Below are 72,089 nucleotides of genomic sequence, written 5' to 3' on the forward strand. Positions count from 1 at the left end.
GGGTGTAGTGTTCACGGGTGGTGTTACTGGAACTATTTCCCGTGAATTATTTATTGGTGGATTTTGATAGTTATTATTTACCGGAACGATACCTCTATTAGCATTATAATTATTATAATTACCTTGACCTTGTGCTTGACCTTGTCGAGGTTGCACTTGGTTGTTATAATTATTAAAATTACCCCGACCAATCCTTGTCGTAGTGGAGCTTGGTTAAAGCTTCTGCGTTAGCCTAACATATATTGATGATTGTACCGCCGCTCGGGTGTGACGTTTTGGTTATTCCTCAACCCGAAGTTGGGATTTTGTCTCAAAGGGCGTTAGGTTCACTATTAATGGAACAAGCACGTTCATAGGCTATAGGGCCGATGGGAATCGGGATGCTTTCGGGGCTCAAACCGAAACTACATGGATTTGAATTTACATTCATAGCGGGGATTGGCTTTTGTTGTACAGAAATGGCATCTACCTTTTTAGTGAGGGATTCAATCGAGTTTTAAGCTCGGGATCTGATTTAACCTCAAACATATCTTGGTAGCCTTAAGCGTGGAAGAAGAACTAGCGAGCCGGGGATATCATCACTACCCCGGTTGTTATTTAAACTTAGTTTGATCCTCTAAAATTTATAAGCCTCCGAGGCTCCTTTACTTAAGAAACTACCCCATTCATTATGTCAAGGACTTCTTTATGGTGATGTTGAAGTCCTTTGAAAAAAACGAACTAACGTGTCTTTTGCTAAGTTATAGTGTGGACACTCTATAAGCGGTCGGTGAAAGCGATTCCAAGCCTCGAAAATGATTCATGAGGATTTTGTCGAAAGAAATGAATCTTGGAAAGCATCTCATCCGTCTTTAGGGGTGGGTAAAATGTTCCATAAACAAATTTGAACAAGTTTAGCCCACGAGTCCACCAGAATTAGAAACTTGGGCGGTTAACCAAGGCATATTATCGGCTAAGGTGAAAGGGAATACCCTTAATTTAATTTGTTCGAACCAACCGTAGGATGGTGGAATGTTGTTAAGACTTGTTCAATCCTAAGCGTATGTCTTGGTAAGGTTTTCATGGTCTAAACCATGAAAAGCGGGTAACAAATTAAAATATTTGGAGGGATTCTCAAATCCCGGTGGAGTCCGCTAGAAACGATGCAAGATTTGGGGCTATCGCTCAAGGCTTTGTAGAAGTCCCAGAGAGGAGTCTCTCTTTCTTCCCCATTATATCGGTGGTATGTGTGATATAGTAGCTAGAGGTGTAGTTTGTGGTATACTAGATAGACTTGTTTGTTGATGTTGTTGTGTATTTACGTTAGGTGTTTTGTTCGCCCGGACTTTAATCTCTTGCAAGACTAAGTCGAGCTTAACTAAACATGCAACAGTCCAAACAATTACGATGTACTAGTATAAACCTCTAACGAGGAGATCGCGAGGTGTGGAAGAAAGGAATACGATTAGGTCCTTGCTTTGCTTATGAATAGCGTCTTGTGTGCGTGTTTCGGTGTATATAAGAGAATAAAACACTGAAAAACTTGACAACTTCGAAGTTGAAAAAAAGCTGTGGAATCCGGAAATTTCAGCTAAAGAGGCGCTCTATCTTGAATCTTGGCGCCTATCTTGAAGCGGCTCTATATGTAGTCGAATTCCGATAAGTTAGCGGGAATTAGCTGGTCTCTTTGAAGCGCTGGCGCTTCGATGTATTGATCAAATTCGGTAACATAAGCGGTCGCTCTCTTTGAAGCGTGGCCTTCGATTATATTTTCTCAGCGAATTTTTCCAAAACTGAAAACGGCAACCACGGTATGAATCAAACAAGGGTGGGTGGGTGAAATGGGACTTAAAATTACTAATTCTATTATGAAAACAATGCTAAAGTGCAACTAAGATGGCAGCGTCATTTGATAAATGTTAAAATGACGTAGTTTACCTACGTAATGAACTAAGAATTCAAAACGTAAGTAAACTAAACTTATCTTTTCGTGCTTTGAATTATCAAAGATTTCTACTCTCAATCCTATGAGATATAGTGGAGTAGATAAGTTCGTTTCCACTCCTAGTGCTCTAGCATGGATGTTTTCTAATCTAACTAGTCGTTTTAAGTCTATGAGAGTTTTACGAAGGGAATTATACTACGATGCAACTACCCAAAGATGCAACTAGTCGATTATCTAAATAATTATGGGAATGCTACGTTGATTCTATGATAAGGAGTTAGAGGGGATTGATTCCACCTTAACTCAACTTAATCCACTAACGACGAATAAATCGTAAATCAAATTGAACTGCCTTCGAGAATTTTAGTTATTCCTAATCCCTAATTATACATGGCATTTCTACCAATCATAACTAGCATGTGAACAATTAAACCCATTCTCATGGTGAACTAATCATTTCTAGAGTGGAATAGAAAATCACGGCGACTCTACGATAATCGGACTCAAGCTTTCATCAAGGCTTCACAACCCCTCTAATGGAGGTTTAGCCTTGATTCATTCATAATCATTTCCATTTATATTAAAACTAATCATAATATAAAGCATTGAAATTTACTTAATTTAACAATAATGAAATCTAATTTAATGATTAAATTGAAATAAGGACAAGAATTGAAATTAGATCTAGAAATGGATTTGACAAAAATCGAAATTGATAAGAAATACTACTTTATTGATCTAATTAATTTGAAGAACAAGATCCAAAGGTTTAATCTAATAAGGGATTTGAAACTAATTAAAGAAAAACAATTAAATCTAGATCTAGAAGCTATTTTAATGGCTACTTTCTATTCTAAGCTATCTACCCTAATTCTCTACTATTTTATCTACCATTAACAAAGAATTAAGCTTTTGTTTTATACATCCAGGATCCAAAATCGTGCATGGGCTTGGAGCCATGTTTTGGGCGGAGAATCGGGCCCAAAACCCAATTCTTCGAAAAAAAAAGGCCTCTTCAGCTGCAGTTGGCTTCCACAGACTTTTCGTCCACTTCTGCTCCTCTGATTGGGTCAAGGCTTGGACCATTGCAAAGCTCTTTCCGAGCCGGTCGTTTTGACATAAGGTAGGCCTCATTCCGAGGTCTGAGTCCAAAGATATGGCATTCGGAAGTTCTGCTGACTTTTGTTCCTTTATCTCGCTAAAGTGGCACATTTCTGCACATAATGGACTTTGAAGCCTGAAATGCATAAAAAAACACTTAATCAGTATTAACTCTTACTTATTATTCACATAATTGGTCTAACAGTATGATTATTAAGGGGTTAAAACTACAGTTTTGGGCTCTTATCAGTATAGAAACACGATGTAAATGTTAAGCACATATTAGGTTGTATATTACGTATTATTTGTCTTAAAAATAATAAAAATAAAAATAAAAAGTTTATGTTATACACTTAGGAATATTTGTATTGTTTCTTTCTCTATGCTCTTAATAATCTAAAAGTCTCACATAGCTTTTGCATTAGAATAGTTTTTAGAAACTTAGGTTAATATGTAGGTAATAATCTTTACATCTATCTATAAATATATTACATGAGTATCTATGATTGTTTGGCAATAAGTTTAAAAATCTAGGCTAGAGTACTTATTCTACAAATCCTGTGAGAATATAGCCTAAAGCCTTATATGAGTGAAACATTTGAGAAATGACACAAGGGAGAAGTATATTCCGAATAGAGAAATCACACGTCCACTTGCTTGACCACTATACCATGTCTTAAGAGAGAATTTAGGCCCTTTCTGGATCGATATAGCTAGAAATTCCGACCTAAGTATATTTTCCGCTAATTAAGCCCCATCGAGCCTTTCATTAGCCCTTTCATAAACCACAAATCCTTTACCCTGTTACAAAACAAAACAAAATAAAAAAATTTAACCTACCCAATTTAGATAAGTCTGATAATAGAATAAGGAAGAAAGAAGAAGAGAAAAACCTGTGTAAACAAAAGTTAGTTAATTGCTTCAGAAAATAAAGAAAAGAAGTTTTCATCCAAAGAAAAGAAAAATAAAAATAGAAATAAAATAAAAACTCCAAAAAAATATAATAAAAGGAGTCAAAAGCCAAAGAAAAAGAAAAAAAAAAATATGGCTAAGGATGGAAACAAAGTGTAGAAGCAAAAGTAAATAACAAGATTTTCTCTAGTTACATAATATGAAGACTCTATTATCTCAGACTTGTCCCTTTTGAATATCCATTTCCTTCTTTCTTAAACCATCTCCTAATCCCCGCAACACCTAATAAAGACCTCTAGCTCAATTAGGAATAGGTTAGTGGGATAGTAAGTGGCAGATGTGTTTGATCAACTTCGGTTTCCTTGTGTGTCATTGAGATTGTAAGGTAAAGTATGCCCACTGCACACTGGAGTAGCAAAACTTGAGTGGAAAAATCAGAGTGATTTTTGTCTTGACTTTTATGTGAGAACCTACTTAAGGACGCTATTCCAAAGTTTCAGAAACGGACCTGTTATTGCATTTCATAGCATTACTCATTGTATATATGTTTATTAAGTAGATGATTGATTATTATGCATATATTAGCTTAGGTTTTGACATGATTATTCTGTATTCATTGCTAGTAAGATGTATAGATAATTGAGACATAAAAAAGGAAACAATAGTTTTATTTCTTAGTCGTTGTAGTATAGATGAAGTTTGTAAGTACCTTCACTGGAAAACTCTCACGAGGCTATAACTCGTCCACTAGGGAATTCCTAGTGCTTTAAGGCCTTGTTGCATATGGTCAATGCAATCGCACTCAGCGAAACGAGAGTAGATAGAACTCCATTTTTGGTTACTTATTCTAATTTCTCATCTATGCTTGAGGACAAGCAAAATGCTGTTTGGGGGTGGTTTGATAAGAGCCCAAAACTGTAGTTTTAACCCCTTAACCATCATACTTTTAGACCAATTATGTGAGTAATAGTTAAGAGTTAATACTGATTACGTGTTTTTATGCATTTCAGGCTTCAAACTCTATTATGTGTAGAAATGTGCCACTTTAGCGAGATAAATGAGCAAAGGTCAGTTGCTAAGGAGTTCTGTGAATAAAGGCCAAGATTCAAGGAGACAAAGCCTTTGCAAAGCCCAGTCAAAAGCTGAAAAGTCAACACGGGTAGAAACAACACACAAAGTCAGCAGAACTTCCAGAGGCCGTATCTTTGGACTCAGACCTCGGAATTGGGCCTACCTTATGTCAAAACGACCGTCTCGGAAAGAGCTTTCCAATGGTCTAAGGCTTGACCCAATCAGAGGAGCAGAAGTAGACAAAAAGTATGTTGAAGTCAACTGCAGCTGAAGAGGCCTTTTTGGACTGAAAGAATTGGGTTTTGGGCCTGATTCTCTGGCCCAAAACATGGCTCCAAGCCCATGCACGATTTTTGGATCTAAAAGTATAAAAACAAAAGCTTGACTCTTTATTAATGGCAGTTAAGTTAGGAAGCTAATGTTAATGGAGTTTAGGGTTAGAAAAAGATAGATCTAGATTAGTTAATTACTTAGTTTTCATTCCATTAATTAGTTTCATTCTTTGTTTTAGATTAGTTATTTAAATCATTGAATATCATTCATTAGATAAATAAAATAGTTGTTATTCATTCAATCATATCTTGTTCTTATTGTTCTATTAGATAAATAAAGTTAATTAGTTCTCCATAATCTAGTTTCATTTTCATTTATTTATTAGCTTAAATCCTTAGATTTACTTATTTGTCATTATTAGTTTAATTCAATTATTGCATGAGTAGTTTTGAATTGAGTTTAAACAAATAAAGTTTAAATCTTTATATTATGTCTTGTTTAGATTCAATTGTTGGAAATGGTAGAATAGAAATTTCACATCAAATCATTACTCTCACCATTGTTCCTTTTGGTTTGTTCAATTGAATTTGTTTAAGTCTTGAGAGTTAAGAGTGGAACGAATCCTTACTCATTATATTGCATGATTAATATTTTGAGAGTAAGAAAAAATTGATTTAAACATAAGAACGGTAGGATTACGTATTAGTGTTGTTAACATTAATATTTTGGATTCTACTATTTTTACGGGTTATCAGTGACAACAGTGGTAGTGGTGGAGGTGGAGGTAGAGTTAATTTAAACGTTGAATTGTATGACTCGACTAATTCTGAAACTCCACTTGAGCCACATGTATATGAGGTTGCATCCAGAAACAACTGTGATAGAGAAGTTCTTAATGACAATTCCCAAAGAAGGTACGAGCCAGGGCGTGGAAGTGTTGGTCAAAGAAGACAAGGAGGACACATTAGACGAGTTGATGTTGATATTGATTCAGTTTTATCTAATTTTGAAGCAATGAGTATGAGCTCAGGGACACATGACCATGACAATGAGAGGGTGTATGGTAATGGTTGGGGATACAACCAATCAAGAGAGAATGATGCTTCTAGTGGCATGTTTAGCCACCCTGCGAGTAGAGGGTCATATAGTTCCGATTTCGGACAAGCGCCACAATCTCAAACTATTAGTGGTTCTCCTTTATATGGATACTGGATGGGGGTTCATGAACAACCTTATGGCCCACCACAACTTGAAGCAACATTTGGACAAGTCTATCCAAGTTATGTACCTGTTGGAACTGCACCTCGATATGTTGTGTGGTGCCCAATGTATATTTGCACCAATACTCCTCGAATTGGAATCATGTTACAATTTCCACTAGAAAAATATGAGGGGCACGTTCAACAATTTCTCGACTGTGGGTTTAACTCTGTATATACTTGGGTACAATATTGTGAAGTAATTAGGATTCAATAATAGGGTATGCAAGCTAAGCAGCCATGTCACTCATTTCTGTATTGATGCAATATATTTCTAATATGTTTTGTAATTTAGGGCTTTGAGTATATTGTATTATGGTTAATTCTTTGCCAATAATTTGATGGTTTTCATGAAAAATTAATGTAGCTATTATGTTATCTATAAATTAAGGTAGCTATTATGTTAAAATAAAAGAAATCTCATAAATAATTCATAAGAACTAAATTGATCTACATTGAGAAAATGAATAAACCTACGTCGAGAAAATGAATGATAAATTGAGAATGTTGGACTTTTATATTGTTATATGCATATCTCGATCACTATTGTTTACCTTTCGGTGTATGTCTATCATTTTTTATGGAGTTCAAATTGGATTGGGTTGTACCGTTGTAGTATTTGGAGAGTAGGCACTTTTATCGGAAAAAAAACGCATTGTTATATATATCAGTTTATGTGGGCATCATCATCTTCATTTCATTGACTCCACAATAGGTGACTTGGATTTAGTGATTTACCATTTATTATTATATATCGTCATCTCTGTGTTTTGTTTCTCAACAATTCATTACAAAAAAAATCAAGAATACACGCAAGTATAGTGGCTCTATTGAGTATTGAATTATTGATCACTCTCAAAGAATTACATCACTGCTAAGTACAGTTGCTCTATTGATCACTGTCAAAGAAAAGCTATAGTGAGTTGTCAAATCTCAAAAATCAAAACTCAAAAGATTCCACAATTTCAGAACCGACATTACCGATATTTCCTACTGCATCCGATAAATTTTGATATGAACGATATTTCACGATATAACGATATATTGTACTGGTCACCAAAAAGATATATATCTGTGATATCTCGATATATTCGAAATATTTTGGTTTTTTGACCCTCTGAAATTTCAGCCAACATGGAAATATTGGGCCTTGAATTCAACACACAGGTTTCAATCACCACAGCAAAAGGGGCATCTTGCGTTAACTCAACTCTACATTTTAAAACAACCCCTTTTCGTCTTTCTCTACAACAAAAACAAATTTAATATAAAGATCAAAATTTTACACCATTTGAATTGAAATAAAGAAGATGGGCTTGATAGAAATGAAATTTTGGTGGTTAATTAAGTTACTTGTACGTTATAACAAAAGGGCAATACCCTAGCCAAAATTTGTAACAAAGGTGGCAAGGAAGTTGTTACAGTTCAGTTTCTTTCAATTCTCTCTCACACACCTACACGCACAGTGACTGGCTTTCTGTTTTGCTCTTTCCTATCAAGTGGTGAATAGTTTATGCTATTTATGATCTCTTTCTATAGGTTGAACTGGATTCTTGTGAGTATCCATTCGAACAGTTGATTCTCGACACCACTTTCCATCAACCATACCATTGTGTTGGAAATGGATGCTTATATGATTGATTATTCCGTTTTAAATCTGTTTTGCGATATTGGTATTCTTTGTCTTTGCACCAGAAGACTTCGGGATTATTAGTCATGTCTAGACATCTACAAAGACAGTAACAACACCATAAATTCCACCAGCCACACATCAAAATCAATCAAAAATCACAAATTTACCCAATCCCTACATAAAAAACCCATTCAAAATAAAAATATTAACAACCCCCAACCTCAAAAGCAAAATACCAAACTCTCCTCAAAGTCAAAATTTGCAAAATGCCCGACATTTAGTGTAAGTATTTGGGGGCATGGGGTTACGAAACTTACCAAACTAAACAATTGCTCATTCCTACAAACTTAACAAATACAACAATTGCTCATTCCTAACTAATATAGTCACAAGAGAGTTTCAGATCGTCAAAGAGAATCGTGAGCATAATCAATTGTTTTTCTTTTAGAAATATATTATCATGTATTGATGATGTTATAACGCCCCGGACCCAAATTTGTTGATATCTAGGGGAGCAAAGGTACAAACAAGCAAGGGGTTCAGGCTTTAAATGAGTTAAATCAAATGTCACGTCCACAAGGACATTGTTGATAGAGACTCAATGACACATATTTTTTTTTTCGATAATCAAGTCGATGATACATCACTTCCACACTACTAAATTTTTATATATCTAATTGAATTTCTTGTAGCTTGGGGAGATATATATATATGTGGAGCAAGTTCTGTTTACCATACTTTTTATACCATAGTTTATACCACACCCCCTTACAAAATGAGTTAAGGGCTAATAATTTGTGGATATGACCTACTAATCATAGATAGCGTCTACACAAAAAATTATCTCATTTGGAAATCTCTAACCTACATAAAAATTATTGTCAACTTTGAATTTTTTTTAACGGCTCAAATTATTCGATTTTGCAATCATCTTTTGACATAGTTAAACATTATCAAATTAGTATAAATTTTATAGAGGTGATCTTTATGGTTAGTTGAACACATCCACAAAAAATTAGATTATAATTCGCGTTGTACGTGAAGTTGTGTGGCATGGTATAAACTATGGTATAAAAAGTATGATAAACGAAATCTGCTCGATATATATATCGATAATTCTCTAAAAAGTAGCTACTTAAGTTAACTTAAAATAAGTACGTAGGCAAAACTTTACCTAGAAAATGAATTCAACCCCAGTGTTTTGTAAATATGATATACTCATTATAAAGATCATATCCATGAAATTTCAACTCATTTGGAAACCTCCAACATTGGCAAAAAATTATTACAAAAACTCGATATTTCTGGACCGTTAGATTTCTTTTTAAATATCACAACAATTTTTATCTATGTTAGAGGTTACCAAATGAGATGAAATTTTGTAGAGATGATCTTTATGGCGAGTGCTTCATATCAGTCCTTCTCTAAAAGGTAGCTACTTAATATATATATATATATATATATATATATATATATATATATATATATATATATATATATGTGTGTGTGTGTGTGTGTGTGTGTGTGTGTGTGTGTGTGTGTGTGTGTGAGGATGTACATGAAATCATCATTTGATTCAATGTGTGAGTAAATATGGAGTTTGAATCTTTTGACAGAGTTCTAATCCATTTATAACAATTTTGCTTCTAACAGTTTCTCCTTCTCTCTGACTATTAACTCTTCTTCGATCCTTTCATTGAAACCTTCTTTTTTCTGGTTCAAGTAATTTTGTCACTTGATGCATATTGTTTACCATAAATTCATAAACCAATTGAGATATCATTTTCTTGTACGTAGCATTTACTGGCTATTTTCTTTTCAAAAACTTTCAAATGTTTTTTATTTTATTTTTTTTTTTTTTTTTTTTTTTTTTTTTGAGGGCTTCAATAGGATCCAAGTTATTAATCCATTTTATCCTTGATCTCTCGAATAATTGCAGTCCTATTGGATCATATCCACTAAGAAAACTCTTTTGAAATCTTTTTATACCCTGTCTTGAAAAACTTTTCTGATAAACCTGCATTTGCAGTTTTTCAAATGACGCCGAATACTAATCTTTCACCTTCTAGATACCAAAAATTAAGGTTAAAGTTGATAAAGGGAAATACCAAACAAACTTTTAATAGTATTAGTTATGTCATTTTTCCGTAGTATATTTGTGAAAACATACGGAAGTGTATAGTTTAATACTTCTAAGAAATTATCGGTTTCATTATCTAAAAGGTGCTCGCATAATACCAAATTAATCAAAACCTAATTTTCACTACTATACATATAGAACTTTCACCTACTGCAATTTTCACTACTATACATATAGAACTTCCAACCATAACAATTTTCTTAAGGTTATATTATGACATTTTTTTTATTTTTTTTATGTTTCTTTAGATATGATTTCTTCCTAAGTTATTTCATTTAAACTATTAGTTTTCCGGATGCAAACGGAGGTGGCCATTTGATTACAACAAAAAAGAACATTATAGCAATAATATACATAAAAATTGAATTAAACTTTACTTCATATATCATCGACACTCGTTGGGTGTTGTGAATTAGTGAATATATTGTGAGAGCCTTCATTTGCTACTTTTACTTCTAAATCTTTAAACTGTTTTTCAATTTTGAGGGGCAAAATTCTAGGTCGTCCAATTGAAAGTTTAATATTTATTTCATTTAAATTTTATCATTGAATCCCTCGAGCTTTATTTCCGTGGAAAAAACTCATTTTCTAAAGTTGATATTGAAATATTTTTTAGGGGTATCAGCCAATACCAGACCAACATCCATAATGTTTTGAATAATTGCTAATTTTAACATATGTTTGTAAGAATGCTCGATTTGATGTTATTGACATTATACATGTTGATTTTATGCTTCTCTTATAAGTTATGCAGGACAATCTTGTCCTTCAATGTTTATTTCACGCACTCAAAATTAAAATCGAACTAGTCACCATTCTGAAACGGATAGGTAAAATTGTCGACAAGCTCCAACTACCACATTTGAATGGATGATCAAGATTAATAACTAAGTATTTGGTTTGATTAAATCACCTTCCTTAGATTAAATTTTGTTCACTTTTAAGATGACAACATATGTCCACCACACTTTCATGGGGGGTGGACCATTTACTTAATAGCAATTTTTGTAAATCCAATGCTTGTCAAATATTTGTGGTCGTTCGATTAAATGTGTAGAATGGTGACACATGTTTTGATCCTCTTTGGTCCTCATAGAGTCAAGTGGTGGTACTTTGGTAGGGTAAATATGATATTGTACGTGCACCAAGCAGATGGATGATAATCATTGTTCATACCTATATTAGGGTATGAACAATCAATTAATGCTCATACATCAACATTGTTCATACCTCAAACATGAACTATAAACGATTATTGTTCGCATGAACATTAACCTATTTGGGGTGTGTTCATATCTCAATATTAGCTATAAACAACCACTGTTAGTTCATATGAGCTATGCACAATCACTGTTCATCCTCAACATAATATATGCTTAGTAAGAACACCTATTAGACTATGAACAATCATTGTGTTCATACATCACCATAGTGTATGAGGTATGTTCACCTATTTGGGTACGAACAATCACCAAATTTATCTATTTTATAAACATAACATAGAGGGGTAAAACTGATATTTAAAAAATAAATAAAAATTTATACGTTTTATATCTATAATAATTTATAAACAAAATTGGTATTTTTTAAAAAAGTAAAAAGATCGGGCCAACTTATTTTGTTCTTGAAGGTTACTAAAATTGGAATCATGGGTTACTTAATGCTGGAATTTATCCTTCTTAGTTACTAAAAGAAAAGAGTGTCCTATAGAGTTGTTTTTTCCCGAAATTGGTCATCTAGACTCTTTTCTTGTTTTGTAATTTTAGTTTCATTATGATTTTTAGGACCATATAAATTCTTGTAATGGTAAAATAGAAATAGAAGAGGGCCCATGGTGTACAAGTGCTTTTAGCATGTAATTGAGCTTTTTGAGTTTAACATCCAATTTATCCATTAAATTTTACGGATTAAATTTTACGTGTTTCCTTAAACATATGGGGATATATGGATAAAAAGCCCTAATTTAAAGTTTCCCCTTAATAAGTAGTACAAATTAGTTTGTATTAGTTCCACTCCCTTCTTGTTTATGATAGAATTCTTCATGTAAGGTAGTAAAATATAAAATATAAAGCCATTGAACACTCAAAACACTCGAAATCGAAACCCCAACATCTTGCATCCACAAGTCACTAAGTTAGCAACATATCCACAATAAATCAAAAATTTGACCTCTAACATAACCACCATGAATTTCAAACCAAACATTACCAAAACTAGATATAAACATCACGAAATTGGCACTCCAAGAACACCCAACAACACAAAATCAATATACGAGATTAAAGCCAAAATAATAATAATAATAATAGGATTAAGGACAAAAGTCACTCCTGAATTTGACCTCGATTGTCACTTACACCCCTAAATTTTTTTCCAAGCGAAAAAAACTCTGAAGTTGTAAATATCAAACACAACAATTAGTTTCATAGATGGCGTTAGATATATATGATGTCATTTTCTTTTTTACATGATGTCATCGATTATTTTATTTATCTTGTAATTTACTGATATGATGCAAGTGACATTTATGCTAAAAAAATAAATGGATTCCAAAAAGAAATTGATTAAAATTTGCAAACAATGAAGGAAAATTAATAACAATACCTATTACATATCTGAATTATTTGAAGAATTGAATAGAAATCAAACAATTTGGTAGCTAGTGTTTTTCTCTTATGGCTATGACAGTTGGAATTGCTGAAGAAGATAATCAATTTACACAATTACAGATGACCGTTGAAGTTGACTCACTGGTTGATTTCCACATCATCCATTTATTTCGTGCCACATTGGAAAATAAATTACAAGGTAAATAAAATTATCGATGACATCATGTACGTAAAAAATTAATTAAAATGACATCATATATATCTAACGCCATCTATGAAACAAACGGTTGCGTTTGGTATTTGCAACTTCACAGTTTTTTTTTTTTTTTGAAAAAAAGTTTGGGGTGTAAATGACAATCAATGACAAGTTCAGGGTGACTTTTATCCTTAATCAATAATAATAAATAAAGAAATCTTCTGTTATAGGTTTTGTTTTTATTGAGGAAACTAACATCTAACTACTTTAAATCTTAGTCATCTGTCTAGTCGCATCTTAATTTGACATGTGTCCAAGGGTATTTAGGTCTTCACAAGAAAACCCAATATTAAATTGAATTGATAGTCAACTTGCATTGACTGAAAATTGACCCGGTCAACCAATGAGATTGGGGATGCAAAACAAATGTATGAAACATTGGGGGTATAAATGAGAATTCAGATCCCAGGAATTGCAGTTGTGGCGGAATATACAGTTTGTCCAAATATCACTACTGTAACGTTGTACTTCACCAAAAAAGACTACTTTAACTTTGTAAAGTTGAACATTGATATTTATTGTTGTGAATTTTGTTTATGTTACAATTTCTATGCACATTTGAATTATTTAAAGGGACCAATTTAAATTTTGAAATGGAAGCAACAATTCAAAATATGTTGAATTGATCTCAATCACAAACTTTAAAACAAACAAAAGTGACAAAAATAAAAAGTTGTGTTTTTTTTTTTTTTTTACCATGAGGGGAATTGAAGGGTGACCATTGGGGAGCAAACCCAAGGCCGGACCGGCTTACCGTGCCACATGGCTGTTAGTATTCCAATTAATATTCTTAATAAATGGAGTCTTCCACAAATGACCACAAAACTTATTTTACTTGTGAAAATTTTGTCATGGCTTCAGCATAGTTCGTGATTCCGAACGAAACTTTGAAATTCCGTCCGAAATTTCAATTTTTTAAAAAATTAGAATTCTGAATATAGTTGAAATATCTGAAATTTCGAAATTATCTGAAATTCTGAATATAATAAGGATCGAAATTTAATAAATTTCGGTTTTGGATTTGTCGGAATTCCGAGAATTCCGAACTATGGGCTTAAGGCAATAGGAGCAATTATTTATCCTCTTTAAAAGAAAAGCTTCTCTTAAAACTGGTAAAGAAGTGGACCAGGTAACTTATTCATTCAATTTTTACTTTGTGCAAAGAAGCTTGTTGACTTTTTTAATGTAACAATCTCGTCGTGCCAATGGACTCGCAGCCCCTTCCTTTCCCAGAGTAGGTGGCGACTCCTCATGCTCTACCCTTAACTTTCGATCAGATTTGATGTTTGTTAGACCGCTGGATTGACAAGGTGTTTTCGGTCGGTTTCAAAATCCATTTAAGTTCTGTTCGTGCCACTTTGTTCAGAGGAAGATGATGATGACATCATCAATCATCAAGTTTTCGTTGGGCCTTAAGCCAAAGCCCAAACTAGAGTATAAAAACCCAGCCCATGAAATCAATGTATTGAACCTGACATGTTGGATGGGTTATGTCTTTGACCCTGCCGACCGGGTCAGATCTTACCCATATGGGCTATTTTATTTACAAGTCCATTAACAGTGCCCAGTTTAACTTTAAGCCCACATTTAAGTAGGCCTTTTTTTTCACCCAGCCCCCAGACGATAGAAACGGGTGTGTTTAACCCAGCACATGCAAAGTATTAGTGTTTTTTTATATGCCATTATTAGAAATTTGAGTCCAGTGGCTCTATCATTTTTAAAAGTAGTGTTAAAGTCGATAAAGTAAAATTTAAAGTCGATAAAGTAGGCTACAAAATAGAAATTTAAAGTAAAATTTTAAGTCGATAAAAGTTTAATTTAAAAAGTCGTATTTTTTATCTGCATTTTTACATAAAATAAATTAAAATAGAATTTATGTTGATTTTGAACTTTATAACTTTTAAATTAACTTTAACAACTTTAACTTTTTTTTTAATGCTAAAAGGATAAAGATTGGACTCAATAGTAAGAAAAAAATAGTAGCGAGCCATTTTCACTTCAAAATCTTAGCAAGAAAACCATATTAGCCTCTTCTTCTTCTTCTTTCACTTCTTTCTTCCAAGAAACCTCACAACCTATTAATGGCTTCCAAGAAACCAATCGAATCTTCTTCTTTAAGTAACCAAGACCTCCCAAATGAACCTCCTTCACTACTATCTGAAGGCGATTGGTCAATCATGCCGGAAGCTTCTACCACTCACGAATGTTTAGAATCCATAATACTCCCCCCCCCAGCACATGATTTCGAATCCGGTACAGAATGCTTCATCTTCTGGAATGCAAGAACAAAGACTGGAGGTGAGTCCGAATACCGTTTTATCTTTAACTAGCAAGAAGTTTAAGGTTGAAAGTTACTGGAATAGTTTGACTGCTAATGGGAGGAAAAACTTTTTGAAAGTGGAGATTCAAGATTTAAAGACTCATTTCAGTCCATCAGAATGGCTGATGTTGTTCCCCTCTAATGATAATGTGGAAGAGGTTATCACAAAGACGGAATGGTTATTGTGGGAGTGCTGTCAATGTGATGAGAAATTTTCTAATCCTGATTCGCATTTTAATCATGTTTGGGTAACTCACTTCCTTGGGCAAATTCCACCTGATTATGTGTCTGCAACATCCGTTTCTCCAGTAGCTATCAACTGTTCTTGGGTGTCATTCGTGGAAGAAACACGGATACCACGGGGTACTTCTGGTGTAGTATTTATTGAGAACTTACTCGATCCTATTGTGATTGATGCAAGGACGTTCTGTCTTGCACTGCCAAGTGCCAACAACAAATGATTCTGATTGTTCGTTTTGCCTCAAGAACATACAGAACTTGCTTCAAGGTTTCTTGATTAAAAATAAGTTTCTCTCAGTCCAACTCATGGATAAGGTGACAGTGTACACCGGGGAATGTACGAGCTTTGTCCTAAATTAATGAATCGTCGCTTGGAAAACGCTTGGTCTGTGTGCTTAGTAATTCTAAACTTGAAGAGATTTATTGAGCTTTGCTTCATACATTTCAGTACGCCTCCGAATTCTCTAGCCCAGATAAAATAAATATCCCATTTCCAAACCAGATGGGGTTTCAAGTTGAAGGTAGAATTTCGTGGAACGGTAAATCTTCTTATCTCATTTTGGATGAGGGTTCGCTTTGCATGAACTCAGGGAAGGGTAGTAACAGAGATGCATTGTTAGCTTGGATATTCTCTGGTCCTGCAAGTGAGGAACATATTAAAACATGGAAAGGACTGATGCAAAATTTGAATGATTACGGCAACTACCTGATTGGCGTTTTAAACAAGTGGCTGAATGAGAACCTATTGAAACATCAGAAATGGGAGATAGAAAGAGGAAATCGGGAAAGTGGTGATGCTTTAAATGTGGGTTTGACACTTTATCCTGTTAGAATACTATTATCTGCATTAGATTTTTAGGTTTATCCTAAATTTTGTACTGTGTTTTACTTGTTCTGCAGCTCAGTTCATTAAGTTTGATACGTATATACTGAAGCTTGTTCAGCTTATGGCGGATCTGAAACATAGCATCAATGCGTCTGCAGCCCGTGATTACAGAGAAATACTTTTGTCTCTTGTGAAGTCACACATGCAGGTATATTGTTGTATAACAGAGTAGATCGTTACTTCATCTTTGTTGCTCTAAATTATAAAGCATTATTAATTTATTCTGAAATTCAGGCGAAGTTTCGTCGGAAGAAGAGTTGCACAGGAAGGAAACATTAAAACAGAAGAAAGGGGAATCAAGGTGCGTACTTTAGGTTAGAAACATATAGCGCTTCCCGTTTTTGAAAATTTATGTGAACATGCTCTTCTGCAGGACCCAATGGAATTGAATTATTTCCTCTTCGAAAACCATGTGCACCCTGCGTCGTCAGTGACTGGGACAGGCTTATTTTCCCAGTGAGAGATGCTGAGACGTACTTACGTCCTTTGTACTCACCAAACTCGAATGTTCACCAAAAGTTCGTTTTGTACAATATCATGAAAAGTCTGTGGGCTGTAAATCACGAAGTATGTGAATCTAGAAGATGTTGTTACTTGACTAGACAATCAAAGGATGTTGAGTGTTTGCAGAGATCAGATCATGATACTGGAAGAATTGAAAATGAAGACAGTGCGAAACATACCACGGCTGGAGGTAGAATGATATAAGGAGAAATTAAGAGACTAGAAAATGATGAGGGAGCTCTGGCCAGAATAAAGCTACTCGAGGTTTCTGTGGTAGAGGGTAAACACACTAGCGAGGTAATTTTTTTTTAGCTGCGCTTTTTTAAGGAGTATTTTGTCTTCACTGAAATTTAATATCTATTGCAGGAAAGGGACAAAGACATAGATATAACCAATTGCCTACAAAAATCTTCAAACTATAAGGACTCCCATCCTCCAAAAAATTTTTTAGCAAACTTCCAGTGCCGCATCCCAAAATTTTCACAACTATAGTGAGAATATAATAAACAAAAAAAAATAATATGAAAAAAAAAAAAAACTAATAAAAAACATTCCAATAAACCAACGTTTTTTTTTTTTATTTTCTTTTTGCCTTTACGAAATTATCATTTATCATTTATTTTGAGTCTAAAACCATTAAAGAGGGACAAATATGTCTTTGAAGGTTTGATTGGTTAATGATACTAAAACAAATAGCCAAAGGCCCCCGGTCAGTTTGTATAATTCTAATCACCCATAACAAATTTGTAAACTCTCTCTCATTTCTTTCACTCTCAATTCTTAAACAAGCGTCAGACCTCAACCCAAACAAAAAACAAAAAACAAATTCATAAAAGACTTGGGACGCAACTTGTTACACGTTTGTCCTAATTATTTGTAAAACTTGATAAGCACCCAAAAGTGTATTATGAAATCTCGTTGAGACATATAAATTTGGTTAACTATGTGTTTAATAATCATGAAATAAATATGTTTTCATACTTTTGCAGGTATTCGCAGTAGACATGGAAATATGGTTTAAACCTGCGATAAAGCACGAGGAATGACATATATGAAATCTTCCAAATCCGCACAGAAGCATCAAACTTCCGAAGCTCCTACCTCTTGAACCAGGACTCTGAATGTGACAAGTGAGCTACTCAGACAATCAGGGCGATGAACTCTACGCGTAAAGCGGAAATTGTAAAATTGCCCAAAGACCAAACCACCACTGATCGCATGGGACCCACTATCACGGGCCAAGATTGGATGAGTCATCAATCATGGAGCATGTCAAGACAAAAATGATAAATTATTGGTGCAAAGTTGACACCTTGCATGTAATTAATTAGATTAGGTGTTAATAGTGAAAAAAATGCAAGGTGTCACTTTGTTTTAATGTGGTGGATAAAAATGAAGTAAATGTGGTTTGATGTTTCACATGGGAGGAAATGAGATGTCTCTCCGAATGAAGAAAAAACAAAACAAGGGGGGACACTCCATTTACTCCCTTGACTTCTTTTCCTTATCTTGTATTATTTTAGTTCCTTAGTCATTTTTATTATTTAGTTTTAGTTTTTGTAAGAAAAGCTTGTAATAGTTTTAATAGAGGAAACTTTGGTTTTCTTCTAGAAAATAAATAAAAAACAAGTGAGTTTAGTTAGTTTTTCTTCTTCCTCTTCCTCTCTCTCTTTTTGTTCTTCTAGTTTGTAATCCTTTATCTCAAGGATCATGAGCTAACTTCCCTTTTGGGGAGTTAATCCAACTCATGTGAGGGAAAATAATTGTTGTTGGCTTGGTAGGTTGTTAGGAAGAACAACTCACTACAAAAAATCAGTCTATAAACGACAGCCTTTATCTGTCATTTTAAGACAAAAACGTGTGCTTTGATCTGTCATTAGGGCCGTAATAAAAAAGGCTGTGGTATTTGGAAAACGACGGCCCGGGACACTTGTTTATCCAATTAAATAACGACAGCTTTTAACACTTGTTGATTAACGAAGGCCATTAACACTTGCTTTTTATAAGTTTTGTCCCATCTTCTATTGTACCTAAACAACATCCTATGGCCGTTGTCTATGAATAAATATAAAAACAGGTTATATATGCAGGTTTTTGGTTGCTCATTTTAGTGCTCGATACCTGATAGTCATTTTACTAACACTAATATGAACTATGCATTGTAACTGTATAAAATTAAATAGAACACAAGTACTAAACAAAAACCAAATATTTCCATTTAATGCTGAAACTTCCACCAAAGTCAATCCCAAATAACAATTTCGTACAAACAAGTCTTTCATAAAACAAAAAAAATAATAATTACATAAGCAAAAGCTTTTAGCCATCGAACTATACCACCCACTTTAATGTCACCAAAGACCCAAAGTCTTGAATCTCGTCTACCATGTTCCAGTATGCATTTTGTGGTACCCCCTCACAATCACCAAACAGTCTTCCAAAATGCAATAACCCTACGGCCAACTCTTTGCAACTCACATGATATAGAGATAGACGCAAGGAAACCAATTGCCACCTAGATAATGAATGCGTAGTTGCCTACAACACATGAACAAAATAACCATAACACATTGCCCTTTCCCACAATCAAAATAACCACTTAGAATACACCATGCTAAAACAAACCTAAGAAGAGAAGACTGAACTAAAATCAAAGCTAGATTTGCTAGAGATGGAATTAATTAACTGTGTTATAAAGAATAATTCTATGTGCTAAGAATATATATAAAAGGTGGTGACCCCATTACTATGTCATGCAAGAAACAAGATAATACAAATATAATCCTAATTAAACACTCGCATCTATCACCTCATGTATGCATGACCAGCTCTTGTTTAATTCACCTTAGCACACATGCTTAAAATAGTACCAAAAAGCTTATTCACCAATTCAATGATAAGGAAAGAACCACACTTCAACAAACAAGCGATAAAAGAACTTGTTCTAAAATGATTGTAATCATGCCTTACCTTTGAAGTTTATTTAAAAGAAAATTCAATCCCAATAGCTACAGTGATAAGCTAACATCATATCTTATATATTTTAATTGAAAAATGGAAGGAAGAAGGTATTAAAAAGAACATATATTTACTCCTGCCCTTTCAAGGCGTCCCCTTCTCTCTCCTTTTGTTTCTCCCACCTGCAATTCCCTTTAATAATTAATAATACTATAATAACTAAATTGATCTACTTAACTTACCTTGGTTAACTAATACTATAATAATTAATAATACTATACTTCATTCTTTTCTTATTTCCAAAATTGAGAGGGTCGCTCTAAGCACAACACCTCTTGGTTAACTAAGCAGGTGGTGTCAAGTATACACAAACTCTATTGCTTCAAGCTTACCAAAATAAGCTCACCTCCTCTCACTCTACTCATGTAACACCTAGCACTTCATAATATATGCATAACCTTAACGATAAGGCATGCAATAAGCCAATAACCCACAACAACAAACTTCAGATTCGTAAAACAGCATCCATAGTTCATACATCCATAGTTAGACAAGATCACATGATACTACTTATTCTATCAACAATTTTTCAAATCTACGATTATCCTGCACATTTAAATATATCACTAAACAAGGAACCAGTTCTATGTATTGTAGGAATCAGCTCAATCATGTCCAACAAAGCTAATTAAACCATGTGACAACGAACCGAGAATATATATATACCAAATTTCAGCTCTTAGGCTCTTATGCAAAATGTTATTTGTGCGGACTCCTAGACGTTTTGTTCAAGAGAACATGCCATATAAAACCAATCATCCGCGACCTAGAGATGGATATTACAGTATTGACATAAATTTCAAGGAGGTATACCACTAGACCAAAAAGATCATAAATCATTCGATAGTTCATATGTGCACAGGTTGTAAAACAAAATAAAGTAGCTCATACCTGATCGGAAACAGAGTTGGTAGAGCATCACATTTGGGACTCCGCATTGCTTCCTCGCATAGCTAGAAATCCATTAACTTGTGATTGCATTTCTATGCACGCCTTTTTCTCTTCATACATTTCAAGTTTCAAATCCTCAACTTGGCTTTGAAGTTCCATTTGTGATGACTTATGCTCTTTTTCAGCCTTTCTCTTGTAAGGTTCTGCAGCCATGTGTATAGAACAAGTAAAAGAAAACGAACTACTTCTATTCTCGAAGCCAAAAATTTATCTCACCTTAGTGTCCACGTCCACATGTTCACGAACAAAACCATAAACCTGCAAACAAAAACATTATTCCTAAATATTATATATCTGCCAAAGCTTTATTCCTAAGTGAGCAAGTTTTGTTTTTCTTTGAACGGTAAAAATATAAAGATAGATCTCGGGTAGTAGCTATACTCTCGTGATGGCTGCAAACCACACCAGCAAAGGCCTTAGTTTTACCTTTTTAAAAAGGAAAATCTCTTGTGGTAGATCTATAAAAAATTGCACTCCACCTTTATAGGTTCTCTAATGCAAACAATGAACTCAAGTAACCAAGAGTTCACATAATAAATTACGGCAAAGTAACAGATCACGACAACTTAAAGCATTAAAAGCATTTTTTTTTCTTCCTTAATTTGACGTATCATAGATGTATAATTAGCCCACTTAAAAATAACAACCACATACGTTAGTTTGCTTCTGGAATAATTTAATGCACTTGACTTGAGGGAAAATACAATGTTTTGGAGCAAACTTCTGTAACATTTAATACAAAATTTTCTCTACTAGTAGTTTTAGCATTTTCTAAAGTCTAAACTAATAAACAAACAATTTTTCATATGCATAGCTCGATCAACTAATTGCGTCAGGGTTTCCCAGGATAATAGCCATTTACTAAGAAAGGACTATTTCTGTTCAAACAACAGATACAAAGGATTCTATTTCTGTTTAAAAGCAAAATACAAAGGCTCCTAATTTCCTTCAAAGTGAAAGACCCCACTCCTCAATTCTACAAAATAAGTACCAGTAGCATCAATATCAACCTTTGAAGAACAGCTATTGGTAAGTCTACAACAAACCAAAAGAAAACTTGGACAAAGCCAATATTTTTAAAGCCCAAATTGAAAAATCGATTACAGGCTGAATTGGGAGCTCATTGATACCGCCCTAAAAGCCCTAATGCACAAAATTTATAAACATCCCACACTACTATTGAAATATTCAAAGCCAATAAATAAAGTGATGAACGAATTACCTCAATAGCTGATACAAACAAAATAAATTTCGTCTTTAAATGAGCTGACACCACGACCCATTTTCGAGCGTCTCTTGTTAACCAAAAACGCCAAAAAGAGGAACACCAAGTTTAAACAAAATAAAAATGTGAGGCACACCATGATTAATCACCAGCCACACCATCTCAAAGGTGCTATTTAGAAAGGAATTGCTTAAGAACAACAAAAAAGTTTTTTTTTTTTTTTTTTTTTTTTTTTTTTTTTTTTTTTGTTTGGTGAAACATTGAATGAATAACACCATCCTGGCAAGCGCTAGGAAGAATTGAAAGGAGAATTGGAGCCTTGGAGGTAAGAAGGGAGAAATCAAATGGCGGAAGGTATGGTGCCCAGTAGGTGTAGCTTAAAGAAGTTGCCTTCTCTTAAAAAAAATTTTGAGAAATTAAACCCTAGCAAAATTTCGTTTGATTTCTCCAAATTTTTATTTTCCCACTCTAACAACATGAGCGGGATTTCAGTAAGTGAGAGAACAACGGCCCATGTGCTACAATACGATAGCTGTGAACACTCATTTTAAAATGACAGCTATTAACCGTCGCTTATGCCCGGTTGTAGCTGTTGTTTCTGGACCAATTTGGTGTAGTGACTAAACCTACATCCTATCCCAAAATGATAGTTGGTGTAGTGTCTAGTTAGGAATCAAATAATGAGCTTAGAGATAAGTCATTGCTTGATTTCAATTGCTAACATGTATGAGTTTAGAAATGAGCCATACATGTTAGGGATCAAGTTTTCTTCCATTAGGGCTTGTCTATGAGCCTAGGAAGAATCAAATGAACATTTTTAAATCAACAACTAAATGTTATTTTCACATGAGGAGGATTAGCTCTCTACCTTTTCTTTAGTAAATTGTATTTTGTCTTAGTTGCATATTTCGAATCTTTATGTGTTTTCTTTAATGTTTGTATAGAAAAGAAACCTAGTATTAATATAAACTTACTCATTAGTTCCCTAAGAGTAACAACCAAGTTGTAGTTGTCCTACCATTTAGGTTGGTTCGATCCTTACTTCAACTTTACGAACGCGAAGATCGTGAGTAAGGAACTTTGAATTCGCTCTTTCGCCAAATTAGAGAGTCAAATCTCTAACGTAATAAAAAGCTAATATCAAAACTCGTTATCATTATCAATAAAATTTTAACTTAAAAAACAAAAAACAAAAAACAAAAAACAAAACAAGACAAGGTAATTTTTTTACTTTCAATGTTAATCTTTTATAGTTTTCTCCACGTGATAGTAGTGTTATATAGACTTATAGTATTATAGGAAGTTAACAATTTGTTGAATTGATGTAGACTTGTGGACTAGATTATGTAGATATATATAGACATAATGATTGTCATAATTATTTATAAAACTCGTTATCATTATCAATAAAATTTCCACTTAAAAAAAACAAAAAACAAAAATATAACAAAACAAAACAAGGTAATTTTTTACTTTCATTCTCCACATAATAATAGGGTTATATAGACTTAGTATTATAGGAAGTTAACAATTTGTTAAATTGTTGTAGACGTGTGGACTAGATTATGTAGATATTTATAGACATAGTAGTATCAATTAATGGCTTAAGTGCTTAAGTAGTTAACTTTGTCAGTCAATATTAAATTCTTAGTAGTCAACGCACTTTAGTTTTATAAATTGAAATAAATGTATAATTTTGTTGATATTTATTGTTTAAACTTTCTGACAAAAAATAAAAAAATAAATAAAAATTGCATACTTTTTTTTTTTGGTGGGGTGGTCGGGTGTGCACATAATCTCGCACCCCTGGTTTAGAATCCTAGCTCCGTCCCTGGACAAGGAGTTTGAGGAGTATTTAAAGAGAGTGGAGTTGCGAGTGAAAAAGCTTAAGAGATAAGGGTAATATGGTTTGTAGGTATGGAGGACTTAGATAAGAAGACGGAGATAAGTCTCTACTCCATGCTTGTAAATCTGACGATGCTTCTTTCTATATACAATTCGGCTGAGGCCATAAAACCGAAGTCCTATATCCAGCGCCGCTCCCTTGGTATAATGGCCTTAGGAGGTGTATTTTTTCTGTTATGGATTGGAGTATTACGGGCATGGAGGATCGGAACTAGACGTTCATGTTGGGGAGGGGGAAAAAGTCAGATGGCAACTCGCACACTAAAGAAAGTGGTGTGTTAAGAAATTTTTACATCACATGGATGACTGATCCTTTTTGTGTTTGCGATCATGCTTACAATAAGGCTGTTTTAGACCTTTGAAAGAAGTTCAATTCATTGTCTTGGTTTGCCAAAGTGTGTGATTTGGAATATTTTGAAACATATTGTGCTGAATGTAGTAGTGGTCATAGACTAGAACAATTAGTTTTAAGAAGCCCTTTTCAATTGTTCGTAAAAATAAACCAAAAAACAAAAGGTCTAAAAGAAAAACCTTCGTGCTCCCTCTCTTTTCCTCTTGTCTCCATGTCAACAGAAACCGAATCTCTTCAAACTTCAATTAAATAAAATGATGGCCTCAAATCTCAAAATGGGCAAGAGCTATTAAAAAAAACGATGGTGAATGTTGGGTTTTTTTTTTGTTTTCTGATATTAGAAGAACCCAGACTTCAAATTTATCTTCTTCTTATTCGGTGGCATCATCATCTTCTTGGATTTATTTGAGATCGGTGTTATTTGTTGTTACTTCTGCTTCACTCGTGTCTGATAGGTGAGTTTTTATGATTGGGATTTAGATCTCTTTTATTTATTTATTTATATGTAGTGAATTGTTGTAATTGGTATTGATTTGAATTGTCACAAGTTTAGTATCGCAAGGTATAGGTGGTTTTCATAATATTTCATCACACCTGTAAGTGTTTAAATAATGCATTGAACATTATTTTCACTGTCGAACACATTTGAAAAAAGTGATGTATCTTCAGTCTGTTGTCATCCAACTGTTATTTTGGCCTGATTTTGTGGATAATTGAATATGAGGAACTAAAATTTGAAGTCCTTGACAGGTTTTACGGTCTAATGCCAATTTGATTCCAACTACTCATCTGAAAAATGGCTTTAGGGCCATTTTTTGTTTCGTCTCAATCTGCTACTAAAGTACACTAAGCTTCTAGTGTCAAATTAATTATCCGGTATTAAATTTTCTTCTCTTTATTTGTACCTTTGCCTTTTTTGGTGTTTTTATTTTGTATTTAAACAATCTGATGATTTATTTATTGTTTTGAAATGATTTTCACACAAGGAAGAAGATGAGTGCATGGCAACTTGGTAGATATCAGGAGCTTAGCTGAAAAAGATCAAACCAAATTTGTTGCCAACATCAAGCAGTGACAAATCAGTGACATATTTTGTAATACAACCAACTCTCACTTATTTTATTTATTTCACTTATTCTAACCATTGCCCATAACAATTATGAATAATAAGTTCAGGATCCCAATAAGTTCATTTTTTTATATATATAAAAAAATGCCAATCAATGTTGTGTGTCCATGTAACGAAGGAGAACGTTGAAATTAATGGGGACATTGGGAGGGAAAGTTGACTAGCATGTCTTTTTAGATTACTGCATTAGGTAATATGGATAAGAATATTCAGTGCATATATTTTTTGTATTAATTTTCCATTTGATAATTGTTCATGAAATTGATTGTGTTTCGAAATTTGATTTATTTTACCTGCTTATTTGATGAAACGCTTCAGCGAGATGGTCTACAAATACATATTACTAAATTGATCATGGGTTGTTTCTTTAAACGCGGTAATGCATTGGTTAAAATTTATAAAAAAAAATGGTTTGCCTTAAGCATTTACTATCAGTCTCTACGTTATATGGAGTGGTACAAAATGAGTAGTGGCTATGAATTCCAAAGTTGTTACACAAGTGATTGGGACACTTTGACATGATCTGAAAATTTCCACTTGATGGAATAACAGCCATGAATTCAAAAACTAATGTTCCCAATTGAGACGGTTAGGAATAATATGAAATTTCACTTGATATTATAATTTCTTTTGTTTTTGTCTTCATTTCCTTAACTTAGATCTTCTTGAACAACTAGCTGTTACTTGGATTTCAGTGATTATGCTATATACTACTCATGGTGGGTATGTTTGCGTATATAGCAAACTAGGTTTTGCAGCTTACTACTACAAGGCTTGGTTAATATTGATGAAGGAGCTGTTACTCTCATAGGTATCATTGCATAGTGGTTGGTAGCATTTTATTTTGATCCATGATTATTGTAAATAGTAAGCATAGAATACCATGTTGAAAAGTGTAACGGTTTTGTCAATTGTTTTAAAGTGTGTGGGTTTGTGTGCTATTTTTTTACTTTGTTTATATGGGTTTGAGAATAATGTTTTCACTTGATATAGGTTGTGAATGACCGAGGCGAAATGGGGTGTGAATGGCTAATTATGCTTGAACAAAGCAATATTTTAAGTTGCATGCTGTGATATTTGATTGGTGAGCCCCCTTATTTCTCTAATGTGGACATGTCAGATTTCGGCATAAAAAAAAACCCCGTGAATAAGAAGAAAGAAAAAAGACAGCTTATTCTAATCTCCTTCCTCCACATCTGAACAAAGAAAGTAACCCAATTTCCATTTTCCTTGATAATGAGTGTTTTTTTTTATCACAAATTTGAAAAATGATCTAATCTTCAAGAACATTATACTTCTTGATAAAAACCCAATTGATGAAATCCGTAGAAAATCATATTCCCAAAGACGATTTCAGCAATGAAGATAAAGAAAAAAATCTATGAATGATTGAAAAGAATTACCAACTTATACGGGTATTAGAACTATAATTTTGGTGAGTATACTTCTTGGGATTTTTCGTAAATATATTGTTGAAGAAAAGATCAACTGATTTTTATGATATATCGTTTAGCATAAAGGGCTTTGGTTGAGGATGCCTTCATACAGGGCCGGCCCTGAACTTTGAGGGGCCCAAGGCGAGTTTCTTAAAATGGGCCTATATTATTGAGAAAAAAAAACAATTCTTTTATACCTAAAAACGCAGTTTAACGCCTAGACCTTCTAGGCAGCATTGCCTTGGATTAAGCTAGGCAGTTTTTTCCCTAATATATATAGTAATACACACATATACTACAAGAAATGAAAAAAATCATTTATCATAACTCAAAAAATAAACACATACAAAGATACTTATTACAAAAATGCATAATAGTTGAGAAATATTGACTTCATATAAAAACATACTCTTTGTTATAGTGACATATAATTTACATTAGATTTAAATATTTTAAACTCATTCAAATCTTAAGCCTACAAGGGCCTTTATTTTTCGACATTTAATCATTCAAAAAAAAAAAAAAAAAAAAATTGACCGCCCTAGACTCACCTAGCCCGTCTAATCGGTCCGTCTAGACCCGCCTAGTCGGTCCACCGATTTTTTAAACGACTAGGGCCTAGGCGAGTCGGTTGGGCACCGCCTAGCGCCTAGAGACCGCCTAGACCGAATTTTAGAACAATGCTTTTATACGATGGGACGTGGGCCAATGTTTGAGTGGACTGGATTGAACAACCTTGAGTCCTTTACATGTGGTTTAGTGGGTATAAAATTATACTTGGGGCCCAAAATTTAACCAACAAGCTGGGGGCCCTAGGCGGCCGCCTAGTTGGCCTACCCTCAGAGCCGGCCCTGCCTTCATATTCTTTTCTTCCCATTTTCGAATAGGCTTTTAAGTGGAAATGATTGGAATCTCACGACCATAGAGTGAAATAACTACAAACATAATTTAGGTGTGGTGTTCGCATTATATATATTAACCATTTCGATTCTGTTTCGTTTGTTCAAGAAAACATGAAATAATTCGTCGCGGAATGGCGAACACTACTTAAAATTCTGATAATCTAAATGTTGAAATTATTGCAAAGAAAATAGCTAATTTTGGAAATTTGCACATTTCGAGAAACTGTGACTTTAGATTCTAGTATTCAATAGAATATAAATCGACTAACTACAGAAATCTGACGTAAAACACTTTAGTGATGATGGTCTATGACAATGTGTATGCTTATATAAAGAGTATATTGGTATGCTCTCTATGTGTAGGTGTGTGGGGATAAAACACATATTCTCTGTATAATTTCAGAATACCTACTAATGATCTCTCAGTTTTTAAATGTCATGTTAGTTTTTCTCTCTTATGAGATTCAAAACTCGGTTTTTCAAATTTGATCAGCTGTTGTGATAACATGGAATGGAATCTATTTGCATTTACAAATCATGTTGCATTTGTTTGACGTTTGTGGTCCTTAAAAGTAGGCCTTCATAGTATACCTAAAAATAGGCATCTCTTTCATAATTTCACATAAATTTTACTATGTGCAGTATTTTTAAGTTAACAAAAAGTGTTTGAGGAGGCCACATTTTAGGCTTCGCCTTAGGTCTCGAGTTGCCTCAAGCTTAGGGATGTCCATTCTGCCCGAAACCCGAAACCCGCCCAAAACCGAAAAAACCCAAAACCGAACCCTCGCCTCGAGCCCGACAAAACCGAACCCGAACCCGCATCGAAATACATAGGGTCGGGTTTGGTCACACTATCTAAACCCGACCGACCAACCCGACCCGATAATTTGGCCCTAAACCCGTTAAAAGGGTTAAAAAGCCCAAACCATATCCGAACAGAACCCCAAACCCAAAACCCATAGGGGTAAAAATGCCCGACCAAAACCCGAACCCGAACCACCATAATTCCCAACAACTATATTTTCATTTATTATCTATTTATCTTCAACAAACTTTTAGTCCATCATTACTATTTATTTTTTTTGTCTTCAAGATGTACCTTCGACCGCACCCTTACTACTCTTCTCTATTCCCTCCAACAACTCCCCCAAGAAAAGATAACCCAATCACACGTTCATGATGAAGAGATTGGTGGGTTTGATGGTCTCGCTAAGTTTGCATTCACTCGGAAAATTTGCGGCGCTTCTTCTCAAATATCTCTTTCTAAATGTGGTCACCAAGGTTGAAAGCAAATCAACGCGTCGGATTCACACCACCACAAGAACCGAAACTCCCCCAAAAGCCATCAATCTTATTGTCAAATCAATGGTCGATTCACACCAACACAAGAAGTCGAACTCCCAAAAAACCATCAATCTTATTGAAGTTATTGTCTTGGAATTGCTTTTAACTTTGGCCTACTTTTTTCTTTGCTTTTTTCAAAAAATGCAATCTGTTGATGTTGGCCGCTTTTACGATGTTAAAGTTAAAACGAGATCAAATCCAATAAAAGAAGATGGCTTTTGATTAATTAGATGAAAAAGAGGTTTTTTCGGAGATCTTGAGATCTAATAACTACGTTCCTGATGAAGAGATTTAATATTCTTTTTATTTCATATATTTCGGGTTTTACCATACCCAAACCGAACCCGAACCCGAACCCGTGTTATAGGGTTAGGGTAGGGTTTGGTCACATGTATCTAACAAATACCCGAACCCGAACCCGACCCGCAAAGAATAGGGCCGGGCCCGGGTAACCCGATACCCGTTCAAAACCCGAAAAATCGGGTTCGGGCCGGGTAGGGTACCCGTTTGGACATCCCTACTCAAGCTGGCCATGCATGTCATGCCACTTCATTTATACACACTTATATCTCTAAGTGTTATGAACATACGACTGTGGAGTCCAATTAAATCCCAAATCCCCTGTTAAGTATTGGACCGAAGTTGTTTATAGGCTTTGTAAGATGGACTTGCATGGGCCTGAAACAACTTAGGCCTGATCAACTGCCCATAAGATCAACTTGCATTTTTGTTCTTTAGCTTTTGGATAACCTACAATAAGATCAACATGTTTACTACATTTTTCAGGATGAATTAAGTAGTGCTACTTCATATCTATTTCCATCATTTGTGCTATGGAAATGTCATGGTAGTTAACTATTGACACCTTATACGTATTAATCCATTTAGTTTCCTAATATATTCCATAACAAATGAATAAGTGTAATTATTTTTTTCAATTGTTAAATCTCAATTTGAGTTGTCTTGCTTATGAATGTTTTTGTTCTTCACTGCTTGGTGGGAGTCAATGATATGTTTTAAAGAAAATTGAAATAGAGTTTGGTCGAATGGTTAAATGGTGCAGATTGAGCGTAAACTTGCAACATACAATGGGATGAAAATTACTTAATTGGTAAACACTTTTCTTTATGTTCTCTTTTCATGTCTTTATCTTTCTTCATTTTGGGACTCCTCTGAATATCTTATTTCATTTAACAAGGAAGGAAGCAGGACATACATTAGAATCTGCTTACTCCGAATAGCTTCTTTCAAATCGCCCTATGGTAATCTCTCTAATTTTTTTTTCCCGGCCAGTTTGACTTCTAAATGTCAGAGTTTTGTATTAGTAGTAAAGTAAAATTTAATGTGAGAATGGGTGGAACTAATATCAAATTTTAAGTATTTGTACTGATTTGGGGTGTCCTGATTTAGTCAAAAATAGAAACAATGATTAGATAGTTTGAGTAAGTTAAAAGTTCAAGTTGTGTACTAACTATTGGGAGGTAATAATAATTTATGATTCGGAGTTCTAAATCTATGTCTTGGTGTTGAAGTAGGTTTCTGTAACTTTGTTAGAATAGATACTGGTTGTTGGATGCTAGCCTTGATATATTTAGTCTAATAATTCATGGCTGCTTCTATGAATAAACATTGAGCTGCTGAACGATATTTATTGATTGGAGAAAATGCATCGTTTAAGCATGTTTTTGATGTTGTTGTTATATATACTGGAACAAGAAATCCTTTGTTTCATAAATGTCGGTTCTGTTTACTCGAGTAACAGTGACACTTCCCACCATTAGTTCTCCAGTAGACTGTTATTGCATCTAGCCTGATTACTCCTATATATAAGTTATCACTACACCAATTTAGCTAAAAAATACGACGCCCATAAACGACACTTGTTATATCATGAGGGCTCAAGACCGTCATATAAGAACTTTAGGCCGTCATTGTGTGTGCGCACATTCCCGCTTGGTCCATTGTGAAAATTTTAAGTAAGCCCGCCCCAATCCTCAAGTAATTTGTCTACATCTAGGGTTTGCTCTCTCTATCCTCCCCTCAAAGAATGGGAAGGACACTCAACTGGAGAGGTTTGTACTGTCTCATGAACAAACTTTGTCTACAAAAGTACTCTGCGAATGAAATTGTAAGTTGTCCTCTGCGAAACTGTAATATCTTTGTCCATATATATATATTTTCTAAGTTGGGTACAAGAGTGTATATCTTCTGATTTCATGGATTTGATGTTAAAAGCTAATTTTGAACTGTTTATTGTCTGTTTGTACATTTCTATTTTTCTAGTTTGTATAAATGAAATTAATTGTCTTACTTCCAGCCAAGAACTTCTAGGGGAGTTTTTGGTTTTCAGTATCTTAAGTACCTGTTATTTTGTTAAGTATAAAGTTTGGACTGGGGTATATCCTGTAAAGGTGAGACCTGATTATTAGTACTTGGAAATATATGTAGGAGTTGATTGCTAATTTGCTATGCTTTTATGCACTAATACATGGATCTGCTATTGAGTTTCCGGTTATGGTTAGTGTTATGTAGGTTTACTTTCGACTCATCATTATGATGTTCGATCAGTACAGAAAGCTTGATCTAAGCATCTTGAGTAGGTATGTAATCTTGGGATCAGATCTATACATTTAAATTTTAAAAAAAAAAAACCCATTAATTGTTGGTGAATGCAATTATTTTGGTCCTGGTTGAGGAGTTAGATGACGATAGACTCTCACTAGAACTCGTTCTTTTTAGTTTTCCTGCATAAAAGATACAAAGACTCTTACTTTTTTTTTTTTTTTTTTTTTTTTTTTTTTCACTTTCAATAGTTGTATATGCATTTGGCATGACCAATCACAATATATTATTACTTGGATTCTTTATTATTTTTCATTGTATTGTATTTTGCAACAAAATAGAACTGGTGAGATGGAATCATACTAGAACTGGTGCACTTTTTGCTATGCGCTATTTGTATTTGTTAGAGTATTTTAGTTTTGTTATTAAAACTTATTATAGGTCACCTTACACTAAAGAATCATAGCTGGACCTATCTTGATTTTGACCAGTTCACTTCCTACATGGACTTGCAATGGACTTATTATAGCTGGACTTATCTCGATTATGCATTTTTATAATGGACTTGTAGTTTACTTCTTTTGACCATAATTTATATTTGCACCTGTAGTATTTGTACCTGGTCTTTGGCATTGATGAAATGGGTCTGGTAGGAGGCTCAGCAGTGGTGTCTAAAAGACCACACTTATGACTGCAGCTCCGTATAAGACTAAAGATGAAGAATAACGTAAGTCATGAATGGAACTTCAAAGCCAATTTGAGGATATGAAACATCAAGTGATTGAACGAAGAGATGGGGGAACACATGGAGATACAACCACAAGTGAATGCCATTTCTTACTATGTGAGGAATCAATCGGGAGTCACTAATGGTATGCTTACTACTCCTAATAGGTATGAATTAATTTTTTTTTCAAATCAAATGCAATAATCTATGCAGATGTCAACCATGGGATGCTTTATGATATTTTTTCTTATAGTGTTGTGCATGCTTGTAGACCTTGGAATTGATGTTGCTGATCATTGATTTTATATGTTGTTTGCTGATCTTTGGTCTTATATGGCCTGTCATCTTGGACTAATTGTCTAAACAATATGACAGTATACATAAGAACATTAGCATGTAACTGAAATTTGCCACATCCCACATTATACTCACCCACCCATCAATGTGTGTTCACTTTTATTTTTTTCTATAAACAAACCATATGAAATTTCCTTTTTTGGTGGTATTTTGAGCGTGATCACAGTTTTGTTTTTTGTGATTCTATCATTTGTGTGTGTAAGATGTCTTAAGTTCATGCAAATGCAATAACGGAAGCAAGGGTGTGCTTTGTTAACTAGGTGATATCATGTGTGCTTTATTAGTTGCCATTTCTTTGTGTATGTGGCATAAGCTTATAGCAAGGTGGTAATGGCAGGGAATCAGTAGAGTGTTTATTTGACATGCCTTCATGCAACAATTCAAGATAGCTGGGTTTAGCTTTATATTGAAGTCAAACACCGTTCCAGCTGTTTTCTAAAGGAGTGAAGTTTGCTTCAGGTAAGTAGAACTCAAACACCTTCAACTCTGTTTTCATTAGAATTAAATGTAAGCTAGTTAGCTTTTTTTACGAACAAGTTTGAATGGATTACACTAGTAACACCTTAGTTGTTCACACAAGGTTATGAAAGAGTTTGAATGGATTATACTAGTAACTCCCAGTTCACACTTTCAATGATTCCAGACTAGTTTTAGAATTAAAAGTATGGCTATACTGAACTTGAATATGGGAATAATGTTGGTTTATCTCTAGCTATGACTAGAATAAGTATTCCAGATTGTGACACATAAGAATTTTATGTTCTTTCTGTGTGCGGATATAATTTCTTCATTATTATTCTAAATATAGTTTGAGTTAACTTACATGTTGGACACGTGTGAACTACTGTGTTGAACAGGCTTAACCATTTGACCAAGGAGTACGCTTTGGTTATATAAAGGTATTTGATATTGGCCTTTACGGTGAAAAGGTGTGAAGTACGTGACTAAAAGGATGCTATGTTTTTATTCATAGGTTGCTAATGAACTTAAGTTTTGGTATTGTTATTTTTAATTTTACTTGAATTTTAGGAAGTGGGTATACACGCCCATAGCATGTTAATTAGCTATTCTTCGACCAGGTACTCTTTCTCTCACTTCAAATCATTATACTTTTTATAGAAATTGTTAATATCGATTTATTTTACATTTTTTGCTACCAATTCTAGTGGATTTCAATTCCAGTTGTTTTAGAGATTCCTTCTTGTCTGTCTCTCTCTAGCTCCATCATCCAATTAACAGGTAAATTTTATTTAAGATCTGTTACTATGGATATTCTTATTTGTACAATTAATGTCATTTTTTTCTCGGAAGTTATTGGGGTTGCTGTGTTTCTTTGTGATAATCGATGGGTTTTTTCTGCAAGAACTAAAATTGTGAAACTTATTGGATGGAACATGTTACTCTCACAATTGATTGGATGGAGCCGAGGATCTATCAACTGCAGGAATGACACCCCTTGCTTCTGACTTGGTTGAGCTGAATATAAAACTAGAGACCCCAGAGCTCAAAGTAAGTGGATACATTTGATGCAAGTAATTATCATCTTCTGGGTTCTTTAAAAGGCCAGTTCATGATCTAGAACACCTCTAATCATATGTGCGAGTTTTAAAGAACTAATAAGTAGAGAACAAAAGTATGTGCATACAATGAACTGTTTTGCATCGGGCAGCTGTTCTAGAAATACTTTTATCGACTTCTAGCAATCATTATTTTTTAATTCTCTTAGCATGTGCTAGTCTATTTCTGATTTTTCCTTATGTACATGTGTCTAGGAAAATTTTGAGCTAAATAAGACAGTTACATAGGCAGGACAGAGTAGGGTTTGAATTCCCCCAATCCTTTATTGCAACTCAGTGTTTGATGATATGGCATTTGAAAGTACACGTGTCTTTGGTTTATGTACTCTGTTGATCCCAACAGTTTTATATTTGTGCTTTGTACTCAAAACATTATAACAATCATATGGGTATTTTGATATACAAATGGTATTAGGTATGATTATCCATTGCTGAATATTCTTCTACGTGTTAGTAGCATGGTATAACAAATTGTTAAGTTGTTGGTTAACTTGGTAGTTGCAACATACTGTGTTCAAAGGTAAAGTCGTCCACAAATTTGTTTTTCCTGGTCCATGTAAGCAGTCTAATTTGTGCTGCACTATTGCCTAGGGCCCTTTTTAACCATTCACACTTTGTTGAAGTTTCTATTAGCAAGTATGGCGAGTCTTAGCATACTTGAAGCCAACCTACTTACTTTTTGATAAAGCCATAACCTTTTGAGTCGGTCTGAGAATACTTGGTGATCAGTTGCTATCCTTATCTACCGCCTGACTTGGGCTTGAACATTGATGCATTTGCTTTGTGCATGATTGTAATTGTTTAGTCGTGCATGATCGACTGCCATTTTTATGTACCACATTTTATGGCTTAATTGTTGTTTTTTTAGAGTTTTCACATGAATTGGAAGTTTCCTCATTACTTCATCTCTTGTTTGTTACAGGCTTGGTGATCATGAGGGGTACCTGAAAATGCATATTGGTTTGGAGTGAAGACCTTAATTTGGTGACGTTCAAGTGGGATGTGAATATCTATAGCCTAAAGTACTTACTCATGTTGTCAGTTTCTATTGAAGACTTAGTTGTACAGAAAATTGTCTGTTTGTTACTTGGGATTGGTTTTGCTGAAATTTTCAATATGAAATGGAAATATTTTTAGGTACTTTTGTTTTGTTTATTCTTTTCATTTTAGTTAGAGCATCTTCAGGAGTGATACTAACTTAGCATCAAACACCAAATTTCCAACAATTTGGTGTTTTTTCAACTTCAGGAGAGTCACATGTTGATAAAAACACCAAATCAAATACCAAATCGGCCAATATTTGGTTCTAGTTTTGGTACTGTATCAAATCACTCACGCGGTTTTTCTAAAACCGCGCGGTTTTGCAAACACCGCGTGGGCTTGGGCTAGATTGTGGGCTTTAATCACTCGTTTTGCCAAAACTGCGCGAGAGATTGGGAAAGAAAAAAAATAAGAAAGTTGATCGCGCGGTTTTTGAAAAACCGCGTAGGTTTGGGCTTTTAAGATGGGCTTCACTGGCGTGGTGTTGGGAAAACCGCATGGGCTATATGGCGCGGTTTATCTAAAACCGCGTCATTTGATGTCAAAAATTTGATGTTGCTCTTAAAGATGGTTGGTGTTTTTTTGGTTTGGTTCAAAATTTTAGTGTTTTTTTGGTTGCTTTCCTAAAGATGCTCTTATTTGTGTTCCAAAAGAAAAATAAATAAGTAAACAAACAAGCAAAAGAAATGAACTGTCACAATATACAACCAGTATCGCAATATCACTGGATCATATGCATAAACAACAGCCATTGGGTGTTGTTTGGGTTATGGAAAGAGGTAGGACGAAATTACAAATACAAATGTTCATGGCCGTCGTTAAAATAACAAGTCGTCGTTAAAAGTAGTTGTTGTTTTAATAAGATAACAAGTGTCCTGGGCTGTCGTTTTTTAAATACCATACCCATTTTTATGACAGCCCTAACAACAGATAGAAAAACACGTTTTAGCCTTAAAACGATGGTTAATGGCTATCGTTTCTCGCTTGTTTTTTTTGTAATGTATACTACATATTTTACAAATAGTAGCTTAAAATTTTATTCCAATTTAGATGTTGGTATGTATATTAGTTGCAAGTGTGGGCTTACTACCATAAATTATACTACATCTTCAGTCCCTACTTATAAATTTTGGTTCCTAATCTCACTTGATTTAATTGTAGATTGCTGGAATAAAATAGTTCAAGTTAGTTAATATGCTTTTGTTTATATGAACGGTTTTTTATTTTTCAAAAAATAAGACGACTGATATGAAAAGAGACTAAATTAATCAAGCAGGTTATGTTTAGGGGTGATATGGCTTACTTTTCATCCTTTACCATATTGTAAATAAATGTAAAATGATTGTTGGTCCTTTGTCTTATATCAAGGTCATTGAAATTGAGGTTACTAATACCGACCTCTGCTACAAATTAGAGTGACTTTAGTCCATTTTTCACAATCAAAAGAATGGGTGATAATGTGTTATTTGGTTATATTAAGTAGCACACCTGCCTAATTTGATAACTTCATGTTATTTATCATTCCTTCCCTTTGTATCATTTGGATGATGTGACGTTGAACATTGCCTCTCCATTGGTTAGATTTAGTACTAACTTTTTCTTTTTCTTATTGGTTGGAATTCCCAATTTTTTGTAGGTGCACATCATTGGTTCCTCTTGATTATTCTAGCACTTATACATACTAAGAAGATCTCATTCTTTTTTGGCAAGGTTGTTATAGGTATTACGTCTATTAATTGCTTTCATTTCATTTGGTGAATATCTTTGTTTCTATCTTAATTACTGTTATATGTTGATTTTTTTTTTTTTTTTACATTGGCCGGGTATCTACATTCTTTTTTTCCACTAAACATAACATGGCTTTTGTGATGGGATTACAGTGGTTTTAGGGCTGCCACAGCATCTTTGGTGGGATTTTTTTTCAATACAAGTGCGCCTAGGTGGCTAGGTATATAGGAATGTTTAACTTTGGGTCCGCACAACTCAATGAAGGTTAAATGATTAACAGTTCAAATCCAATAGAGTGTAGTACAAAGCTGCAACATTGAGAGGGTACAATCAAGTGATTAACTACTTTCTTTATATCTTATTGGAAGCTACTGTGTATGCCCTTTTGAAATAGTAGTAATTTCACATTAAGCATTAAGTGTATTTACTTACTACTATTTTTTGTGTAAGGTTTCAACAGTCAATGATCTAAAAATGTTCTTAGATCCACTATATCTATATACATATGGTTAGATTTAATTTAGATTTCTGGTATGGAGTTTTTTTTTTTGAGATTGATATTGCTATTGGCAGTTGTCCTGATTGATACTAAGCTTTTTGTTTGGATTTGGCTCGACTGATTTACGCAATTAAATTTATAGTGAACTAAATAATATAACTTGAAAGTATATAGAATAATAAGTGTAACAATAGTGGTCTGACCTTATGCAAGCATTGATTGGATATGAAAAATCATTGGATACTTAAATGATATTGACTTTATGCAATTTATTAGTTGCTTTAGTTTTTTTTTTCAAATGAATTACTTCATATCTAGTTTGAGGAAATGGAGTAAAAGCTATACGAGAACTTGGTTATCAATTAACTATTATAACAAAGAACACTAATGTTCGAACTATTTGCACCATTCTAAACATGTTTATTGTAGGTATCTGCACTTGCTTGAGGGAGATCTATTTCAGAAATTATAAGTTGTATGCTCTTAACAGGTATGCGCTATCTTCTTAAGAAAATCCGTGCAAACTATTATTTCATGATGTCTATGATTCTTATATATATGACATTCTTTCATATGTAACTTATTACTTTAATCTCAAAGTAATAAGTGGATCCTGAACAAATTGGTGATTACGTAATTCAAATATAATGGAAATAGTAAAATGATGGAATATTAGGTTTGAAAAACAACATTTGACAATCAATATGGATGTATGTTGTTATTAGTAGCGATGCATTCATGGTTCAAATTTCAACATTTTTATTTTTATTTTATTTTTTTGCAATTTGTAACAGATTATGTAACATATAATTTTTTGATTCGGTGAGATGTAACAGAATCTCATATAAGACCTGAAGCTCTCCAGCAACTGAGATAAGTTAGAGAAAAATTCAGAGAGCACTACTAAAGGAAAGGCTTTTTGTGTCACTTTTTAAGTGACACAAGAAGTCACTTGTATCACTTTTGAAACTAATTATGAAGTGACCTAACAGCCCCGAACACATAAAGTTCTACCAAAAGTGACACACAAGCCTTACTAAATGTGTCATTTTTTGTTAATAAAATGACACTTAATAGTAGCCTCTTGTGTCACTTTTAAGAAAGAGCGTCACAGTGCTTGTCAAAAGTGGCACTAGTTGTATCCTTTTTAGACCAGAGTGGGACATAATTTCATGAAAAGTGACACATTAAGTATACTAGTTGTGTCACTTTTGAACCAGAGTGGGATATAAGTACATCAAAAGTGACACATTAAGTACACTAGTTGTGTCACTTTTGGACCAGAGCGAGACATAAGTACGTCAAAAGAGACACATTAAGTACACTAGTTGTGTCACTTTTGGACCAGAGCGAGATATAAGTACGTCAAAAGTGGCACATTAAATACATTAGTTGTGTCACTTTTGGACCAGACCGAGACATAAATACGTCAAAAGTGACACATTAAGTATACTAGTTGTGTCACTTTTGGACCAGGGCGAGACATAAGTACGTCAAAAGTGATACATTAAGTATACTAGTTGTGTCACTTTTAGACCAGAACGAGACATAAGTATGTTAAAAGTGACACATTAAGTACACTAGTTGTGTCACTTTTGGACCAGAGCAAGATATAAATACGTCAAAAGTGGCACATTAAATACACTAGTTGTGTCACTTTTAGACCAGAGCGAGACATAAATACGTCAAAAGGGACACATTAAGTATACTAGTTATGTCACTTTTGGACCAGAGCGAGACATTTTGGACCAGAGCGAGACATAAGTACGTCAAAAGTGACACATTAAGTATACTAGTTGTGTCACTTTTAGACCAGAACGAGACATAAGTACGTCAAAAGTGACACATTAACTATACTAGTTGTGTCACTTTTGGACCAGAGTGAGACATAAGTACGTCAAAAGTGACACATTAAGTATAATAGTTGTGTCACTTTTGGACCAGAGTGAGACATAAGTATATTAGTTGTGTCACTTTTGGACCAGAGCATGACACAAATACGTTAAAAGCGACACATAAGAGTGGTCAGTTGTGTCACTTTTAATAGATATTATGTCACTTTTTCCAAAAGTAAGACAAATGAAAATAATTTTTTTTTAAAATATTTTCTCATTTTTGTATTCTATCGTATTCATTTCTCAACCTGCATCCTATACGTCATAACCAAAATCTCATTAACCTGCTTTATGACAAAAACAACATCCACATACATTTATCAAAACATCACAACCAAAATCACTTTAACCTGCTTTATGATATGGAAACAACATCCACTTGAGAAAAAAGAAACAACATTCAAAACAATTAACTTCTATTGATTTCATGGATCAAACCTAGTATCTATTATCCAGTTTGACTCCCAACAAAATAAGTGACTCCCATACCAAAATAATCACAATAAATTAAAGCAAAAAAAAAAAAAAAAAACACTACATGACGCCAACGCTATCCTAGCAATATCTTAGCTTGTTGTGCGCAATTCAAACACCAAAAAACCTAGCTGCCATATATTCATCTGTTAATCGATCCATGCAACTGCATCATATCATGAAGTCGTCATTCCACTATGACTAGTATATAAAATTAAAAAAGCAAGTGAATCAAGAAGGGTATATTGCACAAGTAAGAAAAAAAAAATCGATAAGAAAAGTAAATATACACATATTATTAAAACAGATCACACCTCAACTTGAATAAAATATTGACCTATACAGTGTCATACTTTTGGGGGATGTAAGTAGCTCTGTCATGGATATATTAATTATGTAGATACATCCTTGGCAGAAAAACTCTTGGGAAGAGCCAAAAGCTTCCAATAATTTAGATAGTGGTCCCCTATTTTGCACTAAGTCATTAGTTTAAACATGACTGATTAAAGTAGCTTGTATCGAAAGGGAGATAGAAAGAAAGAGATAACATATCAAACTCATCTATATCACAGTACAGCTTCGCTCTCTCATCAAATCAATCCGAAAGAGAATCTTATTGACAAAAAGATATATTAAAACTTTGCACCCAAGGACAGGCCCAACAGAACATGACAGGACATTGACATTACCTATCGATCTTTTTTTTTTTTGTTTCTCGAAACCAACCGTCCTTACATGGTTTATATGCTCAAGACAAAGAGAAATACCACAATCGCACCAATCGCTGCCAATATAACAAGACTTACACAAAACCACCAACGTTACCATTCTTCAGTCCCTCGTATAAACACAATGCTGATGATAAATGCACATTTGGAGCAACAGTAGTATGTAGTAATATGCAAGACCTAGTTTCACTTACTTTACACAACCACTTGAGCAAGCTTAATTAAATAGGTGTGCTCAATTTGGAAGAAACTAAAATATAATCATGAACTTTGACTTTTATGACTAAACTCTTTACGAAGAAATAATAAATAACATAATGATTATAAGAAAGAAAGGATTTGAGATCAAAGAAATGGTAAGAATACCTTGAGCCATTATCACCGAGCCCGTGCAGCCAAACTATAGTAGCTTGATGCTTCCCTTTGGGCCTGACCACATGGGTTCTTCCAAACTCTGCTCATCCAGAATTTATACTACCTGACCGTTTTCACGAATAGAACTCATTAACAGAGGAATACATTTGCCATGCAATGACCAATAGAGATATAAAGTATAAATAAAACCATACTGACAACTATACATGAAAGAAGAAAGAAGAAACCAAACCAGAAACCAGAAGCCACAATGAGATTCCCAATACTAACAGAAACTTTATGTCTCAATACAAAACAAGCTAAATAAGAAAAATGAAACTAAGCATTCAAGCTAAGTAGGATCAGCCTAACTGTGAGTATTTATGCCTATGTGTGAGTCAATGAGTGTCTTTTGTCTAGTGACTTGTGACTATGTCTATGTTTGAGACTTATTGGACTACTTAAGTACTTACACATTTGTGCTTTAGTATTATTCTATATTGATATGGCATATTGTTAACTGCCTATCTATTTGGATATGTATGTAGACATATTTTCAGGTTTTCATACATAGAGTGCAACCGTCTGCAACAAGGGAAAACATTGTGCTATAGTAATTTCATGAATATGGCATAGTTTTCTCTTTTTACTTAATTTACAAAAAAAATTCTTGATTTTTCCAGTCAGTCTCCTTTTTTTTCATTTTTGATTGAGGCTCAAAGCCTCACAGAGCAGTGAGCCTCAAGGCTCTGGTGCGGTTTTTAACACATTAGGGGTAGTAAGGATTCCTTCTTACTAAATATTCCTACATTAGAAGAGTAATGACAATACTTCTAACTTAATAGATTCCCCTTATAAGGGGCTGAACCCAGTTTCAGTAACCCTGCTGTGACAAGTACCCCCATTACAATTCGTGTAATACTTCCCTCAATTTCTACTCAAACTGATCTTTTAGTAAACCTAGCCTCAATGAACATATTTTAATTTGACAAATTAAAGAACACCTAATTACGTAACCTGGGATGATTATGAAATTTGCTCTTTATAAGACAAATAAAAAACAATGAGCCAAAGACCATAAAGATGTTACCTCATAGAATTCCAAAAATGTTAACATGACCTTCAAGTCTACTTCATCAGACAAGACTTGCTGCAGAGCATGGGGTGTTAGCCATGTGATCTTTTGCCCTTGAACATCAGCCTATTCACATAAGAAAGTTCATGGACATGTTACAAACCTCAACACGCCTGTATATTACAATGAAACTACAGACATAAGAACTTCATTACCTGGTAATAAATGTCTTCCACACCTATGTAAGTTTTCCGAAGGCTATGAGTTCGAGATATGTACGCTTGCCATTCATGGCTAAGTCTGATAATAAGTCAACATGAACTTTGTCAAATAACATAAAAGGTGTAACAACTAAATCAGATGAGGACAAAACATATAAATTCCAGAACATTCTGTTTTTGAGCACCCTCGAATTAGCACAAAACGCAACATTCTTTGCAGAAAACAATCAGCATGACACATACTTATTTTATATTAATATTTTTCAAATATTTGTGTTAAGCAGTCCACTGACCCAAATTTGCTTATGTAGTTACATAAAGCATTTACAGGCTTCTATCACCATCTTCGCACAACAATAATTGTAAACAAGCAAAAATCCAAAACAATAATACTTAAAACACCAGATACCTTAGACACTTGTGAATACGATCCACTTCAATGCCCTCTCAAGGGAAAAACAATGTGACGATTATGAACCATGAGTTTTGAAGTAAAAATGGAAAACTAAATTTTGAAATTTTGAAATCGCAATAAAAAAAGGAAACCCATCATAAATTTCAAACTAAAACGAGAAATTCTTACCTGATTAATTAAGAATCAAACATCCATTTTCGAAAGCGTGAACTGAGAACAATGAGAACTGGCTGCATGTACAATACAAGAAAATGGGCACATAAATAATCAATGTTGCTTGATCATTTAAGAAGAAATTCTAAAGTTAATCTGAAAGCACCCACTATTTAATTGTGTAATTCCTAACAAAATCAGATGAAAATCCATACCTTGCTCGATTTAAGGGGAAATTGTCGTCTGAGAGAGGTAGAGTAGGTGTGAACGCATAAAAATTCGCCTGCCTGTTCTCTCTCCCTCACTTCGCAAAAATTCTCCCTAACCCTTCTTCAATTCAAAATCCACGTTCTCTCTCCCTCACTCGCAAAAATAGATATATTGCAATTACAAACACCCTAAAAACACAGAATATTGAAGATGGGCACTCGGGTGAGATGCGACTTAAATCAGAGTTAAGAAGAACACCGAAGATTTTGTGTTTGAGACATTTGGGAGAGTTGACCACGAGAAATCAGAGAAGAGTTTGTCAAATATTTCTCAAACTGATTACTAACGAGAGATCGACCATTTTTTTTCTTTTTTTTTTGGGTGTTTGTAATAAGGGCAATATACCTGTTTTTGCGAGTGTGGGATAGACTATAGAGAACGTGGGCTAGACATTCGAAGCAGTTTTGTGTTTTGTAGGTCTTGTGTCGTTTTTTAAAATTTGATAGTAGTTTTCTTTTGTTTTTGTTTTGTGTGGGTAAAAAGTGACACCAACCCAAATCACTAGTGTCACTTTCAAATATTGTAAGTTAGTTGTGTCACTTTTAATAAAAACAACACATCAACCCTCATTCTATAAAAAAGTGACCCATCAAATTTCTGTTTGTCACTTTTTTGTAGAAAGTGACACGAGGCCTAAAAAAAAGTGACACAAAAAGCCCTTCTTTTAGTAGTGGAGGAAGTTAGGAATATAGATAAATACTTGAAAGTAAACAAAACATCCCATGTTTGATCTGTCTTGATAAGCATCCAAAACTATAATATAAACCATGTAGAGACATTACATATTGGTTAATTATGTGTGTAATAAATGCAAATTAATTATATTTCCATGCTTTTGCAGGTTTCGACATGTAAACGATGAAATTTCAATAAAATCGGCATTTTAGCATGGAAATAAGGTGAATATGCTAATTGGAAACAAAGCCTTTTTATCAAGTCCAAAAAAAGCCCATTGGAAGCTTAAATCAAGCCCATGAAGCCTGGTCAAAATGGTCAATTCTGGGTCAACCTTGGTCAAATCTGGCAGAAAAGTCAACAAAACTTTGAAAAATCATATCTTTTGACTCCGAACTCCGTTTTGGGCGTGTGACCTGTTAAAACGATCAGCGTAACAAGCTCTATACAATGGTATACAGGTTCCATCAATTTACTGGACTGAGAATTAAAACAGGTCCGAACCAAGACAAAGTAAAATCCAGTTACTATTTATCATGATGTCATTAAGTGGAAGGTTATGTAATCACCCACTTTCTCCACTTGATAAGTGCACAAACCACTCCTAATTATTTATCTTGTAATGGGAATATTATTTACCCACTTTCTCCACTTAGATTAAATGAATTACATTATAAAAGTAGATTAATTTGTAACCTTTGGATTGAAAATGTAAGATGTAATCTTGGCCATCCATCTCACTCCTTTGAAACTATAAATAGAAGGGGTGATGCTTTAAATAAAATGACCAATTTACTTGTGATTTGTGGTCTTGTAGCCCTTCACTCTCTTCTTCTTCTTCTTCTTCTTCTTCTTCATTTCCATTAGTTGTAGTTATCTCACTATGAGCTAACTCATCTCTTGTGAAGGGTTAGATAAACCCATGTGAGGATAACTTTACTAATGAAGATGTAACTCAATTGTTTAAAATTTAACAAGTTTGATTTTTTACTTCAATTATAAAATAGTTAGAAGTGGAAAACAAACTAGAGGTTGAAGAAGTGCTCTAGAGATAGGGTGCTAATTTAATCTCTCATGCTAGTAGAATCTCTTTAGAGATTTAGAAATTCTACTAGGGATCAAAGTTTAATTATTCACTTTGATTTGTCTATGAATCAAAGTGAATATGAAAACTAACAATTGAAATATGTCTTTCATTAATAGTAGTTTGAATCACATGGTAAATCAATCCTCCACACTTCTCTCTCTTCTATCTTCTTTAGTTATTTTAGAATAAATTTGTTATTAGTAACTTTTGTAACTTATAATTAAAAGTAAAGTGTAGTGTAAAAACTTCCACCTAAAATCTTCTCTCATTTAAGGTTTCTCTTTAGTGGTCTAGCTAAGTTGTGAACAAGTGCTTCAATGTTAGGCATGGGACGATTCCTTTACTCGAACTATATTTCAACATGAATCGAGAGTAAGGTAATTGATATAAGTGTGAGTTGGAGTAACGTCCAATTTAATACTTATCATGTCTTACCATGTATTCCAAGACTATTCCCGTAAGAGACTTTAATTAAGTTTATAGAAACCCCGAGGATTTGCAATACTTGCGAGCAAGGAATATTGAGAGTTTCGATCATAGAAGACTGAAGTGTGAATCCCCAATTTTTGAAGTTGGATCAGGAAGGATTCTTGGCCAACGGAAATTTGTTTCTCTTACTGCCTAAGTATTTATTGATATATATATATACAGCCCGGCTCCTAAAAGGACCTTAAATAAGGAACAAATCTAAACAACCACAACTTCACCTACAAAATGATTTAAAACCTAATCTTTTGTACATATGATCTACTAACCATAAAAAACATCTCTACAAAAATTTAACTCGTTTGACAATTTTTAATATTAGCAAAAGATGATTGCAAAAACTAGACATTTCTGAACCATTATATATTTTTCAAAAATGGATAACAATTTTTATCTAAGTTAAAGGATATCAAACGAGTTGAATTTTTGTAGAGATGTTCTTTATGGTTAGTAGATCATATGCACAAAAGATTAGATTTTAAATCATTTTGTAGATAAAGTTGTGGTTGTTTTAGATTTGGTCCTTATTTAAGGTCCTTTTAGGAGCCGGGCTGTATATATATAGAAGTCTAGAGATCAATGAAGCTCACACCTGACATCTCTCCTCATCACATGTGTTTGTTTTATAAAGGGCATTTTCATAAACTCCTAAATAAAACGCTCATTCCATATATTAGTTAGACCTCCCTAGATTTGTTACTGTATTATTCGTGTATTTTGTATTTATTTGGGCCTCCTCAAATATCAAAACACACGTACAAACAAATTTAAAAAAAAAAAACCCTATCTCTGTTTTTGTCAAAAGCCAACCCCGAATTCTGAAACTCGAAAATGGATAACCCCAAATCCCCTTCTCCACGAGTAACAATCTGAAATAAAAGAAAAAGGTAAAAAAAAAAAACCTTAAAACGCCACCCGCCTTTACTAAAAAAAAAAAAAAAACTAGCTTGGTAAGTTGAAATTTTAACAAAACAATCGCAGTTTTGAGTCAGCATGGCAAGCCAGTAGCATTCTTTTGTGAGAAATTGAATGGGGCAAGGAAGAATTATAGTACCTATGATGCTGAATTTTATGCAGTGTTTCGGTCTTACAACATTGGCGGCATTTCCTAATCCATCAGGAGTTCGTGTTGTATTATGATCACGAGGCTTTGAAACATCTTAACAGTTAGCACAATATTAGTTCTCGGCATAGTAGATGGTCTCCTTATGCCCAGCAAAATACTTTTGTTCTTAAACATAAAGCTGGTGTTCAGAACAGGGTTGCTGATGCTCTTAGACGTCGTAGTTGCCTTCTCACTACTATGCACAGCAAGGTACTTGGTTTTGATTCCTTTCATGAATTATTGGCTACTAATCCCTTTTTTGCACTTGTGGTAGCTGATGTCTTAGCCGGCAAGCGTTCTGATTTTCTTATGCATGATGGCTTCCTATTTAAAGGGAATTAATTGTGTGTGCCTATGTTTAGTGTAACGCCCGTATTTAAAATACGTATTTATCTATTTATTATTTAATTTAATTTAATTATTTATTTAAAATTGGTTGGATTGGATTTGGGATACGCGAGCCTGATTTCTGGGCTCGAGTCTGTATTGGGTTTGGGTTTCAAACCCAAGTATATAATCACATTGTTCTAGAGAATATGGTTTTAGAGAATAAAAAAATAATAAAAATGGAGGCGGACTTGTTTGCTTGAGCGTTGGAGCGCGACGACTTGGACTAGAAGGAATTCGTCGAGCTACTAACTAAGGTGAGTAGTTAGTTTTCTACTTCACCGGTATACAGTAACAGTTTTACTGTTCATCATTCTTCGTCATGTCGCGTTATTTATTAAATGGGTTAATTATTAGTATACTGTTTTGGTTAGTATTGAATTGTTGAATCTTTGAAATCGGTTTTTGAACTGTTTCGGCTTATTGGGCTGTTGAAGCTCGAAAGAGCGTCAATGGCGGCGCGAACCCCAAACTAGCATTTGTAGTGTATATCGTCGAACTGTTGAACTGTTGGAACTGAGGTCGTTAATGGCGGCCAGAGAAAAATCGCCTGTGTATGTTTTGAACTGTTAGTTTGTGTTATTTTTGTTGGTTGATGTGGGGGATTAAGTATTTGATGTCGGGTTGGTTGTTTGAGTGTTGTGGAAGCTTTGAACCGGCGTTAATGGAGGCGCCAGCCCATAGAAATCGGTACTGTTAATGATTTTGAATTTTTATAATGTTATGATGTGGTGGTTGTGGTTTAGTTTATGTTTGGTGGTAGTGGAGAGGATTGGGTGCTTGACAGTAGTGTCGAGTGGAGCTTGTAGAAGCCATTAATGGAGGATGAAGATTTACAGATCCAGTTTAGAGGGAGTGCGATTTCGGTAGCGAATTGAGTGGGGGCTTTTGTTAAAGTTGTTTGGTTTTTGCCAAGGGTAAAACCGATATGATGAATTGGGAGGAGGAGGAGAACCCGATTTGGTGGCTGGTGGTGGAGGGATCTGTTGGAGGAAGAAGAAGGTGAGTGCGATCCGGTGCTCCCGGACGTATTCTAGTTCACTAGATCTGTTTGGTTGGGCTTGAGGCTTGGGCCTAAGCTCGATTAGTTGCTGGGCCGAAATTTCTATTTTTGGTTGGGCCCGGTTGTGTTTTAAGTTGTTGGGCCAGTTTCATTTGTTTTGTTTAGGCCCGGTTTTGTTTTAGTTTTGGGCCAGCTCAGTTTAAAGTTGTTGGGCCAATTTCTAATATTGTTTGGGGCAGTCCATAAGACTTAAAATAGAGATCCAAATGGGTCTTTCAACATTTAGACTTTTGGGTTCTAAGGTTTGGGTTTGGCCAGTTGGGTCCGAACCATTACCTTAGTCATGAGCCCATGAGCCATGTACATTGACCTTAGCCATGAATCATGGCTATGACCCTGAACCTGTCGAACATGGAAACGACAGTTTTACTTTGACAATGATGTGTTGACTTTGACCATTGACCATTGACCGTTGACTTTGACCATTGACAGTTGACTGTTGACTTTGACCTTTGACCATTGGCTGTGGAATGTTGACTTTTTCCAGTTTTTCACATATTTAAGAATATGGACAAATGTAGTAATAAAATATTGTCGAACATTGTATAACCTTGTTTGTCATTATCTAATTAAGTTTTGACATGAGTAGTGCAATATAATATTGGCACGTAACTAGAGGGGAATTCTTATAATAAGAATTTGATATATATGTTTTTATGAGTATTAAATTATATACGGACTTAGATTTATGGACTTTAATATTGGGATTTGATTGTGGACTGTGGACTGTTTAATTGTGCTACGTTTTATGTTGTAAATTGTATGGACAAATCAAATGCTAAAATCTTTATGGAAGCTTGTATAAATTTGGTTGTCGTTATCTAAAAATGATTTGACGTTGATATTGTGTATATTTTGACACGTGACGAGATAGAAACTTTAGGAGATATACTATTCCAAAAACGCTATAAAAATGTATGCGTTACGTTTGAAGCAATTGTGACATTATATAATATGTTGGGATATATATATTGAATGCAATAGTTTTGGAGAAATAAATGTATAAACACTCCATTATTATATATGTGAGATGCTACTATGAGGTAGTATAGTATTGGTGAATATTTTCCCACGGGATTGTGGCTGAGTGCAATAATATATTGGCACGTGAAAGAATGAAAATGGTTATGAGATATATTGAGATATTTCTAAATATTGTGGCTTAGTGCAATAAGGTATTTGACCTGCACGTGATATAGTGGAATTATTTATGAGATATTAATGTATGACACTTGAATAAATTACGTAACGAAAATCCTAAAACCTAGCTACTACAACTCATGTGATTTGCCCTGTGTGGGCGTGTGCAATTTGATTGGCCCTTCCGGGCGCTTTGATGAAACCGAATGGCCCTTCCGGCGTTCAAAGAAAAGTTGAATGGCCCTTTTGGCGAAACCGAATAGTGGCTTGATTATTCCGTTCATAAAAATAGAACGCGAGGCCGCGATATTTTATGCGAATAGTGGCGATACTTATATAATGGCTTTCGTGTGAGGGTTATCGGTGTCGCGGCATCCCGCCGAGGGTAGTTACGCACGGAGTGGTTCATTATGTAAGGGGAGGCATGTGGATGTACATGTTCGGCGTTGGGAAGCGATTGTGGTAGCCAGGGAAACTAGGTAAGACATAGATACGACGTGATTTTAGGGACATGCAAAGAAAGCCTTAATTAATATAATTATGGTAATATGTTGGTTAATGATATATCTTTAGATATATGATTGTATATGGCTTTACTGAAGGGTGGGTCAAACTAATTGCTTGGGCAGAGACGACCCACTCTGTGATTGAGCATGAAATGCGGTACGTATATAATATGCTTAGTTGGTTATTAGTTTAGTTAGAACATAAGGCGCCTCGTTGAGGAACTAAATGCCTTTTATTATGCGTATGGTTTGTTGTGTGGTTAGTGGGAAGTTAAAAGCCTTCGGTGGAGGAACTACCCCTTTACTTATTGTAGTTAAGAATGTCGTATTAGTTGTTGGGAGTTAAAGGCTCCGGTGGAGGAACTAACTGCCTTATGGATTGTGTATGTATATGTATAAATATATGTTATATTGTAGGGCTACTCACACCAGCATTTTTATAATGCTGACCCGATTTGCATGTTTGCTTATCGGGTGTGTTCATTAAATTAATATAGTCGATAAGTCTTGACAGGTTTAGTGTTGAAGAAGATTGGTTGCTGCTTGTGCGTTAGCGTTGCATTTCAAGATAGGCCTTGTTTTCCTTTGAGGTGATATAGATTTTCAGTTGAGATAAGGTTATTTGCATTTTCATTTTGTAAATTTTTGTAATGAAGAGGACTTTTGTTTAAGTTAAAATTTTTATTGGTTTTTAATTATCCGTATATTTAAACTGTTTATGGGTTTTTGGGAGTTAAGAGTGCGTCACACCTCGAAGATCGAAGAGTCGGGAACAAATATTGTTTTTCCGAATTCTGTCGAAATTCGGGGTGTGACATCTAGCCTTCGACTAAATATTATTCAAGAGCTTCATGGCGAGGGACATGTTGAGAGAGATAAGACGTTTGCTCTTATTTCTGATTCTTATTATTGGCCATCATTAATTACGACGTGAAGTGGCTAAGTTTGTGGAAAGATGTTGTATTTGTCAAGTTTCTAAAGGCAAATCCACCAATGCAGGTTTATACTTGCCTTTGCCAGTTCCATCTCAGCCTTGGGCAGATATTAGCATGGATTTCGTCTTAGGTCTTCCCCATACACAAAGAGGTGCTGATTCTATCTTTATAGTGGTTGATCGGTTTTCAAAAATGGCTCACTTCATTCTTTGCAAGAAGACGACTGACGTTGTTTGTGTGGCACAATTATACTTTCGTAAGGTTTATCGTCTTTATGGACTTCCTATGTCTATTGTCTCCGATCGGGACACTCGTTTCCTTAGCCATTTTTGGTGGTGTTTATGGAGACTTGCTAATACAAAGCTTGATTTCAGTAGTGCTTACCAGTGTAGTAAAGGCGTTAAAAGCGCCTAAAAACAAAGGCGCTGAAAAGGCGTGGCGCTTTGATTGAAGTGAGGCGCGTAGTAATAAAAAAATATATATATCAAATAAAAAATAAAATAAATATTAAATATGATATGAATTATCACTGATTTGCTTAGCCAAACTTTAAAATTAATTTTATGTGATTGTAAACATAAAATCATTGTAGTCATTTAAAAGAAAAATCTTAAGCAATATGTAAAGAGCAAAATAAAACTCGTATCTCTCAATACAATCTAGCTCAACTTCAATAAACTAAAATAATGAACCGATCGAATTGAGCCAAATGAGATCTTCATAAAATAGAACACATGATTTAATTTTAGAATCCCGTAAAACTTCATTTAAAATTTAATCCATCTTTGTGTCTTCTCTCAATCCATACAAATTAACAAAAACTAGTCAAAATTAAATTTAAAGTGTACTCCACAATGAAACTTACTAAATTTGTACAATTTTTATATCATACAACAATTGGATCGAATGTAAATGTGTCACGTATAGCAAAATTGTTGTAAAAACGAAAAAATTGTAAAAATTGATAAGGCGCATGCCTTGTGCGCCTCGCGCCTCAACAAAAGGCGCAAAAAGCACAAAAAACGCACGCCTTATGTTACCTCTCGCGCCTTGGTCAAGGCGAGGCACTAAAGTGCATATTGTGCTTTAAAGCGCCGCTTAGCGCTGCTTTGACTACACCGGTGCTCGGTGTAGTAAAGGCGCTAAAAGCGCACCTAAAGGCAAACACCCTCTTGTGCCTTAGCCTTAGGCAAAGCTGCGGCGTGCCGCGACCGATTGAAGTGAGACGCGTAGTAATAAAAAAATAGATATATCAAATAAAAAATAAAATAAATATTAAATATGACATGAATTATCACTGATTTGCTTAGCCAAACTTTAAAATTAATTTTATGTGGTTGTAAACATAAAACCATTGTAGTCATTTAAAAGAAAAATCTTAAGCAATAAGTAAAGAGCAAAATAAAACTCGTATCTCTCAATACAATCTAGCTCAACTTCAATAAACTAAAATAATGAACCGATAGAATTGAGTCAAATGAGTTCTTCATAAAATAGAACACGTGATTCAATTTTAGAATCCCGTAAAACTTCATTTAAAATTTAATCCATCTTTGTGTCTTCTCTCAATCCATACAACTTAACAAAACTAGTCAAAATTAAGTTTAAAGTGTACTCCATAATGAAACTTACTAAATTTGTACAATTTCTTATATCATACAACAATTGGATCGAGTGTAAATGTGTCACGTATAGAAAAATTGTAAAAAAAAACGAAAAAACTGTAAAAGTTGATAAGGCGCGCGTCTTGTGCGCCTCGCGCCTCGACAAAAAACGCAAAAAGTGCACGCCTTATGTTACCTCTCGCGCCTTGGTCAAGGCGAGGCACTAAAAGTGCGCCTTGACTACACTGCTGGTGCTTACCATCCCCAGACTGAAGTTGCTAATCGTTCTTTGGGAGATTTGTTGCATAGTTTAGTGGGTACCAATTTGAAGTCATCGGATAAAAATCTTTTCCAAGCTGAATTTGCTTTTAATCGTTCTGTGCATAGGAGCACTGGTTTCAGTCCGTTCAATGTGGTGTATGGAAATAATCCTCGTTCTCCTTTGGATTTGGCTCATGTACCTGATCTCAAACGTTTTCATGGTAAAGCAGAGGATTTCATTGCAGAATTGAAGCATGTTCATGGTGAAATTGAGAAGCACTTGTTAGATTTTGTTGCAAAGTATAAATTGGTTGCTGATAAGAAGCGTTGTTTTGTTGAGTTTGAGGTTGGTGATTTTGTCTGGGTTGTTTTGACTAGAGACCAATTTATAGTTTGTGAGTATTCCAAGCTAGCTGCAAGGAAGATTAGTCCATTGGAGATTTTGGCAAAAATTAATGCAAATGATTATCGGTTGAAGTTGCCAAGTCATATTCGTACTTCTGATGTGTTTAATGTTAAACACCTTGTTCCTTATCATGGTGATAGTTCTGATGATGATGCTTTGAATTCGAGGACGAATTCTCTTCAGCAAGGGGAGGATGATGTAGTACAGGTTGCCAATGCATATGTCAATGAACTGGAAAAGCGGGCAACAAAGTCGGAAAGACATGGACGAGCCCATATTTGATTGGAAACATCAAAATAAGCTTAACCCATAGCTATTTTGTGGGCACCACCCTCTTGGGCCCTAAATCCATCATTTAGGCCTTCAAAATCACGTTTTTGCCATTTTAGGAAAATTTTGTTGGTGCTATATCTTTTGATAGGAGAGTTCATTTTTTATTTGGTTTGTTGGGTTAGTTCTATTTTGATTAGTAGTTTCTTAATATGTGGTTATCCCAAAACTTTCCATTTTTGGAAAATTTCGAGTTTTGTGTTAATTAGGGTATTACGCCTATATAAAGGTTGGTAGTCTGTATTAGGTTTTCAGTTTTGATTGAGTTAATAATATTAAGAGTTTCTTCTCTTGTTTCCATTGTTTTGGTATTCCTTGTGTGTGAAACAACAAACCTTGAAACCATTAATCCCTGATATTTCATAAGAAATCAACAGGTTTTAGTGTAGGTTGTGAAAATCTGCAAGTTATAAGTTCTTCTCCACATCACAATTTTTGTCTGATTGGTTAAACACAAACTTTTTTTTTTTTTTTTTTTTTTTTTTGAAATAACTAGGGGTTCGGACACCCCAACCTTTTATTTATATCAAGTTCTCAGATACATCTTTCCTTCCTTATCCCTTTTGATCAATACATGCATTTTTTTTATCCATAGGGGGAATAAAGAACAAAATGCCATTAGAATCTTCTCTGTTCATTTTTTTTATAGATAATCAGCTACTTGATTAACCTCCCTTAAGACATGGATAAAGGATAAACACAAACCAACATTTAAAAGTTTCACATGACCTTTTTTGTCCAACAATAAATTGTTCGGCTTACTATCTCTGTAATAAAAAAAGACATCAGTCAGAGTACTACAATTCATTAAAAAAAAATTATAAACTTTGAGTAGGATATACATCCTAGGTTTCATTGATGTAACATCATAACTATAATACCATCTTAAAAAAAAATCGCTACAACAAAGCTGTAATAATGAAAATAAACACTTTAACTATGGAGAAAGATTTACGAAGGTGAGTACTTAACACAATTATAGCAGAGGAATACTTGTGAACATAGTTATGCTGGTGAATAGAATTGATGGCGAGAATTCTCTCTGCCATGTAAAACCTCAAACATTTTCGGAGAGAGTATCCTCCCTCATCAAAGAACAAATACCCGAGCAAAAAAAGTACTCAGTCCTCAGGGGAACAACAATAACTTTCTTACTGTACTCAAAGCAATGAAGCATAAACTATGATAGATGAATAGAAGTAGATACTTAAAATTTTGCCACATTATGGAACTCCAAGCTGCAGAGTTTGAGCATTTTTTTCATTGGTTATTATAAGCATCAAAACTTAGTCAACAAAGGGAGGAAAACATTAATGAGGTCTATCATGCCCACAATCTGCCTTAAGCACCTAAGGCCAACTGGTATGCATTTCCCACAACATAAACAACCACCTAATCAAAGGTTACACGGAGTGCTCACATGAAATCAAATAATTCGGAAAACTCCAAGTAGAAAGAAACTTAATAAATGCCTAATCTACTAAAAAAGACATGTTTCAGCATAGTGTAAATTGGAGTTTCCAACCATCAGCAATGCCTTCCTTCCTTACGCTAGGTAACAACAATATATAGAGGTTTACACCCAATCATAGTTAGAGAGTAGAGACATTCCGTTCACCTATTAGAGAAAGTGCATATTCATTAGACCTCAAGCCCACAGAATATTCATGTGTGTGATATTTCGTGTATATGTAGGAGATTAAGAATAGCATACTGCTCTAGGAGCATCCTCAAGAGTATAAAATGAAACAAAACAATAGGCACTGCTCTGCCCATGATATCAAGAATCACCTGAACAAAAACAAAGAATAAAGTGGTTACATATTTCATTTTTTACATCTAAGAAACAAAGGGACCATCTAATTTAAAAAGGTTTTAGCTATACGTATAAGGTTAAAAATATTGATCGTAGCGTGTAATTTACTATTATTTTTTGATAAATGTATTTAATCTAATTTCAAAAATTGGTCTAGAGCTAAATGTCTCCAACAATCATTTTTGCATTGAGCATCAAACCAAACCTTTTTCATTAGAATAATCGTTGATGTTGCGACTTAAATTTACACGACGAAGGAGGAGAACTTGCACACACCAAGAGAAGAATATTTGAGAGCGGTAGCTATGTCGATCCTTCGTTGACCCACATTCTTCATATTCATCCCTTGTGTAATCTATGAAGTGAAACACTGAAAATTTTAATATGATGACCAAAACCATAACACAATTTTTTTTTGCTGGTTTTGTGTTTACTACAAGTTTACAACACTACCATCCTAGTTCAGTTTCCACACGCATTCAAAAACTCTATCCATGGCACTTTGAAATTCAATTCTTCGATCGTTTTTTGTTTTTTCTGTTAATTTCCTCTTCTTACTTGTGCATAAATAAAATGACGACCAACTCAAGTTACAATGACTAACGACAAATAATAAAATGCCACTTTTGCATGATTATTTGTACAGAGGTCGAAACTTGAAAAACAATGAATTGAAATAATTATGTTTTTAACAGATTCGAAACGAATGGGAAAACCAAACCTCTCCAAGTTTGCAGGATGGAGTCCAATCGATTCCACTGCAACAAACCCAAAGCTAAACTTAATTCCTGACACCCATTTTGTTGGGGTTAATCACTGATACCAATCGATTCCCCACTACACAGATAACTTGTATTTGAACACAATTCAACTCCAGACAACAATCTTAATATTCCCTACAACCAAACTAACATGCCCAACTCGCTAAACAACTATTAACAACAGTAGTAACGTAAAGAAGTAAAAGCAAACCACAACACAAAGATATTCCGTGGTTCGACCAATGGTGCCTACTTCCACAAGAGCTAATCTTTTTATAAAGAAGGAAGGAAGATTACAATCACTACTTGCAGTCTCTCACCTTACTAGATCACTCCTCTCTCTTTACAGGGTTGTTTTCTCTATAAAGGTTATCTCTCAATCTTGATTGCTTTCAAGATTGGGTTTCTCTCTCTTGCGCTGTGTATTTTCGTGTCTTCTGACTTAGTTAGGTTTTGCCAAAACCCCCAACTTGTATTGCAAACTCGCAGTCCACAAAAATAGAATTGTCTGAAAAATAGGCATGGGCGCGGGGCATGCCTTGGCCAAGGTCAAGTCGAGTCGGTCGTAGCGCTAAAGTGGAGGTCGACCAAGGCAAGAGCACGAGTCGCGCTTCGAGCAAGAACAAACTGAGCGCGGGTCGCGCTCATGCTTATGCACGCAAGCATAAATCCTTTTCTCCTCATGTGAGGGATAACTCCAACAATCTCCCCCTCCCAAACAGTGAGGGGGGATACCTCTATGCAATTTCCAAATCAACAGGAAGAGTTTGCTACCATTCCGGCGGTAGCACATCAAACATCAAACTTACCTTTCGGTAAGACTTTGGTCATCATATCCGACCTGTTATTGTCGATATGGATCTTCTCGATACACAAATGTTTGTCTTTGAGTACTTCTCTAATCCAATGATAACGCACATGTATGTGCTTGGATCTAGAATGAAAACTCGAATTCTTGCTCAAATGGATGGCGCTCTGACTGTCACATAGAACTACAAACTGTTTCTGCTTTAGCCCTAGTTCGTCGAAGAACCTCTTCATCCATAACATCTCTTTGCAACACTCAGTGGATGTAATATACTCGGCTTCTGTAGTGGATAGGGCAACACACTTTTGCAACTTAGATTGCCAAGAAACTGCTCCCCCTGCAAAAGTAACCAGATAACCGGAGGCGGACTTCATCGAGTCAACATCACCTGCCATGTCTGCATCAGTGTAGCCTTCAAGTAAGGGTTTACTTCCACCAAAACATAAACATGATTTGGAAGTGCCCTTGAGGTATCTCAATATCCACTTAACACCTTCCTAATGGTCCTTACCCGGGTTTGACAGAAATCGGTGAAATTATAACCATTTAGTACCACGAACTTTCAATTTTTTTCCTAAATGGTACCCAAACTTTGAAACTCGCCTATTCGTACCACGAACTTTCAATTTGTTTCAATTTAGTACATCAGTTAATTTTCCGTCCAATTTCACTAACGGCATTAGTACTATTCATGATTAGCACTATTCACACATCACTATTCACGTGAACAATGTTTTCACTATTAACATGAACATTGTTTTTTCAAAAATTCAAATTTTTAAAAAAATCAAAAACACTATTCATGTGAACAATGTTTTTTCAAAAATTCAAATTTTGAAAAAAACCAAAAACACTATTCACGTGAATAGTGATTTTTTTTTTTCAATCTTAAAACTTAAAAATTATTTTTAAGATTGGTTAAAGATTTTTTTATTTTTTTTAAAATCACTATTCATGTGAATAGTGATTTTAATCAAACTTAAAAATAAATTAATTTTTAAGATTAATTAAAGATTATTAAATTTTTTTTAAAAAAAAAAAAAACAACAACAACAACAACAACAACAACATTGTTCACGTGAATAGTGATTTAAAAAAAAAAAATTTAACAAAACTTAAAAATTAAGGTTAATTTTTAAGATTGATTAAAGATTTTTTTTTTTTAAAAAACCACTATTCACGTGAATAGTGAAAAACATTATTCACGTGAACAGTGTTTTTTTTTAAAAATCTTTAATCAATCTTAAAAATTAATTTATTTTTAAGTTTGATTAAAAAAAAATCTTTAACCAATCTTAAAAATAATTTTTAAGTTTTAAGATTGGAAAAAAAAACACACACACACACACTATTCACGTGAACAGTGTTTATCACTGTTCATAGTGAAAACACTGTTCACATGATTAGTGAAAACATGAATAGTATTGTGTGAATAGTGCTAACCGTGAATAGTACTAGCCGTTAGTGAAATTGGACGGAAAATTAACTGATGTACTAAATTGAAACAAATTGAAAGTTCGTGGTACGAATAGGCGAGTTTCAAAGTTCGGGTACCATTTAGGAAAAAAAATGAAAGTTCGTAGTACTAAATAGTTATAAACTCGAAATCGGCTTACAATACCAACAGCAAAAGCAATATCCAGTCTTATACGCACCATTGCATACATCAAGCTGCCCACTGCGGATGCATAAGGAATCTTTTCCATCTGACTCTGCTCATGCTCATCCTTTGGACACATTTCTTTGGTCATGTGGAACTAGCCACCAAGCGGACAACTGATTAGTTTCACTTGATCCGTGTTAAATCTCTTCAACACCTTCTCAATGTAGCTCTCTTGAGAAAGCCACAACTTCCCACTCTTTCTGTTACGAGTGATCCGCATCCCAAGTATCTGCCTTGCTTGACCCAAATCCTTCATCTCAAAGGACTTACTCAAGTCTTTATTCAGCTTGGATATCTTGTTGATGTTTGGGCCAACAATCAACATATCATCCATATACAACAAGAGCACTATGAAATCCCCATTTGGAAATCTCTGAACAAAAACACAATGATCGGAAGCAGACTTCTTGTATCCTTGCTTCGACATAAAGGAATCAAACTTTATGTACCACTGTCTCGGTGCCTGCTTCAACCCATACAAGCTCTTCATCAGCTTACATATTAGGTGCTTCTTGCCTTTAACCTCAAACCCCTATGGCTGGTCCATGTAGACATCTTCTTGAAGGTCTCCATGAAGAAAAGCTGTCTTAACATCTAGCTGCTCAACCTCTAGGTTCATACTTGCGGTCATACCCAATACCACCGGGATAGAAGTCATCTTCACTACAGGAGAGAAAATCTCATCAAAGTCGATACCCTTCCTTTGACCAAATCCCTTCACTACAAGGCAAGCTTTGTGCCTTGGGTGTGGATTGTTCTCCTCATGCTTGACTTTGTAAATCCACTTATTCTTAAGAATTTTTCTTCCTTGCGGTTTCTCAACTAACTCATAAGTGTGATTCTTATGCAAAGAATCCATCTCGCCATGCATAGCCTTCAACCACTTCTCTTTGTCTGTACCTTCAAGAGCTTCTTGATAGTACATCGGTTCTCCACCATTCGATAGTAGAACATACGTATGTGGTGGATACCTGGCTGAAGCTAGTCTCTCTCTGTCTGACCTCCTTGCCCCATCTGCTAGTGCCTCAAGAGGATGCACTTCTGCTTGCTCTGGTTGTGGTTCATGCACTTCATCTGCATCTTCTATACCAATAGGTTCTATCCCATCATGAGTAATAAGATTCTCATCATGAGCTTCAAACTCATGGTTCTCTGCATTCTCAATGCTTTCTGCACGTTCCACAGTAGGAACTTCTGGTTCTGAATCAACAAGATCATTGGTGAAAACATGTAGCTTCTCACCCTCCTCAAAGTCTCCTATGGTTTGGTTTTCCAAGAACACAATATGTCGACTTTGGATTATCTTCTTGTTAATCGGATCATAGAGTTTGTAACCAAACTTTTCATCTCCATAACCCAGAAAAATGCACTACTTAGCGTTGTCATCAAGCTTGGATCTCTCATCCTTTGGAATATGCACAAATGCCCTGCACCCAAATACCCTCAATTATCCATAATCAACATCTCTGCCTAACCATACTCTCTCTGGATAATCACTATTCAGAGGCTTTGACGGCGATAGGTTGATCACATGCACAGTTGTACGCATTGCTTCTACCTAGTAGGTTCTAGGTAGCTTAGAGTGAGACAACACGCATCTCATCCTCTCTACAATGGTACAGTTCATTCTCTCTGCTATTCCATTCTGTTGCGGTGTCTTGGGAACGGTCTGCTCATGACGAATCCCATAACTCTGGCAATACTCTTCAAATGGCCCTATGTACTCACCCCCACTATCTGAGCGAATACACTTCAACAAATTCCCAGTCTCTCTTTCCACCATGCCGTGGAATTTCTCAAACACGCCAAGTACTTCATCCTTGGTCTTCAGACTATATGCCCATACCTTTCTTGACGCATCATGAATGAAGGTCACAAAGTATAAAGCTCCCCCATAGGACTTCACTTTTATAGGACCACATAAGTCTGTGTGCACTAGTTCAAGGACATTGTCCTTTCTGTGAGACAAGAATCTTTGGAAAGACACCCTGTGTTACTTTCCTACCAAATAGTGAGTACATGTATTTAAATGTGTACCTTTGATGTCTGGCAAGGCCTTTTGCTTAGCAAGAACTTCCATCCCTTTTAGGCCCATATGACCGCGATCTCTTTGTGCCACAGGTTGGAGGAAGCTTCTTCTTTCCAGCGCGTTCATTTCGCTTTACACAAACTAGCTTGTGTTTTGTAAAGAGAGCAAGTTTTCTTTCCTCTGGCTACTACAATGGAACCTCTGCTCAGTTTTCATACCCCGTTACCAAACGAGTTTACAAAGCCATCGTCATCTAACTTTCCAGCCGAAATTAGGCTTAACCGTATGTTAGGGACTTGTCTTACATCCTTGAGTGTCAAGGTGTAGCCGACATTGGTTTCTACATGAACATCTCCAATGCCTATAATCTTTGAGACACCACTATTACCCATCTTCACTTCACCATATTCACCATAGCTGTAGGTAGTGAAGAATTCCTTGTGCGGTGTGACGTGATAGGATGCTCCTATATCTATCACCCACTCTGTATCCTGGCATGAGGTACTAAGATAGCACACACCACAATCTCTGCCTGTGTTTTCGTTTTTCTGCACCATGTCTTCATGTACACAGTTATTCTTCTCATCACTCTTCAGTGTTCTGCACTCATACCTGAAGTGACCCTTGGTGGCACAATAGTAACATTGCCTCTCTACCTTAGGAGTTCTAGCTTCACCCCTAGATTTACTTCTGTCATCACCTCTAGAATGAGATGGTTTTCTGTTTCTACCTCTCCCCCGTTTTTCCGTGATAAGGATCTCTGAGTGAGAAGAGCTTCTTTTTGAACTCCTTCTAGTCTCCTCATTCAACAAAGACGCAGTCGCCATCTCCATGGTAACGATTCCATCCTTGGCTGATCCGTGTAGAGACTACTAATGTCTCCCAACTTTCGGGTAGAGAGCCTAATAGAAATAAAGCCTCAACTTCGTCTCCCAAATTAATCTTCATAAAATGCATCTGATTGATGGTATTCTGTACTTCGTTAAGATGCTCAGACATTGAAGAACCTTCTTGGTACTTCGTGTTGGCAAACTTCTTAACGACCAACACTTTGTTTCCGCCCGACTTCCTCTCATAGAGGTTTTTGTGTTTCTTCCACAAGCCAAAAGCTGTAGTCTCTTGGGATACATGGTGAAAGACACTGTCGTCAATCCACTGTCAAATATACCCAATTGCTTTTTGTCAAGCTTGCTCCACTCAGTCGCAACAACCATTTCCGGTCTTTCTCATCCATTATCAATGGGTTGTGCCAAGTCCTTGTAATAAAGCAAGTCTTCCATCTTGGCTTTCCAAATGGTGTAGTTCTTCCTATTCAGACTCGTCATGCGAGTGTTCACGAAATTGTCCATCTCTACAAGTTATTTAAACTCAAATCTTCTCTCAGGAGTTTTCTCAAACACCTTCCGACTAAGATTTGGATAACACCCTAGGCTAATCTAATCAAGGCTCTGATACCACTTGTTGGGGTTAATCACCGATACCAATCGATTCCCCACTACACAGATAACTTGTATTTGAACACAATTCAATTCCAGACAACAATCTCCATTGTATAGACCCCCACTTTGTGGCTCATTAAGCCCACGAATCCAGCCCAAATCAATTAAGCCCAAGGGTTTAATCCTAGCTACACCCAATAACTGGTCTGTTTATGAATATGTCCAAGTTCATTATTATAGAATATAAGGATAGAGATTTAAAGGGATAAGAATTCTTTTGACAAAAACAAACACAGTCATCGTAGGACTTAATCTCTTCATTCATATAAAAATTACTTATTCTCATAATGTGAACTACGTTGAAACTTGATCCCTAGAGAATAGATCTTGGGTACGTAGGCAGCCATTATCTTGGTTCAGTTTCATCTCCCCCAATATCAAATTCCACTGTTTCTTAGTGCGTTCTTTACCATTGCTCTCGTTGTGTTGAAGCAGGTTACTACCGAAACATAATTGGTGCCGTCTGTGATTTTTTTGAATCCATTATCACGTGAAACAATCAAGATGGTAAGCACAAGAAGCAGACCGAACAGTCAACATATTCCTCCTGCCAATAGGAATCGCAACCCTCGACATTCAAGTCGGCCAATGCAAGAACCGTTGAACAATTGAGTTGCTCCTAGTGGTAGGATAAATTCTCAACATCCAACTACAGCAACACCGTCGCCACCGCCACCACCACCGTCACCGATGGCAGTACAAACGCCTCCGCCACCACCCCTAACAGTCTTGCAAGGTAATCCTCCACGTGGTTCACCATCAGTCCATGTCGATCTTTTAGTTGGCATGGATATGGACGTGGACATTACTCTCACACCAACTAACGGAAAAAGGTGATAGTAAGAGCCAATTCACCCCTAATACGGTTGAGCGTGAGTTACGACGAGTCAAAAATTTAAATAGGAACTTGAGAAGGAAGATGGCAAAGAGGTAAAGGCCGGTGGACGATGTTGCCAATTCAACAACATCAAGGCGACCACGCAGGGATGCAGGCCATTCCAGTGTATGGGACCGTCTTGAAGATCCACTTCATCGTCCTCCGCAACATGCTATTTCTCAAGCACAATCAAACAGTGCATGCTCTAAGAGTAATGACCCTATTACCCGAACTTATGGGAAGAATCGGATTGGCAGGGATAACTACTACCCTAGACATGTCTGATCTCAAAGGGAAGATTTACCTCAAAGAAGCAATTTTAGGGAAGACCACCATCCAAGATATGTCCGACATGACTGGGATGGCGGGCATCGCAGACAAGAGCCACAAAACATGGAAGAGCAGTATAATTATACCGACCTCCCTGCCAAGGGTGACTACCGGCCTAGGCAGGCTGGTTACAAGGATAGAGAAAGATAATCACCGGTCGGAGCTAATCGTGTGTACCGCCAAAGATCTCTAACTCCAATAAGAGACAATGGAAGGTATCCTTCTCCACATGGGCACGACCGGGGGCGTCCAGCTGTTCGAGCCAATACTTTAACTATAATAGAGCAATAGTTGAAAGAGTTGATTGCAAAAGAACTTAATGATAGAGAGTCAAGGGATGTAAGAATGAAAAACTTGACAGTCAATGATGACGTACTTGATAAGTTTTCGCTCGACATTTAGGATGCTTACCACCATCTCGACTTCAAACAACCCAATTTTGAACTTTATGATGAGTTGGAAGGAGATCCTGGCTTGCATGTTCTATCGTTCAAAAATAAGTTGGTGTTATGGGGTGAAGATGATCTACTCATGTGTAAGCTCTTTCCATCAACTCTAAAGGGAGAAGCATTACGCTGGTTTAGTGAGTTGCCTTCAAGATCAATTCACCAATACAATGAACTAGAAAATCAGTTTGTTAATCGTTTCGCTTCTGATTTGCAAGACGCCAAAGGATGTCAACTCACTTCAACATCAAGCAACAACGTGGACGAAAAGTTACGTGCTTTTTGTTACTAGGTTCAAAAGCGCATCGGATGTTCCGTTTTTGATAGGATGCTTCTTTTCACCTTTAAAGAAGCATTATATTATGAAAGAGACAGAAGTTCAAATTTCATTGTAAGGGATATTTACCACTCTCTAATTAAAGATGTCCCTAAAACTCGGTACGATCTGTATGTTAGGGCTGAACAACACATCCGTATCGAGGAGAACCTATCGGCGAAAGCAGCTAGAGACAAAGATATTCGGAGTAAAGATTTTTCTGACAGCAAGAATTCTAAGCCAAAGGAAGGGCAGTCAAATTAACAACATAACGATGGAAAGAATGACAATCAAAAGCAAGTCAATTTCAATCGTGATGGCAAGACTCTACCTGAGCTAAAACTGACCCCGCTCAATGCCAAGTACTCTGTTATATATGAGAAGTTGAAAAGTGGGAATCTTCTTTCCCCGCCTTATCCACTTTCAGAAGATACCAAAGGTATAAGGGACAAATCCTTGCAGTGTAAATTCCATAATGACTATGGCCATGAGACAGAACTTTGTCGCTCTCTCCGGGGTCGGATTTAGAAATTAGTGGAGAAAGGACTTTTAAATGAATATCTTACTAAAACTCTCTCAGTTCTTTCTTTAACTTTTTTTGAGCATGTCATTAATGTTTCCCATTCTCATGTTGAGTCTCTTTCCAAAAGTCAGAGTAAGAATCAAAAGCGTTTGAAAGTTAACTATGTTGGTGAGTTTAACTGTGTCAACAAAGTCAATTTTGTCAAAGAAATCCAGACGAAAACTTCTAAAGAAGAGCCTCTGATTCACTGATGACGATCTCTTTGGTGTATATCACCCTCACTATGACACAGTCATAATTACTGTATCTATTGGTACTTCTCGTGTTCAACGGGTAATGATCGACATAGGGGCTACTTCCAGCGTCATTTTCAGTGGATGTTATTCTCAGATGCAACTTCGCGAGGGTATGATCATCGCTGAAGGCAATCCTATCATCGGTTTTGACGAGACAACATCTTCAGCGGTTGGAAGAATTACCTTACCAATCAAATTAATGAACAAAGAAGTTGAGCTCGATTTCTTATTGATGGACTGTCGTTCCCACTATAACGCAATTTTGTGCAGAGATTGGATACATTCCATAGGTGCTGTAGTATCCACATTTCATCAGTGTGTCAAGTTCCTATTCTCTGGGCATATTTGCAAGGTTCGTAGTGACCAGGTATCTGCCCATGCTTGTCATGACAAAGCAATGGATGACTATAAAAAATCTGAAGTTCGTGGTAATACAATTCTTGCAAGTGCCCTGCCCAAGTTACAGTTACCAAGCGGCGTGCCCTCCATCTATAATATTGAGGCTCATGTGAAAGGGCCACCTACAGTGGATCAACTTTTGGAAGTGCAAGTATGAGATTCAGCAGAAGAAACCACTTTTATTTTCGCCGAACTTTCAAGTGTAGAACAAAAAGAGTTGGTTTCCCTTTTATAGCGAAATAAGCGTATCTTCGCTTGGAAAATTAAGGAAATGTCAGGAATAGACCCTTATGTTGTCTGTCATAGACTTGACATTGATCCAAGTTTCAGGCTAGTTCGCCAAAAACCAAGAAGAATGGCACCTGATTGGAAGCTCAAAGTTAAGGAGGAGATTGATAAGCTACTTGCGGTTAACTTTATCCGACGAGTTACATACCCAAAATGGCTTGCTAATGTCGACGCAGTGCCAAAAAAGAACGGACAAATCAAAATTTGTATTAACTTTACAAACCTTAACGAAGCTTGTCCGATTCATCCGTATCCATTGCCACGAATTTCCAAACTGGTAGATGCCACTTCGGGCTTCCAACGCCTATCTTTCATGGATGCTTCTTCAGGGTACTACCAGATCTCTTTGAATGTGGATGACCAAGAGTTCACCGCTTTCATCACAGACCAAGGCATTTTTTGCTACACTGTTATGCCTTTTGGTCTGAAAAATGCCAGTGCAACCTACCAAAAGCTTGTCAATACAATTTTTTCCGATCTGCTAGGGAAAATAATGGAGGCTTATATCGATGATATAGTCATTAAATTGAAGTTTACTGGTGATCATCTTTCCGATCTTCAACTTGTTTTTGATAGGCTTAACAAGTATAACATGAGACTCAATCCTGCCAAATGTTCTTTTGGCCTCTCTTCTGGAAAATTTATGGGATACCTCATGACTCGTAGAGGTATTGAGGCTAATCCTGATAAGATACGCGCCGTTATTGATATGCCATCACCAAAAAATAAAAAGGAGATTCAACGGCTTACTGGTCGGCTTGCCGCTCTTCATAGATTTATTTCTAAATATTCCGATCGTTGTCATCCATTCTTTTTTCAATCGATGACTCAATCCCGCTTTTCTTTTTTTTTAATTGATGTTTTTCCATTCTTTTTTAAATATTAACTTCTTTGCCACATGGGCTTTGCCCATCTATCAAAGAGAGGGCGATGTATAGACCCCACTTTGTGGCTCATTAAGCCTACGAATCTAGCCCAAATCAATTAAGTCCAAGAGTTTAATCCTAACTACACCCAATAACTGGTCTATTTATGAATATGTCCAGGTTCATTATTATAGAATATAATGATAGAGGTTCAAAGGGATAATAATTCTTTTGACAAAAACAAGCACAGTCCTCGTAGGACTCAATCTCTTCATTTATATAAAAACTACTTATTCTCATAATGTGAACTACGTTGAAACTTGATCCCCTAGAGAATAGATCTTGGGTACGTAGGCAGCCATTATCTTGGTTCAGTTTCATCTCCCCCAACATCAAATTCCACTGTTTCTTAGTGCGTTCTTTACCATTGCTCTCGTTGTGTTGAAGCAGGTTACTGCCGAAACATTAATATTCCCTACAACCAAACTAACATGCCCAACTCGCTAAACAACTATTAACAATAGATAGTAATGTAAAGAAGTAAAAGCAAACCACAACACAAAGATATACCGTGGTTCGGCTAATGGTGCCTACTTCCACAAGAGCTAATCCTTTTATAAAGTAGGAAGGAAGATTACAATCACTCCTTGCAGTCTCTCACCTTACTAGATCACTCCTCTTTCTTTACAGGGTTGTTTTCTCTATAAAGGTTATCTCTCAATCTTGATTGCTTTCAAGATTGGGTTTCTCTCTCTTGTGCTGTGTATTTTCGTGTCTTCTGACTTCGTTAGGTTTTGCCAAAAACCCCAACTTGTATTGCAAACTCGCGGTCCACAAAAATAGAATTCTCTGAAAAATAGGCATGGGCGTGGGGTGCGCCTTGGCCAAGGCCAAGTCGAGCGCGGGTCGCGCTAAAGTGCCTGGAGGTCGACCAAAGCAAGAGCGCGGGTCGCGCTCAGGCTTATACACGCAAACATAACTCCTTTTCTCCTCATGTGAGAGATAAGTCCAACACATTTTTTTTTCTTCAAAGTTTATTACTGCTGCTGTCATCTTTGTATTACAAAAAAACCTTGAAGGCGCGTTACCTTTCTGACAACTTCCACAAAATATTGAAATTCGACTCAGGCTTTTCATCCTTACAGTAACAATCCTTCAAATCATCCACTGCTTCCTTACTTTTAAGTACAGTTAAGCCCTTACAGTAGCAATCTTTCAAGGTGATGAGTCTGTCGGTATGCAAGGAGGCAAAGCTATTAGCGTGGAATACCGCTGAACATAAATATTTTCCTGTGAAATAGTCTCTTTCAATTTTCCTAAAAGTGTTTAGCTTTAGGTTACAGTAAAAAAAACGGCTCAAGTGTAGTAACAACTCGTCATTGTGGATATATAAAACCTGCAAGCCTAGTGATAAGTTGAATCCTCTAGTGCGTAAATGGCGCTCTGCAACTAATGAGTCGATGTTGATTTTGTGTTTTTTAAACCAAACCTGATTTTCGTAATCCTCTAATACCCATAAATATAGGTGGGTGGATAATATGTCACATGAACATAGATGTCCATCCAACTCTAAGAGTTGTATCCTTTTATGTCGCCATCTTGAGCAACATTGGCCCCCAGGGTGTGGCATTGTAAGGAACTCCTCGGTATCCATTTTAAATACAAGGATGGACTTTGAGCAAGTAAGAGGTATTCTACGTCTTTGACACAGTTCTTCAGAAACCATCCAATGCAGCGCTCTACTTACAATTACAGGGCCTTTTCTAGTACAAGGAACCATGGTACAACCAACAATCTTCCTCAAAAGTTTGCTACACAAGCTTAGTATCATGAACTCAATAGAAAGAAATGTTCTGCATGTGTACATAATTCTATATTCTCCTGTTGCACTGTGTAAGAATATTCCGCATTCTTTATATGTCACATCTGGAGCAGCCATAGTTACTTCTTCTTGTGTAATAGGATTCCAGATAAATAGGGTAGATAAACCTTCTGCTTCATTTCTAAATAGAAGAAATCCGTTATAGGAACCAACGTAACAAGGATAGGCTTGTCTCGCTTCTTTGGGCAGATATACCTCCTTGAAACCACAATGTCCTTATCTTCATCAACAAATTGCAGATCGGCTACATAGCATTCGGTCAATGAAACACACTGAACTACAAGGACCGGAGTAGCTTTATAAAAGTACCCCGAATCAAAAGATGGACTTGACAAGATAGTACGAAGCGACCTGCATACATTTAAACATTGGCACACACACTCAACAGTTACTCTACTACAGATACTCATGATGATTTCATCTGGGAGGAAGATAAGGCTCTTCTCATCAAGGCGATTGTCACACCCCGAATTTCGACAGAATTCGGAAAAACATTATTTGTTCCCGACTCTTCGATCTCCGAGGTGTGACGGACTCTCAACTCCCAAAAACCCATAAACAGTTTAAATATGTGGATAATTAAAAACCAATAAAAATTTCAATTAAACAAATGTCATCTTCATTACAAAAATTCATCAAATAAGATTAGGTTACAAATCTCTTTTCAATAACTCTTTAATTAAAATTACAAATGAAAATACAAATAATATTTCCTCAACTGAAAATCTATATCACCTTAAGGGAAAACAAAACCTATCTTGAAAAGCAACGCTAACGCATGCCACAAGCAGGAACCAATCTTCTTCAACACTAAACCTGTCAAGACTTATCAACTGTGTTCATTTAATGAACACACCCGATAAGCAAACATGCAAATCGGGTCAGCATTATAAAATGCTGGTGTGAGTAGCCCAAAAATACAACATATAATTATACCTATATATACACAAACCATACGGCAGTTAGTTCCTCCACCGAGGCGCCTTAACTTTCCACGACTAATACAACATCTTTAAGTTCAATAACTAAGGCAGGTAGTTCCTCCCCTGAGGCGCCTTAACTTCAAACAACTAATACAACATACTATACGCATCATAAATAAGGCATGTAGTTCCTCCATCGAGGCGCCTTAGGTTCTAACTAAACAAATAACCAACCAAACATATTACCATAATTAGATTATTTCAGGCTTTCTTTGTGTGTCCCTAAAATCACGTCGTATCTATGTCTTACCTAGTTTCCCTGGCTACCACAATCGCTACCCAACGCCGAACATGTACATCCACATGCCTCCCCTTACATAATGAACCACTCCGTGCGTAACCACCCTGAGCGGGATGCCGCACACCAGGTAAATCCTCACACGGAAGCAATTATGTAAGTAATGCCACTATTCGGCATAAAATATCGCGCGTCTCGTTCTATTTTGCGAACGGAATAATCAAGCCACTATTCGGCTACGATTGCCCAACACATGGGTCAATCAACATCTCATATATATACAACATCTTATATATCAACATCTTATATATCAAGCCACTATTCGGCTACGATTGCCCAACACATGGGTCAATCAACATCTCATATATATACAACATCTTATATATCAAATACGCCCACACAGGGCAGATCACATGAGTTGTGGTAGTCAGGTTCTAGGATTTTCGTTACGTAATTTATTCAGGTGTCATACATTTATGACTCATAAACATTCCACTATATCACGTGCAGGTCAATTACCTTATTGCACTAAGCCACAATATTTAGAAATATCTCGATTATATCTAATAACCAATTTCATTCTTTCACGTGCCAGTATATTATTGCACTACGCCACAAACCCGTGGGAAAATATCCACACATATTATACTACCTCATAGTAGCATCTCACATATAAAATAATAAAGCTTTTATACATCTATGTCTCCAAAACTATTGCATTCAATATATATATCCCAACATATTACATAGTGTCACAATATCAACGTCAAATCTTAATTAGATAATGACAACCAAATTTATATCATCTTCCACAGCATTTCAACATTTGATTTGTCCATACAATTTACAACATAAAATGTAGCACAATTAAACAGTCTACAGTCCACAATCAAAGCCCAATATATATATGTTTTACACACTACTCACGTCAAATCATAATTAGATAATGACAAACAACGTTATATAATGTTCGACAATATTTTATTATTACAATAGTCCATAAAATCAAATATGAGAAAAACTGGAAAAAGTCAACAGTCAACGGTCAAAGTCAATGGTCAAAGTCAACACATCATGGTCAACATGTCATGGTCAAAGTCAACATGCCATGGTCAAAGGTCAAAGTCAACCGTCAAAGTCAAAGTCAAACTGTTGTTTCTATGTTCAATAGGTTCATAGTCATAGCCATGGTTCATGGCTAAGGTCAAAGGTGCATGGCTCATGGGCTCATGACTAAGGTAATGGTTCGGACCCAACTGGCCAAGCCCAAACCTTATAACCCGAAAGTCCAAAAGTTGAAAGACCCATATAGATCTATTTTAAGTCCTATGGACTGGCCCCAAGCAATATTAGAAATTTTCCCAAAAACTTTAAAACAAAACTAGGCCCAATCAAAACAAAACAAACCGGCCCATTGAACTAAACCAAATTGGTCCAAAACTGTTAAATGGTTCAGCCCAAAAATACCAATGGAATTCGGCCCAAGACAAAATCATAGAAACTGGCCCAAGAAACTAAACTAGAATCCGGCCCAACCAAACAAAATAGAATCGGGCCCAACAACAAATGAAACCGGCCCATAGACTAACACTAAAACTGGTCCCAAAACTTAATTAAAATCGGGCCCAAACAATACTAAAAGATTTCGGCCCAATCAACTTAACCTTGCTAAGGCCCAAGGCCCAAGCCCCAACAGTTCATCTCCTTCCTCCAGCAGCCACCACCAAAACCGGCCACCGCCACATCTAATCTCCACTCTTCCAAACCAGATCGAAAATACTCAGGGGAAAAACCCCCACAACATTAACAAAGCCAAAAATCCCAACTCTTAAATCCACCATCTTCTCCAAATCTAGATCTAAAATCGCACCGCCATTAATGCCTTCCTACAGCCCACTCAATACAACCCCGCGGTTTTGCTCCTCATAGAAACCTATACCACTTTAATGAAAACGAAAACCCCCAATGTTAGTAAATCAAAACTCTTCTCAACCTAGATCTACAATTTTCGGCTGCCATTAAAGGTTCTTCCACCTCCACTCGACAGCCCCCAACCATCCCCACTACCACCAAACATTATCAAACAACCCACAACAATATCAAATAATTTAAGCAACGAAAAAAAATCACAAATAAAAACCATCAGTATCACAGTAATGGCGTTCGACGCCATTAAAACCTCCCTCGAGGCTTCACTGCCCCCACTCGACCCTCATCAGTCCACAACCCAACACAAACAATAAGGTTTGAATAAAAATGGGCGATTTACTGCCGGCCGCCATCAACAGTACGGTTTCAAAACAAAGACTGGGCGCTTCCTCGCGACGCCATTAGCGCCTGTTCAGAGCGTGAACAGAGCTACAACAGTTCAAAACAACAACTACAATAGTATTTAAGTTCAAAGCCCACGCCGCCATTAACGCTCTGTCGAGCTTTCGACAGTTTAAGTTCAGAGTATCACAGTTCAACAGTTTAATTACAAATCCGAAATTTAACAAAATTTAATAAAACAAATGGCACGAAGTCCAATACAACAAGATAATGAACAGTATAAAAAAACCGAAATAGTATACACCGATATATGTAAACTACAAATCCGGTGAAATAGCAAAATAGCT

At 35.5% G+C, this 72,089-nt stretch overlaps 5 long non-coding RNA genes across 5 annotated transcripts; 3 read left to right on the top strand and 2 right to left on the bottom strand.

The window, feature by feature from the left end:
* Positions 1-15,164: 15,164 nt before the first annotated feature.
* On the top strand, positions 15,165-18,242 carry LOC147498533 (uncharacterized). Its single transcript, XR_015194319.1, has 5 exons — positions 15,165-16,543; positions 16,639-16,772; positions 16,859-16,925; positions 16,998-17,425; positions 18,118-18,242. It is a non-coding gene; the product is annotated as an uncharacterized LOC147498533 (long non-coding RNA).
* Positions 18,243-20,099: 1,857 nt separating this feature from the next.
* LOC147498534 (uncharacterized) lies at positions 20,100-22,901 on the bottom strand. Its single transcript, XR_015194320.1, has 3 exons — positions 22,320-22,901; positions 21,038-21,355; positions 20,100-20,268 (listed from the first exon to the last, which is right to left on the bottom strand). It is a non-coding gene; the product is annotated as an uncharacterized LOC147498534 (long non-coding RNA).
* A 7,232-nt stretch (positions 22,902-30,133) lies between these two features.
* LOC147498535 (uncharacterized) lies at positions 30,134-35,750 on the top strand. Its single transcript, XR_015195512.1, has 8 exons — positions 30,134-30,237; positions 30,454-30,501; positions 30,589-30,652; positions 32,563-32,824; positions 33,374-33,495; positions 33,894-34,275; positions 34,400-34,545; positions 35,536-35,750. It is a non-coding gene; the product is annotated as an uncharacterized LOC147498535 (long non-coding RNA).
* Positions 35,751-37,290: 1,540 nt separating this feature from the next.
* LOC147498536 (uncharacterized) lies at positions 37,291-38,457 on the top strand. The gene is made up of 2 exons (XR_015195513.1): positions 37,291-37,374; positions 38,311-38,457. It is a non-coding gene; the product is annotated as an uncharacterized LOC147498536 (long non-coding RNA).
* A 1,528-nt stretch (positions 38,458-39,985) lies between these two features.
* Positions 39,986-43,341, bottom strand: LOC147498537 (uncharacterized). The gene is made up of 5 exons (XR_015194321.1): positions 43,212-43,341; positions 42,623-42,707; positions 42,423-42,533; positions 41,345-41,456; positions 39,986-40,416 (listed from the first exon to the last, which is right to left on the bottom strand). It is a non-coding gene; the product is annotated as an uncharacterized LOC147498537 (long non-coding RNA).
* Between the last annotated feature and the right edge of the window lie 28,748 nt (positions 43,342-72,089).

The sequence above is a fragment of the Coptis chinensis genome, chromosome 5 (genome assembly GCF_015680905.1).
Source record: "Coptis chinensis isolate HL-2020 chromosome 5, ASM1568090v1, whole genome shotgun sequence".
Classification (NCBI taxonomy): Eukaryota; Viridiplantae; Streptophyta; class Magnoliopsida; order Ranunculales; family Ranunculaceae; genus Coptis; species Coptis chinensis.